Source organism: Nicotiana tabacum, chromosome 5 (genome assembly GCF_000715075.1).
Source record: "Nicotiana tabacum cultivar K326 chromosome 5, ASM71507v2, whole genome shotgun sequence".
NCBI lineage: Eukaryota > Viridiplantae > Streptophyta > Magnoliopsida > Solanales > Solanaceae > Nicotiana > Nicotiana tabacum.
Genome location: NC_134084.1, coordinates 102024490 through 102096578, shown reverse-complemented (window position 1 = coordinate 102096578; position 72089 = coordinate 102024490). Strand labels below are relative to the sequence as shown.

General features: G+C 40.8%; 2 protein-coding genes across 2 annotated transcripts; one reads left to right on the top strand and one right to left on the bottom strand.

The window, feature by feature from the left end:
- The first annotated feature begins 20108 nt into the window (after positions 1 to 20108).
- Positions 20109 to 20594, top strand: LOC107765611 (VQ motif-containing protein 25-like). Its single transcript, XM_016584277.2, has one exon. It carries the CDS (start codon positions 20109 to 20111, stop codon positions 20592 to 20594), a length of 486 nt encoding a protein of 161 aa, XP_016439763.2.
- Positions 20595 to 31415: 10821 nt separating this feature from the next.
- LOC107765610 (uncharacterized) lies at positions 31416 to 31961 on the bottom strand. Its single transcript, XM_016584276.2, has one exon. It carries the CDS (start codon positions 31959 to 31961, stop codon positions 31416 to 31418), a length of 546 nt encoding a protein of 181 aa, XP_016439762.1.
- Positions 31962 to 72089: the final 40128 nt, after the last annotated feature.

Here is a 72089-nt window from a genome sequence, read left to right as displayed (position 1 = left end):
CATGGGCTTACTTTTCGAGCCAGATCTGAGGCTGGCCCATTTGACGCCAGTTATGGCTTGCTCAGTTTGTTTGGAGGTGTGTCTTTGGACATTCATCTCACGTTAAGAGTTTGGTCTCAATCTAGGCCCAAAATCTTAAAATGCAATCGGAGGTATAAAATGGTAAACCTTGCATATGCGTTTTGCTTAACTGGCCCAAGCCCTCATCGTTACAATTTGGTTTAACCCGGTTTCATGGATTTGATTTGCTAATTTCCTATGCCTTTTAATCAGTTAGCCAAGCCCTTTAATAATTAAGGCAAGCCATATTATGTAACATGAATAGTCTATGACCCTCCAAATGTAATTTGAATTCCCTTTTAAAATTGGATTTGAGGTGTGCTACGCCAAACAAAACTCTTGAAATGCGTGACCCTTGCTTAATTGTTTCTTTTAAAGTCCTTAGAATTCGAGGCGTGCCATTTAGCTAATTTTTATGGCCCCCGCAAAGTTGCTAACGCGTAGTTGCCCTAGGCGCGCCATTTTAGTAAAGTTACCTTCCTAAATTCGGGTGCGCATTTATGTGACCCAAATCCATATCCCAACAATATTAAAATATGTCAAAGACCACGGGTGCATTTATGTGACGTGATTCAAGACATGTTTTAGTAACATTGCAATCTTCTTAAAAATGATTTAAAGCGGTTAATTAGTTAAAATTGTATCATAGGCTAAACATGTACTAAAATCAGATAATAGGCCAATTATAACAGTTGAGCGACCGTGCTAGAACCACAGAACTCGGGAATGCCTAACACTTTCTCCCAGGTTAACAGAATTCCTTACCCGGATTTCTGTGTTCGCGGACCGATAATAGAGTCAATCTTTTCCTCGATTTGGGATTTAAACCGGTGACTTGGGACACCATAAATTATCCCAAGTGGCGACTCTGAATTTAAAATAAAAATAATTCCGTTTCGATTGTTACTTAAATTGGAAAAACTCCCTTTACACCCTTATGGGGGTGTAGGTAAAAAGGAGGTGTGACAGCTCTGGCGACTCTGCTGGGGATCGAACCCAGAATCTCTGGCTTATGGTTCAAGAATTCGAGCTTAAAATAATTGTTATATTTGGCTTTGTTTATTATCTGGTTTTATTACATGTTTTGGCCTAATGTGCTAATTGTTGCTTTTTACCGCTTTGATATTATCTGAACTGTATATATAAACTGCTACGAAACCCCTCTCTTCTCCCTCCTAAGGAGTGCACGCTGGTCGTGACTTCTTTCTGTTAGTGTCATATCCCAAATAGAATGAGGTTCGGACAAGTTGCAAAGCCGAATGATCTTTTGGTTACCGGTACGCAGCCCCCCCTCGGCTCGAGCTGTCCGCTCGGGTAAGCCAGGTCTAGAACAATAAACCCAGGTTTTAAACCTAGTATAACAATACCTCATGCCGGATCCCTAGTAGGAACTTTTATTTGCATCATGTGCATTTTGACTTTGGAGACTCAACACAGGGGTTGGGTCTGTCTAGGACAGGTGCACCCGAAATAAAAAGATCATCCTGATGCATCTTACTTGCTACTTGCACATTTATTTGCTTCGGATTTGCATGCTGACCGGCTTTGGAATGAAATGAGAGAATTTGGGAAATAAATAGCAGTGTAGAGGATTAAGGGAGTGAATCACCTGTTTAAAGAAAAACCAGTGTCCAAATAGCGCTGAAACTCTGCCAAATTTTTGAAAAAAAAGAGAAACGAATTGAAAAATGAGAAAGGAGTTTTGTTTTCGAAAATAGTTCGTTTTATTTGCCCGAACTACGCCAGTTTGATTCCCACTGGATGTGGGATACGTAGGCAACCCCCATCGGGTCCAACTTCCTTTTTTGCAAAAATAGCCCAAAAGAACAAAATTTTTACTTTTATTTAAAAAATAATTAGGGTGGTGCCATTCTTGTCAGAAATAGCCGAATGTCTCTAAAAGGGCGCCGGAAGGCTGCTTTTGCAAGAACAGCCACCTGTAGCTATTTTTTCAAGATTTTCACCGGTTAGCCAACACAGCCTTAAAATCTTCGTCTCTGAGGTGCTGAAAGGCCGTACTTGCAAAATCGGATTTTATTTTTAAATAAAAAAAGAGAAAAAAGTGTCAATTTTGTCTTTGATTCAAATGAGTCTTGATGTTTTCTTAATCACCCTAATAAATGTGCAGAATGAGCACGAGTCCAAGTTTGTCGATAACAGTCATGAACAAGATCCCTTTGGAGTTGCATATGTGGTGGGAAGATCTGGGAAAATCGGAGCAAGATAAAGTCAATCTACATTTGGGAGGTCTCACCGGGTTGTTGAAAATCAGACCTAAAGGAGATATCATAAAGGCTTTGGTTACGTTTTGGGACCCGGCCCATAACGTATTTCACTTTTCGAATTTTGAACTCACTCCAACTTTGGAAGAGATAGCAGGTTATATGGGAAGTACTGAAGGGCTGAGACATAAGTATTTGATCGCTCCAAGAGCCGTTAACTCTCACAAATTCATGAATTTGTTAAAGATAAGCAAGGGAGTCCCGTATGCCAAGTTGGAGGAATGCAATTTGCTATTACAGATGTGGATGATCGAGCATCTGTGTCATCGCCCTCAGTATATGAGTTATGGATCTACAAAGAAAAGTTGCATTGAAGAGTTTGACACAAGGATTTCAGGGTCCAAGCTGCTAGAGGGGTTTGGAGATTGGGTATCCCACCTTCGTTCCATTACTGCGGGACAAATAGAATGGACATTGGGTTGACTTCCTGTTGAAGAAATTGTGTATATGCCTGCCACTGGTCCTTACTTCCTCCTGATGGGTCTGCGAGGTATTCAACCTTATGCTCCTTACCGGGCGATGAGACAGTTGGGAAGGTGTCAGGTGATGCACCAAGATGAAGATCTTAGTGTTTATGCGGTCGAGGCTAGTTCTGACGGTCAATTTCATGAAGAAACAGTTCGTTCTATTTAGAACGAATGCCAGTATTTTACGGTGAACACTCGAGTGCGTGACCTATCTAGAGGCGAAGTCTCACCCGCCTACCTTGCCTTGTATAGAAAGAAGAACACTGCAAGGGCTGAACCAGAAAGACCAGCCAAAAAGCCTCACATTCAGGAATTCGTTGAGGCATCACAAGAACAATGGGTTTGGTTGGCCAAGGAGAATGAGTACATGGCCACAATAGGAAAATTGGAAAACCAAGTCAGAGAACTTCAATTCAATAATATCTTGCAAGTCGTGGCAGATGAAGGAGAAAAGAAAAAGCTAGCCAAAGAAAATGAGGCCCTTCGAGCCCAAATTCAGAAAATGAAAATAGCGGCAGAAAACCCCGCCCGAAGTGCCAAAGATGAAAAACTCATAGATAACCTGAGGCAGAAAGTGAATGATTATAGTTTTGATTTGAACAAAGCAGAAAGTGAACTTGCCAAGGCTCGAAAGCAATTGGCTAAAAATGCAGATGAACGAGCACACCTGATTAAGTAGTTGAAAGAAAGGTACGACAATGAGGTCGCAGGATTAAAGAAAAGGGTTATCGCCACGGAAAACAAAATGATCAAACAGGCTAAAGACTTCAAGGTTGAAAGAGAGCATTGTTATACAGCATTGGCACAATTAGAAATAGATTTGCAACAACTTCAGGAGCAGAATCAAGTGGTCGAGCAAACTTTTGAGGCCAGAGCCCAACAGATCGGGCGTTTGTTACAAGAAAAGGGTGTCATAAGAGAGATAATTAGAAACATCGCCGATTACATTGTTATGAAGTGCCAAGTTTGTGAGGATATGACTCGCACCACCTTCTTCGCGGCAGTAACGACATTTGTTAAGCAGATAATGAGTGACTTTGACCGACTTCAAAGGGATCTTGCATATAGGCCCGTGGCGAGACCGAATGATGTCTCGCGGGCACCAGTAGCATTGATGTATTCATGATTTTTCATTTGAGTATGTATTTCCTTTTTCGTCTGTCAGTTGTGTTGAGTCTGTATTTTCTTTCTGCTGGAGTCTGTCATTTGTTTTCGAGTCTGCATTTTCTTCTTTTGAGTATGATAGTTTATTTTGGAGCCTACAGAAATCCCCCTGGAATAGGTTTTCGGCCCAATCAAGCCTTTAAGAATTAGAGGTTTCAGAAACAGAAGACTTTCACTCCATTGGGAGAATCATATACTAGTCTATTCCATAGATTGAGATAGTTGGGTATATTGAATCCGATCGAGGCTAAACTGCCAAATCCCCCTCCTAGAAATCTTGACCGATCGATGAGTTGTGACTATTGTTCAGGGACCCCGGGTCATGACACAGAGAAATGCTGGAAATTGAAAATAGCTATTCAGGAGCTCATTGATACTAATCGGAATGAGGTCCAAGCCCTAGAGGCACCCAATATCAATCAGAACCTGTTGCCGGCCCATCATGAGACAAATATGATTGAGATTGTGCATAAGGGAGGGGAGCCTAAGAAGCTTTCGCAAACCGTCATGATGATTCGGGCTAGTGAAGCCAAGCCGTGTGAAAAGTCAACAAGTGAGAAGTCTGTGATAAAGTTAAACGGGGCAAATAATGAACCATCTGTGGAGGTCAAGAAGGGGTCCTCAAGTGACGTTGCAGGAAAACATGAAAGAGAAAGTGGCTGTGCCGTGAGTGATGAACAAGCCTGTGGTAATTGTGAAGGGCGCCCACACAGATCCTGTCATTATCAAACCGGTAACTCAATTACCGATAGTCAACAGTAAGGCAGTCCCATGGAATTATGAATGAGTGACAGTGACTTACAAGGGGAAAGAGGTTAAAGAAGAAGTGTGTGAGACCCATGGTTTGACTCGATTGGGGAGATGCTTTGCCCTCGAAGAGTTGAGAAAAGCTAAGATCTCCAAAGATAACCCAGTGTTGGTAAAGAAAGCTGTGACCGAGGAAGAAGCAGAGGAATTCCTGAGAAAGATGAAAGTGTAGGACTATTCCATTGTGGAGTAGTTAAGGAAGACACCGACTCAGATCTCGCTATTGTCATTATTGATCCATTCAGACGAGCACCGTCGGGCTTTGATGAAGATCTTGAATGAAGCCCACGTTCTTGACAAAATCTTAGTAAACCACTTGGAAAAGATAGCTAACAAGATATTTGAGGTAAAAAGAGTCACCTTTTCTGATGATAAGTTGCCCGTGGAGGGTACTGAGCACAATAGAGCCCTCTATCTGACGGTGAAATGTGAAGATTCTGTGGTTACTCGGGTACTGGTTGACAATGGTTCCTTGCATATATTTGCCCTCTTTCCACTCTGAACAAGTTGAAGGTAGATGATGAAAGAATTCACAAGAACAATATCTGCGTTCGGGGATTCAACGGTGGAGGGAAAGATTCAGTCGGGGACATAGTGCTCGAGCTTACAATAGGGCCAGTTGAATTTACTATGGAATTCCAGGTGCTCGATGTGGCTGTTTCTTACAATCTGTTGTTATGTCGACCCTGGATTCATGCTGCCAAAGCGGTCCCGTCCACTCTGCATCAAATGGTTAAGTTTGAATGGGATAGACAGGAAATTGTTGTGCATGGCGAAAATAATTTGTGTGTTCCCAGTGCCATTGTTCTATTCATAGAGTTTGAAGATGACAAGGGGCCATGGGTTTATCAGGTTTTTGACATGGTATCAGTAGAGAAAATTCTTGAAGGGAAGTGCGTGCCGACTCCAAGGTTAGCTGCTGCATCAGTCATGGTAGACGTTGAAATATTGAAAAATAGTTTTGTACCGGGCAAGGGTTTGGGTGCATCTCTTCAAGGTATCGTGCAACCAGTTTCTCTTCCTAAAAACTTGGATACATTTGGTCTGGGGTTCAAGCCCACAGTCGCAGACGTAAGAAGAGCTAGAAAAATGAAACAGAGAGCATGGCCCTTCCAAAGCCAGTCCCGCGTCTTTCCAGATCATTTGTCAGGCCTGGTACCAGAAAGCGCCCAGTGACGACGGCTCCCAGTTTGTTGGTTGATATGGATCGAGATTTGATGGAAAATTTCGAGAGGATATTCGACGAAGTGAACATGGTGGAAGCTGGAGAGGGTTCTAGCAAGGCGGATGTGCAATTTGTTGGGCCCACTGCAAAGATTAACAATTGGGAAGCTACTCCTCTCCCCACAAGGAAGGAGTTTTGGTAGTTTGCTTTGATTTTCTTTCAGTTTATCTGGATTATCCCAGGGTTGTAGTTCAAATTCTATGTTCCGTCCATTTGGATGTATAAACCTTGTTATCTCTAATTTCAATGAAATGCAATTTCCCTTTTTCTCCCTTCCTAATAGTTTTATTTTTCTTTTTCTTTTCCTCCTTGTACAGTTATTTTTATGCTGGTTTCAATGATATGACATGCATGAGGAATTTCCGGCCAAGTCTCAAAAGCCAATCTAATTCCGAAATAGTAATTCAAGAAATAGAGTGTGAGGATGAATCAGAATATGATGAGGATGAGGCTTTTGAAGAGATTAGTAAAGAATTAAGCCATTTTAAAGAAAAACCCAAGCCTAACCTGAGTGATACAGAAGTTATCAATTTAGGGGACCAAGATAATGTCCGGGAAACTAAAATAAGTGTCCATCTTGAACCACAACTCAGAGAGGAGATAATTAAAGCACTGTTCGAGTATAAAGATGTTTTTGCATGGTCCTATGACGATATGCCAGGTCTAAGCACTGACTTGGTGGTTCACAAATTTCCCACTGACCCGACATTTCCCCCTGTCAAGCAGAAGCTGAGGAAGTTTAAAACTGATATGAGTGTGAAGATTAAGGAAGATGTCACCAAATAGTTTGAGGCCAAGGTCATTCGGGTCACCCGGTATCCCACCTGGTTAGCCAATATTGTGCCTGTGCCGAAGAAAGATGGAAAGACCAGGGTGTGTGTTGATTATCGAGATCTCAACAAGGCAAGTCCCAAGGATAACTTCCCACTGCCGAACATCCATATATTGATCGATAATTGTGCCAAACATGAGATTGATTCTTTAGTGGATTGTTATGCGGGTTACCACCAGATCTTAATGGATGAGGAAGAAGCAGAAAAGACAGCATTCATCACGCCATGGGGAACGTATTGTTATCGGGTCATGCCATTTGGTTTGAAAAATGCTAGGGCAACCTACATGATGGCAATGACGACCATGTTCCATGACATGATACATAGGGAGATCGAGGTTTATATGGATGATGTAATTGTCAAGTCTAGAAAGCAGTCTGACCATGTCAATGATCTGAGAAAGTTCTTCCAAAGGCTTCGCAGGTACAATCTCAAGCTCAATCCCGCAAAATGCGCGTTCGGTGTTCCGTCTGGAAAGTTGTTAGGATTCATAGTCAGCCGCCGAGGTATTGAATTAGACCCGTCAAAGATCAAAGCTATATAGGAATTGCCACCCCTAAAGAATAAGACTGAGGTGATGAGTCTGTTTGGAAGATTGAATTACATCAGCCGGTTTATTACTCAGCTCACGACAACTTGTGAGCCTATCTTCAAGCTGCTAAATAAAGATGCTGTGGCCAAGTGGACAGATGAATGTCAGGAAGCATTTGATAAGATAAAGGGGTACTTGTCAAATCCACCTGTGTTGGTCCCGCCAGAACCAGGGAGACCTTTGATTCTGTATTTGACGGTCTTGGACAATTCATTTGGATGCGTGTTAGGACAAAATGACATCACCGGAAGGAAGGAGCATGCCATTTATTATCTCAGCAAGAAGTTCACATCTTACGAGGTTAAGTACACTTATCTTGAAAGGACGTGTTGCGCCCTAACTTGGGTAGCCCAGAAGCTGAAGCATTATTTGTCATCTTATACTTACCTCATCTCTCGCTTGGATCCACTAAAGTATATCTTTCATAATCCTATGCCCACAGGGAGGCTCACAAAGTGGCAAATCTTGCTCACAGAATTTGACATCATCTATGTGACTAGGACTGCAATGAAAGCCTAGGAATTGGCTGATCATTTGGCTGAGAACCCAGTAGACATAGAATATGAGCCTTTGAAGACTTACTTCCCTGATGAAGAGGTAATGCACATTGATGAATTGGAACAGATTGAAAAGCCAGGGTGAAAACTTTTCTTTGATGGGGCTGCTAACATGAAAGGCGTTGGGGTAGGAGTGATACTTATTTCTGAAATAGGGCATCACTACCCTGTTACGGCTCAACTTCGGTTCTACTGTACTAACAACATGGCTGAGTATGAGGCATGCATTTTGGGTTTGAGGATGGCTGTGGATATGGGTGTCCAGGAAGTTTTGGTCTTAGGTGACTCGGACCTTCTGGTGCACCAGATTCAAGGAGAATGGGAAACTAGGGATTTAAAACTCATACCGTACCGACAATGTTTGCATGATCTTTGTCAACGTTTCCAATCAATAGAGCTCAGGCATATTCCGAGGATTCATAATGAGGTCGTTGATGCTTTGGCTACTTTGGCATCAATGTTACATAATCCAAATAAGGCTTATGTAGACCCGTTGCATATTCAGGTCCGCGATCAACATGCTTATTGTAACATGGTGGAAGAATAACTCGATGGCGAACTATGGTTCCACGATATCAAGGAATACATCCAGATAGGAGTATATCCAGTACAAGCTACGAGTGATCAGAAGAGAACAATTCGTCGTCTAGCAAGCGAATTTTTTTTCAGTGGGGGAGTTTTATACAAAAGGACTCCAAATCTTGGGCTGCTGAGGTGCATAGATGCTAGGCAGGCTACAACTATTATGACCGAAGTACATTCTGGAGTCTGTGGATCGCACATGAGTGGGTACGTATTGGCAAGGAAGATTCTCCGAGCAGGTTATTATTGGCTCACTATGGAGCGAGATTGTATCAGTTTCGTGCACAAATGTCATCAGTGCCAAGTGCATGGAGATTTGATTCATTCTCCACCATCTGAATTACACACGATGTCTGCACCGTGGCCCTTTGTTGCTTGGAGAATGAATGTCATTGGACCAATTGAGCCAGCAGCGTCCAACGGGCACATGTTTATTCTGGTGGCCATTGATTATTTCACCAAGTGGGTAGATGCTAAAACATTCAAGTCTGTAACCAAGAAGGCGGTGGTTGATTTTGTACACTCAAATATCATTTGCCAGTTTGGGATACCAAAGGTTATCATTACAGACAATGGGGCTAATCTCAATAGTCATCTGATGAAAAAGGTATGTCAGCAGTTTAAGATTACACATTGCAATTCTACCCCGTACCGCCCTAAGGTAAACGGAGCAGTTGAGGCGGCCAACAAGAATATAAAGAAGATACTTCGAAAAATGGTAAAGGGTTCTAGGCAGTGGCATGAAAAGTTGCCGTTTGCGTTGATGGGTTATCACACTACTGTCCGAACATTACTAGGGGCGACTCCTTATTTGTTGGTATATAGCACCGAAGCAGTAATACCCGCAGAAATGGAAATTCCATCCCTTCGAATTGTCGCGGAGGCTGAAATTGATGATGATGAGTGGGTCAAAACATTTAAGTTTGATCGATGAGAAGAGACTGGCGGCAGTATATCATGGCCAGTTGTATCAACAGAGAATGGCAAGAGCATACAATAAGAAGGTGCTTCCACGAAAGTTTGAAGTGGGTTAGTTAGTATTGAAACACATTTTCCGCATCAGGTTGAAGCAAAAGGAAAGTTTGCCCCAAATTGGCAAGGGCCGTTCATTGTAACTAGAGTGTTGTCCAATGGTGTATTGTATTTGACAGATGTAGAAGGCAAATGTGTAGAAATGGCTATCAATTCTGATGCAGCCAAGAGATACTATGTATGACTTCTTTGTTTGATTTTACTTGTTTGTATTTGGCATGTTTTGAATGTTGAAATTACGAAGGCATTTTGTTCTGCTATCAAAACACTTTATCCCTTGTCACCCATGTTGAGCCTTATTTATTTTCTTTCATACCCCTCTTTCAGAATCAGTAGCGAATATCAGAAACACAAGCGTGAAAGATAATAAAAGGAAGGAGAGAAAAATAGAAAGAAAAGAATGAAAAGAAAAAAGAAGAAGAAAAACAACAAAAGAGAAAAAGAAAGCAAAGAAAGAGAAAAAGAAAATCACAACAACAGAGCAATTCCTATGTCATGAACTACGTTCGACTTGATTCCTTTTAAGGATACGTAGGCAGCCTCACGGTTCGGTCCCATCAAAGTAGAAACTGGGGCAGAAGTTGTGGTTGTTATCAGAAATCTGATTCCGAAAGTTGTAATTTTGAACCCATTCGAATTGTTTTGAGCTTTTTACATCCTTTCTTTATAAACCCATCCAAAAGCCACATTACGGTCCAAAGAAAGACCTTCCGATCAGTCTTCGAGAAATGCCAAGTCAAGTAGGTAGAGGTGATTCATATCAGGGGCAACACTCTGGTCCAAATAGGAAGAGAAATAAAAAACGAGAGAGTCTTATTGGTAAAAACCCTCACGGGCACCATAAGGCGACGGGAGTTGAGAGAAATCAAAAAATGAGAGAGTCTTATTGGTGAAAACCCTCACGGGCACCGTAAGGCGAAAGTGAGTTGGGAGATGAACGAATGAGAGAGGTCTGCTAGTAAAAACCTTTCAAGACACCGCAGGATGAACAAGATCAGGATTTGGGTGAAGAAATCAGGTTATGGAAATTCCGGAGCAACAAAGTATGGCAACTAAAAGTTGATTGGTTGGACAGATTGGGCCGATTAATCCAAATTGCATGTCATGATCATTGGCAGCAGTTATTCCACTCAGATAAGTCTTTTTTTTTATCTCTTCAGATAGTCTTCCAGTTTTGGATTTCCTTATCCTTAACTCTGAAGGTCATTGCATTTCATTTCTTTTGAGTTTATTTCTCTAATATATTCCCAATGTCAGTTCCGTTTAAGCAAATAAGAAGGAATTTCAAAGCTCACTACTGGCTTTAAGATTGCAAAGCACAGTGCGGCCAGAGCACACCAAAGATAGCATGATGTAAAGTGGGATAAAGTGCCAGCAAGAGTTTCATCGGCAAAATGATTTGGTAATTTCATGGGAGATGTAGAGGTTCTGTTTAAGGGGTCAGTGGTGTGAAACAACGGTTCAGGTAAAGAACCCTCGGGTCATTCAGGGTCATAGGGTTTTGAAAGTCAGTCGGAAAGCCAAGCGGTTCAGGGTCAGTTCGGGGAAGCCAGTCAAAACAAAACAATGCAGCGGAGAGACCTTCAGCAAAGAATGCCATCAACTAACCACCACATTTTAAACTGACGAATTTTTCTTTGATTAAACAGGGATAGGAAATTTCGGTTGTTTCGGAGAAACCCTCTGTGGAGAAAGGCAGTCACCAAACAGGTTTGAGATTGATTTTTCATGACCCTCCTGGAAAATGGGACCTAGTTCAGAAATAGCGTAATCTAGCATAAATGTATCCCGAAGGAATATAAGATGGTTTAGAAGTTTGCATGTTCGAGATAAGATTCAATTAGGAGTTTTCAGGATCCTCCTGAATAATGGGACTTAGCTTTAAGATTTCGATTAGATAACAACATTTAGCGTAAATTCTGCTGTAGGGTAGTATAATTCAGCCATAAAAGTTGTCACTCTTAAGATAAAATTTGACCTTTAATTTTCAGGACCCTCCTGGATAATGGGAATAGTTTAAAGACCCTCTTAGATAACAAGATTTAGCAGAAGTCACACCTTTAAAAGATATAACTTAGATTTAAAATTGTCATTTAATTAAGAGTTGTCAGGACCTCCTGGATAATGGGACCTAGCTTTCAAATTCTTAGTAATACTTGGTAATATGATTTAGTTTTACACTTACATCTGTGCCCAACCACCAAACTAGGGCAGAAAAAATTTTCTTCATTTTTGTCTATTTTTTTGAAGTCAGGAGTCCGCCTGGAGAGCAGGGAATACATTTCAAGTCAGCAGTCAGGAGCCCGCCTGGAGAGCAGGGAATACATTTCAAGTCAGTAATCAGGAGTCCACCTGGAGAATAAGGGAGTATAACTCAAGTTTTAGCTTTCAAGTTCTTATTGATATTTGGTAATGTGGTTTGTTTTACACTTACATATGTGTCCAGATACCCAAACTGGGGCAGAAAATATTTCTTTGTTTTGTCTATTTTGTTGAAGTTAGGCGCCCACCTGGAGAGCAAGGGAATACAATTCAAGTTCATGCAATCAGGCGCCCACCTGGAGAGCAAGGGAATACAATTCAAGTTCATGCAATCAGGCGCCCACCTGGAGAGCAGGGAATACATTTCAAGTTCAGCAATCAGGAGCCCGCCTGGAAAGCAGGGAATACATTCAAATGCAGCAGTCAAACGCCCACCTAGAGAAAAGGAAAACATCTCAAAGTGTATTTGGCAGTCAGACATCCACCTGGAGAAAAGGAAAACATCTCAGATTACAACTCAAGGTGGCAACAAAAGGGATTCCACTGGAAGAATACAAGTCAACAAGGCAACCAGAACCACAAGAGCAAGTTTGAAGATATAGATAGGATCTCTTATAAACTCATAGATCATATTCTAGTATAGATTCTTTTATTTTTGACATAGTGTAATAAGGGGATGCAGTAAGTAGTAGCAGCAGCAACAACAACAATAAAACCACAGTTTCATGGTAGTCCCAACTACCAAAGTTTCCCGAACTACACTGACCTGATTCCTTTTCAGCCAAGGATATGTAGGCAACCTCAGAAGTAGGGTGCGGTCAACTCTTACAAAAGTGCTTCCCACAGAGTATTCAAACGGACAAAAATCGCTCGTATCCGCTCACTTTATCTTTGCACGAAAACTCTTTGTGTTTTCGAGCAAAGAGGGGCAGTTGTGAGCACGTGATTTTTTCCCTACATGAATTACTCCCATAAATTCAAAACAAAATAATTTCTTTTCATTATTTGCAATTTTGTGAATTTTGTGGCATTTTCTGATAATTGTTTGCATTTGTCTGTGCATTTTCATTTTTGTTTAATTAATGAAAAATACAAAATATCACACATTGCATTTAGGGTTTAATTTTACATTGTTTAGATTAATTAGTAAATTAGTTTGTTTTATAAAATATGAAAATCACAAAAAGTAGTTCATTTTTACATTTTTACTCCTTAATTTTGAATTTTATGGTTTTCTTTAAATTTAGGATTTAATTAATTATTAAAACTACTATGATGAGTGATTAATTTAATTGGGTAGGTTAATTTAGTTTAAAAAATTAATTTAGGATTTTATTTTTAAGAAAGGATTTGAAATTGAAAAAGAAAAAGAATTGAAATAAAAGGAAAAACCGATTTTTGGGCTGTTACAATTGAGTTTGTCCCAAGACCAAGTGTTAAACACTCCATAACCCAGCCCAATACCCATCCCCTAACCCGGTCCGCCCCACCCTAAGGCCAAACGACGTCATTTTATTAGGCTTGATCTGAGCCGTTGATAGTTCCTGATCCAACGGATCGGAACTAATTCCCCCCTGTATATAACTTTCCTAAACGAGCCTACCCCCTCATCGTCTCTCTCACCCTTCCACTTCAGAGGTCAGAAGTAACCCTAATCCGCCGCCCCTATTTCCCCACCGTCTCAGCCCGGCGGCGCCGGCCCAAACCGCCTCAAAATCACACCACAGAACCACCCTGACCCCCTCTTCCCAAATCCCGGGTCAATTCCCCTCGAATGTTGCCCGAGCTTCTCGAATCTTGAATCAGAGCTTGACCCTAAAAATTCCAAATTTTCCAATTCGGGGTTTCCTCAAAGTTTTAGGTTCATTCTGATGGTATCCGTGTGTTTTGATAAAAAAAACACACGGTTAGTCTCAGATTGAGCCAAGAATCTGAAGGTTCAAAGATCCATCACCACCTTTCACGGTCCGAGGCACTTTTAGGTATTTCCATTTTTCTTTTGTTATTTGTTCTCCAGTTTTACTCCATTTGCTTTTCCTCTTCTACTTCAGTCTCTTCTTCCGAACTCCTTTCCATTCGGTTTAGTTCCTGAAGGTTAGTTTTTGTGATGCATGTTAGTTTTAAGAAAAACTTTTTCTTTAATCAGTACAATTAATCTGTTAATTAGATTAGTTCCGATTTGTTAATTTTAGTTCATCATTTGGGTTTGGAAATTGTTTGAATTGCTTCAGTTCTTTTTCGCCTCAGATAATTTGGTTTTGATTTGGGCCTGGGGTTTGTACCTTTAGGTTTCTGGCTCGTTGGGTTGGATTGGGCTTTGAATTAACTCAACCAAGGGTCAACTTGACCCGTATTTGGTTGGAGGGGTAATTTTCAGGGTCATGGAGGGTAGTCTAGGAAATTGGCCCAGGGAATCTCATGGTAACTGAATAGGGAAGCTTCTAGGAAGCTGGGGTGGAGGGGCTATTTCGCATTCTGAAAATTAAACTAAGGGCACCTAGGCTAAAATAAAAACTTCAGAAGGGGCCAAGTGCAAACTTGATTTTCTTTAAGCTACCCTAATAGACTGCCTATAAAGGCATCCTAATTTGACACTCAAGTCAGGTAATTCAGAGATAACAAATCTAGAAAAAAAAACATCTGAAAATTTCAATGAAATCACTGTTTCATTGAACTTCTCTTGTGATTTTTGAAGTTTTCAATTTGAAGTTTTCAATTTCTGATTCATCTGGGGTGGAAATGGATTGAATCTGGGTTTGTAAAGGTTTGGTTTGAAGTTTGCTGGGTGATTGTTCGATTGAACTGTTTTTTAGACTGTTGCATATCCTGTTTCTGGTTTGAAATTGGTTTTACTGGATATTTCCTGTTGCTGAAGTTCTGGTTCTGTTGTTGCCTACTGTTCCCTCACCTTTTTTTCCCTTTCAAATTCCAGGTGCATGTTCTTGAGACTCATACAATGTGATACTCAAACTGACGATTTGAAATGGAAACAGAATCCTGAAGTTTTAATAGTAGTCTAATGGTCCATAGCCTAATCTCATTTCCTTTATGAATGTCTTTTGATTCATGTTCTTTCTACATGCTGTATGTTTAATTTAGGATTGAATATGGTTCTGTTAAAGCGTAGTTGATTCATAATACTTTGGACCATACATAACATGTGTTAAATGAGCCATTAATTGTATCTTATAACTCATTATGGAATTTAGGTGCAAAAGACTTCATTAGAGCTATCTTGTTGTATGATTCATTTAAGAGGATATGGCATATGTGTTGTGCTTAAATAACATTCTGAAATAGCTAATCAAATGGAGTATATTAGCTATTGGATGGGGTTGAAATTTGTCAATACATGTTTCACTTGTTAATTATGGTTGTTCGCATTAGCCTAATTTCGATAATGAGTCTATGACCGTTAGTCTTTTTTTTTTAAAAAATGGTTCTGAGTTCATTGAGCTTTGGGCGGTGAGGTCTCTTGCAAAGAAAGTGACCTGTTGTTGATACATGGGCTTGCTTTTCGAGCCAGATCTGAGGCTGGCCCATTTGACGCCAGTTATGGCTTGCTCAGTTTGTTTGGAGGTGTGTCTTTGGACATTCATCTCACGTTAAGAGTTTGGGCTCAACCTAGGCCCAAAATCTTAAAATGCAGTCGGAGGTATAAAACGGTAAACCCTGTATCATGCGTTTTGCTTAACTGGCCCAAGCCCTCATCGTTACAATTTGGTTTAACCCGGTTTCGTGGATTTGATTCGCTAATTTCCTATGCCTTTTAATCAGTTAGCCAAGCCCTTTAATACTTAAGGCAAGCCATATTATGTAACATGAATAGTCTATGACCCTCCAAATGTAATTTGAATTCCCTTTTAAAATTGGATTTGAGGTGTACTACGCCAAACAAAACTCTTGAAATGCGTGGCCCTCGCTTAATTGTTTCTTTTAAAGTCCTTAGAATTCGAGGCGTGCCATTTAACTAATTTTATGGCCCCCGCAAAGTTGCTAACGCGTAGTTGCCCTAGGCGCGCTATTTTAATAAAGTTACCTTCCTAAATTCGGATGCGCATTTATGTGACCCAAATCCAAATTCCAACAATATTAAAATATGTCAAAGACCACGAGTGCATTTATGTGACGTGGTTCAAGACGTGTTTTAGTAACGTTTCATTATTCTCAAAAATGATTAAAAACGGTTAATTAGTTAAAATTGTATCATAGGATAAACATGTACTAAAATTAGATAATAGGCCAATTATAACAGTTGAGCGACCGTGCTAGAATCACAGAACTCGGGAATGCCTAACACCTTCTCCCAGGCTAACAGAATTCCTTACCCGAATTTCTGTGTTCGCGGACCGATAATAGAGTCAATATTTTTCTCGATTTGGGATTTAAACCGGTGACTTGGGACACCATAAATTATCCCAAGTGGCGACTCTGAATTTAAAATAAAAATAATCCCGTTTCGATTGTCACTTAAATTGGAAAAATTCCCTTTACACCCTTATGGGGGTGTAGGTAAAAAGGAGGTGTGACAAATATAACACTGTGGTTATGGACAAAACACAACTAAAACAGATTAATGGTATTAATTCACTGTTTATGCATATATATATTAACCCATAATTACAGAATTAATAGCATTCAAAAACACAGTCACGTTTTTATCAAAAAATTACTATTCAGCAAAAAAAACGTAATTTAAACAAACTTTTATTTAAATATAACACCATTGTTTATACATGTGTATATTAATTTATAATTTTAATATTACAGAATTAAGATACTAATAAATACAATCACGTTTTTAACAAAGAATAATCATCCCAAACATGTATCAATAAATAACACGTTTTATATTACTCTATGCATGCTGTATTACATTATTAGTTAGATATAAGACAACGTCTGATACTGATGACGCCCAACTATGCCTTATAAAAAGGACAAAACAGTCGTTGCAAATATAATCTGATTTATAAGTCCGGAGTCGAATCTCACAGAGAACTAAGGCTTAACTACAACTGTTCAATATTACCAAGAAGACAAGTTTGAACAGTTCCTAACTTATAGATATTAATATTCTTGTGTTTAACTAATTAAGTAACAAATTAAAATAGTAAATTAACAACTACAGATACTGAGGGTTAGAGACAAGATTAAGGAGGTCTAGAGTTATGATTTCCCTAATTGTCGGAATCCTTCCCGCTATGTCTTCTATAATTTTGCCTAAGTATTCTCTACCGATCATGAGCGCTCTGCGTGTTGTAATTGTCTCCCGAGTAATTACGACAATTTACTAGACATACTCTCCCAAGTTACGCTAGCTGGATTTAATTATAGCTCACTTAGATCGCACCCAAGGTTTTGTTATCCCTAATCCCACCTTTAAACCCTTGGTTATTGATTCCTCACATACGTCGGGAGTGATGTTGTTCAACAACTACCTAAATATGCACTCTCTCCCGAGTAATACATACTAAATAAGCACAAGTAATTAAGAGCTCTTCAGCCAACCACAATATAAACGTAGTTGAACAAATAGAGAAAAACTACGACTCAATTATATAAAAACATAACAAGAATTCATCCTACAAAAGGTTCCATCAAAACCATTGATAACAAATTAGCTATTCATAATAGTATGTAAAACTACAATACTAAAAGTCATAACCAATAATGAAAATTAGGAAGAGGAAGGAAAAACTCGTAGAAGAATTCCCCGTCTTTCTCCTATTGTGTCTCTACCTCCTTAGGTCGAATCTTGGTCTACTTAATCTCCTTAGGTCTAAAATATGTCAAAAGTATGTCCAACTCCCTCAAAATAGCGTTTTTACATGTATTTATACCAAGTAGGGTCGAGCCCAGACGAAAATACCTTCTCCCGCACGAAATAGGACGCTCACTCTATAAAATTTGTACTACCGCGCCGCATGGGGCGACACACCGTGCGGGGTGGTAGTGGGAAAGTTTAGATTGCTGATTCTAACAGGCTGCAGGACTTTTCTACAGGCGCACCGCACTGCGCGCTGCAGTAATGGGAATTCATGAAAATACAAAACACGAAAGTTGTAGCCCTTTCAAATAGCTTTCCAACGATATATTGTGGAGCCCAAACGAAGTTGTGAGCAAAATGTTATGTCCATTTTACTAGACAATGCACCGTATGCCCGCTTAATTCTTCGTTCGTTCTAACTATCATCCGTTGATCCCCGAACACGATTCCGGCTTAATTCCTTGGGCTTTTACTCAGACTTCAAAGCTCCAAATCACTTGAATTCATTCTGTAACATCTACATAGCTCGGAATCACTCCTTCAAGGCATAAAACACATAATTAGTGCAATACACTAGCGATTAAAGCTCAAACTCAATTAAAGTGCAGTAAATTAGAGTGTAATAAGAGAATAAAATACGTAATTATAGCCAATCATCAGATACCAATTGTTAGACCATGCGGAGCGGAAGCAAGCATAAAAACCAGGCATCAAATACATGTAAACTAGACAACGCAATAATAACGAGATTAGAAGCACTAACCTCTTGAAGTAGTTGCACAAACCTTCCAAACAGCAAGAATCCAGGGTTGCAGTCTTCTGCTATTTGCCTAGTAAAATCTTGGACGATTTTGCTATTGGGTGGGCAAGAGCAATACTACTGAAAGTTAAGTTATTAGGTGAAACTAGTCTTCTTTTAATAGACCCGAAATTAAACCACAATAAGGGCTCAAAAACGTGTAGGATTCTCCAAGTATAATCCTATTCTAACTCAAAAGGATAACTTTTCTCCCAAACTACTTTTTACCCAAGTCTGTCCAGTTTTTTACTAGGTATAGCAGGGACCACAGAAATAATAAGAGGCTACTAATTATAGTACTAATTCGAAATTAGCATGAATTAATTCTTACTATAATTAATTGCAATTTATTCCATTAAAAACTGCAATTGAACTCCTCAATATGAATTTCGAAAATTCATTAACACTTATTTTAACTCCCCATGTTAAGATTTCAAATACCAGTTAATTAAATTAAATCACTGAAAATTTAATTCAATTAACTAATTAAATCCTTTATAATTCCGCTTAAGCTATTTCATGTGACGGATATAAAATCCACCGGCCGGGCTTTCACATGAAAACTTATAAGCTTACATAAAGGGGTATCATCAAACCCAAAATTGAGTCATGGATTCTATCAACTAATTATTATTCACAAATGTTATTCGTTATTGTCCAATCTATTAGGCATATACTAACTCTAAATAGAGTCGTACCTTTTGATAAATCAAAACAATAAACAAATTACATTGATCATAATAATTATATCAAGATTAGGAGTATAAGCTCATTTAATGAATTAGAGAAAATATTATATAATATTCAGTACAAAAACATCTTTTCTCTACTTGGTCTGTTCAATATACATTGAGTATACTAGCACAAGAAGTTGGAGTAAAACTACTCCCATAATCAAGACAAATTATACGATAATCTTGTGCTACAATCATCAAGATATTTTGTCCAACAATATCTTTGATTGTGAACATAGTTTATTAATTATGACAACCAACAATTTAATCTTCTGTGCATGAGCTAAGACTCCATACACTAAATTGTCTACTACATAACTAAAAGGATACACATGTAACAAATGATCTATTTAAAATAGTACATTATTGAATTGAATAAATTAAATAAACAATTGTTCCATAAAAAATAAAATATAATACTATGTCTAAATCGCATGGTTAATAGTATATCCCAACACATATTAGTGGAAGCCATTTCTTAAGATTTCAACAAGTTGGCCACTATGTTTTTGTACTAATAGTATCATATTAATTACTAATTAGAATTGTAATAAATGAAAGGGTCATACTTGCACTAAGGATCTAACTTGATATACACAAGGGAAAATGACATATGGTATATATGATCATTAGGGGACCATTGAGTTCAATTCTTTATTATTGACTCTCTCTCCCTTTGTACTATGTCAGAAAAGGGTTCATCCAATCCTTGCCTCTACGAGGACACCTTGTTTTTCTCTTTAAAGTTTCTCTTTGTCCAACAATTTAATAGACCCTTTAAAAATTTGCTTCCTCCCCTTTATATATAAACCTCACTTCCTTCTATTTCAATCATATTCAATATCTAATATTCCTCTTCTTTCTTACCAAGAAACATATAGACACTATAACCCTTTCCCCTTCTCTCATCTCTAAAGTTGCAAAAATATAGTTATGTATAACATGGAAGCTGCTGGGGTGATGACACAGAAACAAAACTATTTATCAATAAAAAGTCCATCATCAGTACTAGGGATGAACAAGAATTCACAAACAATATCCAAAATGAAGCCAAAAATTCGCATAATTCACATATTTGCACCTGAGATTATAAAGACAGACGTGGCGAATTTTCGGGAACTTGTCCAAAGACTCACTGGGAAGCCATCAGAGAAGAAGAAGAACAACATTTGCAATATCAAGAAAAGACTACAAATTACTACCAAGCAATTTGTTCCCAACAAAATGGAGCTAATTAAGAGTGGATGTAATTATCCCTCAGAGTTGAGAGAAAGAATTAAAGGAGAAGAAGATATATGGAGAAATGCAAATTCTGGGGCAGGTTTTTTGGGTGGTTTTCAAGATTATGAAGGTTGTTTCATGCAAGATTTTAATTTGCTTCCTTTGGATGCTTCTGCTCAGTTGGATGCTTATGGACCAGTTGCTTGATTAATTATCAAGCAACTGGTGTTAACCTTTGACTGCTTTGAGAGAGGAATTTAATTTATTGGTGTTAACCTAATGACTATTTGCTTAACTTTCCAATATTAATTTCTTGTTACTGTGGGTTATTAAAGTTTAACTTAATTATTAATTAGTCCTCTAATTGCTTAATTAAGCCAATTCTCTGATCATTATTCCCTTTTCTTTCTGGCTAACTAAGTGTATGTTAAGTTTATAAAGAGTCATATACACAAGAATGTTATATATTTGATTCTAATGGTTGAGGCTAGGGCCAGTGGTAATTTTCTTGCTGATGAGAAATAATGTTCTTACCATTTGTGCTCTGAATATCTGTTTTATTTTTATGTTAATTTTCTTTCTTTTTGTTGTTTTCTGTTAGATGCTTCACTCAATCACTAGGTCTTTTGTTTCTTCCATGTGGGCCCTTCTTGAAGTATAATATCTAATCTTACCTTAGCAAGAATCTGCAATTTGGCAAACCAACCAAATAAACCTTAGAAGGATATTAGTTTTATCATAACTTTCACGTAACATTTCTTTTTCATATATAATACTAATACAATTAAAAAGTAAACAGGTGAAAACTTTTTCTCTTCTTAAAAGATGAGTTATTGTTTTTCAGTTTCATCTATAAAACTCCTACTAGCTAGTCAAATAAATTGCCATTATAGAGAAATTCCATCAAGTCAACATATATATATAGTTCAGTAATTCCACAGAAATAATTTTTATATTGGAATAGTATATTTTTTATTTTTTATTTTTAAAAATCACCTAGTTCCAGTGCTCTAGGTGATTAATCTTTAATTTGATAAATATATGGATACAAATAATACAATGATGTAGGAGGACCATATACCTCTCACTGTATATAATGCATGGAGAAGCAGCATGACCTTAAAGAGTTAATTTTACGTACGATCATATCATTAAATTTTATCCACTATATATAATAAAACTGTCACAAAACGATTTTTCATGTCGCTTTAAAAGATAAAATATTTGAACAACATTGAATGGTTACAGTTTAAGATATGTTCCTAATTTATGTTGCTGTAGATCCACGCATGCTTTTACACATTATAGACCTTTTTTGTTGCCTTATATATAATACTAGCAGAAGTATCAAAATACGGTTAATAAACACTAGATGAAGTCTCATTAACCAGACAACAACGGCTTTTGTTTCCTTCATTTGAAGCTGTGCTTCCAGTGATCAACTTCACTTCCAATCAGTTTGATACTTGATAATAATGACTAATGACAAGGAGAAACCACCACCAAGGGCGTGATGGATGAATGAGATTCATCTGCCCTGAGCATGGAAAAACTTACTATAGGGAGCGTTTCCTCCTTAAATATTGGGCTCCAGGAGAGATGTGAATCTAGATTGATTGAGCTAGTGAATTTTGAATACCGGATATATGATTATAAATAAATTTGACAAGGAAAAGCAAGTAGAGAGCTAGCTAGGGAGAATGAAAACAAGCTGGAGTGAAAAGGACGGTCAAAGACTTACATGGTGTCCGGCACAAGTACTGTTATAGTGTAACGCTATACGTACGTAGGCAAAAATTCTTTCATCTCTCCCATAATGAATATTAAAACCAGAGTAAAAAATTCATTTTGAAAAGAAACAAAATTTACTCAAGGAAACACAAGATAGTTGGAGATTACGATTGTTCGGTATATATCGCGATAGTTATATCACTTGGTAGATGAGTACTAATCAGAATGCGAACGGCAATGGGATTTCATCAAATACCCTAAATGCAAATTGACAAACAAATAAAAACAAAAGAAAGAATCTAATTAAGTTTTATTTTTTGTTAATGTCTCTGGTTAGAGCAGAGATTAAAAAACTTTTTTACAGCTGCACCATGTTAACTAAGTTATTGGAAATTCTAATTGTCCGGTTAGGAGTTTTTTTTTTTTATTTCTTTAGACTTGAGAAGGTACATAATTAAATCAGGGTATATTTTAATTGTTTTATTGCATGTTGGATTGTTTATGAATGTAATTGGAAACATGTTCAGCAGAGGTGGTTTAACTTTGATGTGGAGATTATGTCTGAATCCGAGACGCAGATATGTTCCTTACTGAAAGGGCCATTATAATGCAGGCCATGACCTTTGCCCTTACATTTTTTTTTTGGGTTTTAAAATTATGGTGATTCATTTTACTTCACTTGTGGAATTATACTGGGCTGTTGTTGTCGTCATGTTAAATGAAATATTCCTCAATATACATGTTACCAATTACTATAATTTTGTCTCTATTTCCAATAATTGCCCCTCTTATGTGTTTGGGCAAAGGTATAGAGACAGGTGGAGGGTATGCACAAGAATATTTTAGATTGTCCATTGCGTCATTAATACAGTTTGCTAAAGTAAATAATACTGTATTCCCATTTGTCTAGATTATGCGATGCACTTTTTTTTAGTTTGTCTTAAAAGAATAATATCTTTTTATATTTAAAAAATAATTTAACTTTAAATTTATCAATTTACCATTATGAGATGAGTCATAACCATATAAATAGTTATAACTTATTTTAAATTACAAATTTTAGAAATCTTTCTCTTTTTATTAAACTCATACTACTGGAAAAATGCGAATTTCCAACGAAGTCTAACTAGCCTCATAATTTGTTGGCTGAAGAGTTTTTCGTTTTCCCCTTTCAAAAGGGGGAAAAATGACATTTGGAGGAATGTGAACCCTTCATCTGTATAATCATCACTAGCTGCAAGCCTGCTGGGTTGTTCGTTTTTAAATCCTATGTTAGTTTATATTATCCGAACAATGAAATGTTAAGCTGGGTTTGATCCTAATATGATCAAGTTGGCAACTATACATGTTGTCTATTCATCCAGAGAAGATATATTCAAATTAATATGATATTAGTATCATTCGATTCTGATAAAAGGCAAAGCCACTTTTGCAATTAATTAGTGAGGACTCTCTTGACATACGTAATACATGATAAGTGGGAGACCATTATGTTCAATGGTTTGTTGGCTTCCTCTTTGGGAAATGATCTCTTATAACTCCATAATATCTATAACTACATATTTTTCTATTTATAAGGGTACATGAACCACAGAATCCTAGGTAGTACAATTGGGAGAAATATTCTCTAGAATATTCTCTAGGGAACAATAATCCTAGAACTAGTCGTTACTGCTCTCCGAAGAGGAGTCCGAGTCCTCGTCCTCGTCTTCTATCGAGTCACTTTGACCTTGTCGATGACCTGTTATCTTCTCGTGAAGTCGACCCTTTGAAGTCAAGTCATCGTACCTTATTGACGACACGTGGCAGGCTCTAAAGGCTTCATTCATGTTGACATAGTTAACATGTAACATTATATTTTCCACCTATACAGGTAGTCTCTCCACTTGTTGGGGTCGTCCTCGTGGGAGAGTTCAATGGGCGGATAATAGTCGTCATGGTCGTTGTGAAAAGCGGGTGATGTGGCACTTTGAGGATCACATATTTTAAAATCTTAATCTTCTTGAGTGATTTAATGGAACTATCTTGTCAGGAAAAAGATGTGACGCCATGACGTTATTCGTCAAAATGATGCATGTTCCCGATGCACTGCATCGATACACGCGCAACCTTTGATTGGTTCTTCTATTTCGATTCTAGTTGCAATCATTATGAGGTGTTGCGGATTTGGTGCCTCTCATCTATAAATAGGGAGTGTTTCACCGTCATTCAAGCTTTACCTTCTTTAGAACAACCTCCGCTTTCTTTGGTTTTTCTGGGTCATCATTCTCGAATTTTCTTCTCTTGCTTTCCAACTTATAACGTTTCTTCATACTTCTCAGCTTTCTTCTTTTAACTTTCTTCAAGTTCCATAGCCATGTCGAACCATACTTATAATGTTAATGAGGAAATTCAATCCACTCCGCTAGCTATTGTGTTTCCCGTTAACGGGGGAGATGCCATCGCCGCTATTGAAGAGGATATTCTCCCTTAAGTGGAGGAAATCATCCCTCGCAATCCTGATGCTAAATCGGATTTTCAACGGCCGCCGAAGGTGATGACTAAGATTTTTCTGCCTTCCATGACGGCCAAGCGCTTGGTGGAGTTTAAGGTTAAATATGGCCTTCCCGACCATATGGAGATAATATTTGTTGATAAAGATAAAGTGCACGCCCACCGTCCAGGATACTATGCTCTCTATGCCTACCCGTTCACCATCAGCTATTAGTTCCCTCTCCTTCCGCTGGTGGAGGAGTATTTTCATTTTTATGGGGTCTACCCCGCTCAGCTCATCCCCTACATATACAAGGTGATTAAGATGCTGTCAAAATTTGCGAAGATGGTTGACATCGAGATCACAGTGCGGGATTTGGTGCATCTATTTGCACCTAATTTTTACCGAGGCACGATGCTGAATCTGCAACATTATGGGGGAAAATGCTTGGTGGTGAAAATGGATGACAAAGGCAGTCGCCAATTTTGGCTTGACTTCTTCTTTGTCAAGACTTGAGCTGTCGTGGCCGATGCCACAAGCTTTCCCGAGGCTTGGAATCATACTCGTAAGTATTCATATTCTTGTCTTTATCTCTTCGTTCAGTCATATATTACGAGTTTGTGGAATAATCCTTCTTGTTTTGCATCTACTGATTGACCTCTTCAGTTAATGGGTGCATCTTGCTGACTGGGTCAGACAAGTCCTCCCTTTTACCGTAGGGATCCGTTGCTGGCCAAGCTTCTGGCAGAAGTTCAAATCGGCCCTTCCCTCGACATATACTTTACTCTTCTGGTTGGCATTGCACTTGTATTCTCCTGTACTATCATGCCCATCTTTTTATGCTTCTTCTAGGTTCTGTCAGGGGGCACGAGAAGGAACAGGGCACCTGTGCCTTCTTTTAAGAGGAGAAGGGTTGCTACACCGTCTGTCTTTGCCCCCGTCTTAACTACTGTGCCCGCTCCCTCCTCGATTTCTTTCCACGCCGAGAAAGAGGAGGTTTCTCTACATGATGCTGATTTGAGGCCTCGTAAGAGGAATTTGTAGACATAGGAGAAGGCGTACCCACGACTTTTGACTTATCGGAGGCCGAAATCACAGTACGAGAGGCAGCGACTGTATTCATTGAGGATGATGCTGGGACGGCCTCTGAAGTGCCCAATTTAGAAGAGATCAATGCAACTGTGACTTTGCATCCCCGAGAGGAGGCGATCACGGAAGGTGCATCTGGTGACAACTCTATGCTTCCTGAGCGCGAGGAGGCCTCATCTTCTAACCTCGACCACAAAGACCTTAAGATGATCGATAGCAGACGATAAATGAGGGATAAAGAAATATCACGATTCCAGTGAATCATGATTTGTTAAAAGACATCGAGGATGTGATTAATGCCCTCGATCCTCTCTACTCCAAAGCTGAGCATGTGACTCTTCGGGAGTTGAGAGATAACACTCTATCGAAGAGCATTGCCATCCTCGCTCTCAGGGTGAGTGTCGTCGCTTTTCGTTCTTTTTTCTTTGCTTTGACTTGCCTCTAATTCTTAATTCTTACTTTTCTTTGGTTTGCAGACTATCATTTTGGAGATTGAAAATGTACAGAAGGAGAGAAGCGGAAAGAAATCTACCAGAAGTTAAAGGCTAAGTACGAGGGGTTTCAAGGGAAGTAACGGGATGCTCAGAGACGACTTCGCGAGGAGGGAAACATGCCTGCCTTGAGGGAGGAGCTAAAGAAGAAAGATGAGGAGTTGATGGCATCTATAGAGAAATTCAGCTTTCTTGAGGGAGCGTTGAAAAGGAAAGAAGAGGAGCTTGAATTGAGTAAGGGCGTGTAGGTCTAATGTAGCGACTTCCAGAGCTAGGTGGTCAAATTGCAAAGTCAATTGGACGGGTGCCAGTTTGAGATAGACGCTCTTAGGGGGGAGTCGGTAAGAAGCAGCAGAAGCTCGAGGAGGCGGAGTCCTCCCGAATGTAAACTCGAAGGAGGGTTGCTATTCTAGAGTTGGCGAATAGGACTCTTCGTTCTGAGCGGGATAATATTCTATCAACGGCCGAAGCTAAAGAGGCTAGGCTCGAGGAGAGAATTGGAGAGTTGGATAAGGAGAACTCTGAGCTGCTTGAGCGAGTTTCTGCTGTTGAGGTCGAGAATGCCTAATTGCTCGAACAACCCTCTACATCCCACGTGGATAAGTATGAGGAATGGATCCTCGCCAAAGCCCAAGTAAATGTGATTCGTGAGTTGAACCAGACTGGCTTTGTTTTTAGACGACCATCGAAGAATTTCGAGTTAAAGCACGTGAGGCCCGGCTCGCCTGTGGCAATGATCCCGCCACACCTCAGCCCGATTCCACGGAAGGCGATGAGGGAAGTGTGGACAGCTCGAGGATAGTGCTTGGTATGACTCCGCTAATGGTCGAGGCTAGGAAATAAAGAATGGTGGAGATCAAGTTGGCAATGGACATTGAATTTTTAACTTTTCGTTTTTGCTCCATTTGTAGTGTACCTTTTGTTGGAGCCTTTGAACGTCTTTGTAAGACCTTTTCTATGAATACAAAAGTTTGTTTTTGTTTTGTATGTACCTTTTTGTTTTTGTGCATTCTTGTATTTGTACTTGTGTTTTGCTTCTATGCTTTTTCCATTGTTATTTTCTATTGGGTTTAGACCAGAGCCGATAAGTGTTGCTCGAATGGGTCGAATATACCGTTGAGTTAGGTTGAGGCCGAGGGCCGATAGGAGTTGTTTGAGGAGTCGAATTTACCTTTTATTAAGTCGTGGTTGAGGGCCGATAGGTGTTGTTCGAGCTGGTCGAATATATCATTGAGTTAGGTTGAGGTCGAGGGTCGATATAAGTTGTTCGAGCTGGTTGAACTTACCTTTCATTAAGTCATGACCAAGGGCCAATACATGCTATTTGAGCTGGACGAACACTTCGTTGAGTTAAGTCATGGACATGGGCTGATAGGAGTTGTTTGAACTAGTCGAACACACCTTTTAGTTAGATCGAGGTTGGAGGCCGATGGGGGTTGTTAGAGTTAATCGAATGTACCATTTCGTTGAGTTGTGGCCGTGGGCCAATTGGAATTGTTCGAGCTGGCCGAATATACTTTTATTAAGTTATGGTCGAGGGCAGATATGATTTGTTCGAGTTGATGGAACGCACCTTTTCATAGAGTTATGTCCATGGGCTAATAGGAGTTGTTCGAGTTGATCGAACGTACCTTTTCTATGGCCGTGGGCTGATAGGTGTTGTTCGAACTGGTCGAACACCTTTTTAGGAGAGCATTTTCAATGAACGTGTATCTTATTTACTTCAATACTATTACTTTGATTACATCATTTCGCCCTAAGGAAACATTTGGAGAAAATTACAAGTTTTAGGTGCTGGTTAGTGTCCCCCATCCCAGTCCCAGTATATCTAATCCTCTTATTGTTTGACTTGGAGATTCATGAGGAGTCGGGCAATAAAAAATGTGTCTGCTCTCACGTACTCCAACTCAAAGTGTCCCATTTGTCATCTCATTAAAAATCTCCTTAAGAAAACCCTATTGGAGAAAACCCTATTGGGACAACACTTAAGTGAGGAAAAAAAGAGTACGACTTATGGGACATTTCTTATTTTTCAGAAGTTGAAGTGTTTAGTGTAGCTGAGTTTTCAATTGTTTGGTAAGAGCTTCCCTTCCATAGTTTCCACTTGGAATGAACCCTTTTCCGCTTTGCCTATGATTTTGTATGGTCCATACCAGTTGGTTCCTAATTTTCCCTCTCATAGATCTCTGCCTGCTTGGGTCTTGGCTTTGAGCACGTAGTTCCCAATCTTGAGTACTTGTACCTTTGCCTTTCTGTTGTAGTAGCGTTCTGCTTGCTATTTTTGTGCGACCATGCTTATGTATGCCATATCTCGTCGCTCTTCGACCTCATCGAGGTCTTGTCTTCTATTCTCATCATTGCGTGTGCCGCTTTCATAGGAGTACCTTAGGTTGGGTTCTCCGACTTCGACTGGTATGACCGCTTTAGTTTCGTAGACTAAAGAATACAGTGTTTTCCCTATGTTCATTTTTGGGGGTTGTTATGTGAGCCCATAACACTTTTGGGAGTATTTATGGCCACAGTGCCTTGGCCTCGAGTTTATTCTTCATAATGTTTAAGATATATTTGTTTGAGGACTCTTCCTGCCCATTGCTGGCGGGGTGGTAAGGAGTTGAAAGTATCCTTTTGATGTGTCATTTTTCGAGAAACTCTATGGTATTTCTTCCCGTGATGTTTTTCCATATTAAGGCGATTACCTCTTGCTTGTGAATTTAGGCGAATGCTCCTGATTCCACCCACTTAGAGAAATAGTCAATGAAAACTAAAAGAAATATTACATTACTTCGTCCTGGCAAAACTGGTCCCATGATATCTATTCCCCATTTAATAAATGGCGACGGAGAGGTGACGGAGTGGAGGTGTTCTCCTGTATGGTGGATTATTAGGGTGTATTTCTGAGTTCGAGAAATCTGGTCGAGCTGGCAGTCGTCGAACCAAGGTAGCAACTTGCATATGTCGGTCTGGTACTTCTGTAGTCTCTGCTCTTTGATTTGGAAAGTCCTAGTGACTTGGTTGATGACGAGTTGAGGTTGCAAGGCAGCTTTAATCATCTCACCCTATATTCGAGTGCTAGTCTTAATTCTGCAATTACGACCTCATACTCGAATTTGTTGTTAGTCATATATGGGCATCTTATTGATTGGCGAACTACTTCACCGATGGGAACCTCGAGCACAGTCCCGGTCCGGACCTACAGGCATTGGACACGCCGTCGATGTGTAAGACCCAGAGGTCCTGTGTTTGGTGAGAAGATTGAGTGGCTTCTTTCTCGGCCTCAGGCATCACTTTGGCACTAATGTCTGTGATAAAGTCGGCGAGCACTTATGATTTTATTATTGTGCGAGGCTGATAGGTGATGTTGTGTTCACTTAATTCGATCGCCCTTTTTGCTAGCCTCCACGACAGCTTGGGTTTGTGCAATATGCTTCTTAAAGGAAAAGTGGTGACGACCGAGATTGGAGTGCACTGGAAGTATGGCCTAAGCTTTCGTGAAGCTATGATGAGGGCCAGAGGTAGTTTTTAAGGATGAGGATACCTCAACTCAATGTCGATACGTGTTTTACTGATATAATAAATTGGAGATTACATACCTTTGTCTTCTCAAACTAAGACTGCACTTACCACTACTTCCGAAATAGCGAGATAAATGGGGAGACACTCCCTGGGCTCGGACTTGGAGAGAAAAGGTGGTGACGACAGGTATTCCCTAAGTTCCCTCAACGCTTGTATGCATTTAGGCATCCACTCGAGGCTATTATCCTTTTTGAGTACATAAAAAAACATGCGACACCTATCAGATGACCGTAAGATAAATCTAGACAGGGTGACAATTCGACCTGTGAGTCTTTGAATTTGGTTCTTTGTGGTTAGATGTTCTAGTATCCCGTCGATGGCCTTAATCTAATCTGGGTTGACCTCGATTCCTCATTTCCAAGCTGATTTTTGAACATTTTCGTGACCAACCATTGATAAGTAATCCTCCGTGTTCTTTATCCCAAATAGGATGACATTGTAACAATACGTACCCTTGTGAGTGATGAACATAGTCTTTTCTTGGTCATCTTCCTTTATGAGTATTTGGTTGTAGCTTGAGTAGGCGTACAGAAAATGTAATAGCTCATGGTTTGTTGTTGCGTCGATGAGTTGGTCGATGTGTGATAATGAGAATGAATCCTTTGGGCATGCTTTGTTCAGGTTGGTGAAGTCCACACACATCATCCATTTCCCATTTTTATTTTTACCGTGTTCTTCAACCCAAATAGGATGACCTTGTAACAATACATTCCCTTGTGAGTGATGAATGCAGTCTTTTCTTGGTCATCTTCCTCTATGAGTATTTGTTTGTAGCTTGAGTAGGCGTAAAAAAATGTAATAGCTCATGGTTTGTTGTTGCATCGATGAGTTGGTCGATAAGTGATAACGAGAATGAATCCTTTGGGCATGCTTTGTTCAGGTCGGTGAAGTCCACACACATCCTCCATTTCCATTCTTCTTTTTACCGTGTTCTTCAACCCAAATGGGATGACCTTGTAACAATACGTTACCTTGTGAGTGATGAACGCAGTCTTTTCTTGGTCATCTTCCTCTATGAGTATTTGGTTGTAGCTTGAGTAGGCGTAAAAAAATGTAATAGCTCATGGTTTGTTGTTGCATCGATGAGTTGGTCGATGTGTGATAATGAGAATGAATCCTTTGGGCATGCTTTGTTCAGGTCGGTGAAGTCCACACACATCATCCATTTCCCATTTTTCTTTTTATTATTACCACATTAGCGATCCACCTAGGATATTTCGACTCCCTGATAGAATCGTTGGCCAATAACTTTTCTACTTCTTCATAGACGGCCTGATTGATTGCAGGGTTGAACTTTCGTCGGACCTGCCTTACTGGAGGGTAGTAGAAGTCAATGTTTAGCCTGTGCATGTCTATCTCCTTGGGGATGCCGGGAATATCTGCATGGCTAAAAGAAAATAAATCGGCGTTAGTTATTAAGAGTTTATTGAATCTACCTAAGTCTTGGAGTTTGTAGCTAATGCATGATTTTTTGCTTGGGTCATTGTGATCTAGCTGGACGTGATCGAGGTCTTATATGGTCGATTCTGCGGCTTCGACCATTTCTAGGTCCATAATGAATTCTTTGGCTTCGGCTTGTGGTGACCTCGAACCTTCTGATTGCTATGCTTCTTTTTCCTTTTCTTTCTTTTCTTGAGTTGTCGTACCGTCTATGGCAATTCGATAACATTCCTAGGATGTGCATTGTTCCCCTCGTATACTGAATATCCCTAGGGTGTTGGGAATTTGATCACTTGGTACAAGCTGGATGGGATGTCTCTCATGCAGTGTATCCATTGTTTGTCCCAAAATGGAGTTATATGCGGTGTCCTGGTCCATGATATGAAATGTTATTTCCAGAGTCACCCTACCAGCGAGGACAGGGAGTGTGATCTCTCCTGAAGTCCGTTCAACTACATTTGTAAAACTAGTTAGTGTAATGCACTGCGTCACTAACTTATCCTTGAGTCTCATCTCTGTAAGGACTCGAGGATGGATGATGTATGCCCTGTTTCCGTCATCTACCATAATTCTTCTAACATCAGTATCTGAAATTCGTAAAGTAATGACTAGTGCATCATTGTGATGGAAAGTCAAACTATCGGCATCTGACTCATTAAAGATGATACTTTCTTCGATTTCGTCATACCGTTCATGGGTGATCAATCTTTTGAGTTTGTGAATTCCGGTGAATTTGATACCATTGATAGAGGTGTCGTCACTGCCACCAATAATCATATTGATAGTGCGAGCTGGTAAAGACGCTTTGGTGGGCCTAGGCGTTCTTGACCCCTTGCTAAAGTGTTCACGCCTTTGTCACTGAGTAATTCTTTGAGATGTCCTTGTTGCTGCAAGTTTGCTATTTCTAGTCTCGGAGCATGGCGATCTTCTATTTTATGTCCACATTCTTGGTGGAACTCGCAAAGGGCGTCAGACTTCCTGGTGCTCGGGTCGGACCTCATCTTTAGAGGCCACTTTACCTTTGTTCTAAGCTTCTCAAGGGTGTATAACACCTTTGTAGGTGACACAAAAAAGTTGTGAGCAGATAGTAAGGGGGTTCATGTGATTGCCTGATCACAGTCTAGAGGGGGCCGTCTTTGTAGCAGAAGGAAGAGACGTGTGTCCTGACATAGGATTGACGTCGTTCCTTGCCTAGACGCGATACTAGATGGACTCTCCTTGTGTTGTACCTGTATTTTTTTCTGAGCTCAGATTGTACAGAGATGAGTCATCGATTTGGATCATTGAGGTCATTATCGTCTTCCCTGACCTCGACACAGTAGGCATTATGGAGTTTGTCCCAAGTGGATGGTGGGTACTTCATTAACTGACTTAGTAGCTTTCTGGTCGCCCACGAGCCCTGTTTGCTCAATCTGTTCTGAAAGCTGTCACGGCCATCCCCTCGGAGACGTTTGTTAAAGTCATCCTCACCATGTTGAATCAGGCGAGGAAGTCCCTCAGTCCCTCTCCTGGGGATTGCTTGATGTCAAAGATATCGTTCACCCTTGTTTCAGCTTTCTTGGCCCTGGCATGTGCCGTTACGAACTTATCGGCCATATCTTCGAATATTTCTATTGAATAGCCTGGTAGCTGTGAATACCACATCAACTCCCCTCCAGTGAGAGTTTTACCAAATGTTTTCAGCAAGGTGGAGACACCTACTCTTTAGTGAGGTCATTGCCTTTTACGGCGGTGATGTAGTGAGTTACATGATCTTTGGGATCGGGCGTTCCATCGTAGATTCTGAGATATGGGGGCATCTTGAAAGTTTTTGGTATGGCATTAGGGGCTGCTTCTTCCTTGTATGGTTGTTCCACAAACCTACCGCCGTCTCTTTTCGGCAATAATTTGGGGCACCTGGTATTTTGTCTACCCGTTCCTGGTGCTCCTTCATTTGTTCCTTGAGTGCTTTGTTCTTGTTTTCCATTTCTTCCATTATTTTCAACATGGCGGCTTGGATGTTATCACCTACACTATCAACATTTGTATGAGTGTTACCTGAAGTTTGGAGGGTTCGGTTGGTCATCGTGTTCATTCCTGCGTTGTGCTGCATGGATCCTTGTGGTTTCTATGGTCGTGCATGAGGCTTGCTTACTAATCACGTTGACTAGAGTGTCAGTCAACCATGCTTTAGGGAGTTCTTTTACTACGGGTAGTACCCCTTCTCCCGTGGACGTAGAGGCCCCCTTCCCATTTGATTTGGTTGTGTTGGAAAACGGCATAGGCGACCTCCCTGGTCTGGGGGAGGACGTGGTAGTCGCCTCCTCATCTTGGGTGTCATACTCTTTGTCGATGACACTCATGAGGTTGAGCAGGGCGTTGTCTGCCGCTTTTATCCGGCTTCCTTGGTTACATGCCATGGAATTTTTGTATACACACAAAGAAAAAGGATAACCTTTGTGGTTTGTTAGATCAACAAGTCACGTGAGTTATAGAGCTGATGGAAACTAAAAATTTGACTGAAAAATCCCCATAGACAACGACAAACTATATGACCCAAATTTTTTATATAGGTTTATACAATTAGATTTATAGCGACAGAAGAGTTAATGTAAGTCAATATTAATACCCAAATGATAAATCAAGTGTATATGCTACTGGATTACAATAAATAAGAGTAATAATGGAGTAACGAATGACTCAAGAATATTAAAAAGAGCAATAAATAACAATAAATGACATTTAAGTAAACAAATGAATAGAGGTCACCCGATAAAGGTGAGATTCCCCAATAATTCCTCTAACAATGACATATAATGATAATCTTTTGAATATTTCGTCCTTCTTGGATCGGGAAAGAAAAGATAGACAATGATTAAAAAGGTAAACTTTGTACGTATGTGATAATATTCAGAGAATGTCAATAAATTGTTCTTTACCAAAAAGTGTTTAATCCCCCCTACAACTATGTATATTTCTCTTTTAAGGGTACATGAGCTACAAAATCCTAGATAGTACAACTAGGAGGAATATTCACTGAAATATTTTCTAGGGAATAAAATCCTAGACTAGCCATTTCTGCTCTTTGAAGAGGAATGCTCGTCCTCATCCTCGTCTTTTATCGAGTCACTTCGACCTTGTCGACGACCTGTTATCTTCTCGTGATGTCGACCCTTTGAAATCAAGACATCGCACCATTTTGACGACACATGTCAATCTCCGAAGGCTTCATTCATGTCAGGTCAACATGTGACATTACTTTTTCACCCATACAAAAAAATCTTATAATACAAAAAAAAAATTGTAATGGACCATAATATGAATCTCAGGAAAATGATATTCCATTACAAATGTTCTTTTAAATATGTGGCTGTTTTCACAAAAAATTGGTAAATAAATATAAAAGATCTTTATAGAATTATTTTCTTTTATTCAAATTGTAGTAAACTCTTTCCCCTATACATATAAAACCTTACAGCCTTCTGTTCTAAACAGATTCATAAACCACCGTTGCATCTTGTTCTTCTCACAGCTCTAACACCCCAAGAAACATAACTAAATTTTTACCCTTATTTTCCCTTCTCTTCTCCTTTCTAATTAAAGTTCCATCAATTGATATTGTCTAACATGGAAGGTGGAGGTTCGTTGATGCACAGAAACAAAGCTGTATTATTTCAAGAACAAGTCCTTCATCAGTACTAGGTACGAACAAGCTGGATTCACAAACAATATCCAAAATGAAGCCAAAAATTCGCATAATTCACATATTTGCTCCTAGGGGTGTACATGGACTGTATTGATTCAGTTTTATTGGGTTTTTCAAATTCTTTTTGCATGAATATTATTTTAATCTTACTTTGTTAAATATTTTATAAGTAAATATATGTTTAGTAAATTTAAAAATTAACAAATATATGATCTATTAAAATATTCTTGTGGGACAATTTTCTTAGTAATACGTAATAGTTATTTTTTTTTGAATAATCTGACAATAATTTTTCATTGATGTACATTTTCAAGATTAACCAAATTTAATTATTAAAATAAAACTCAATATGATATCTAAATAATGATATATTCTATTTACTTTTAAATTATTAAAATACCACTTCAAATTCGAAAAAGATATAAGAATTTCATAGATCTTGACATATGGAAAAACAAAAAAATTGACGCATTTGAGTAACACTGGATATGAAAGAGATCATACAACCCATTATTTAAAGTTATAAAAAAGGGAGCACTTCACATTTAACTAGGGGTATACATAAGCCGATTGGTTCGGATTTTTCAATTATCAAACCAAACTAATTGGTTCGAAATTTTAAATCTATAAACCAAACCAAATCAACAAAAGTCAAATTTTTCAATCTCGATTTTTCTCGCGTTTTTGGTTTTCTCGAATTTTTTGAATTTTTTCGGGTAAACTTTTCATAGCATAAAATATATAACTTGTGCTCTAATATATCTTAGGTTCTAGTAGGAAAACACTATATAAGATGTTATCCAAGAAAATAATATAAATTAGTGTGAGATGAGTCATGGTATTATACTAATAAAATACTCAGCAAGTCACATAAAATAAATATTGCTAATTGTTAGTTAGTTAGTTAGCTGTTGTGTAAATAAGCATAGTCCTACATGGAATAGGAGTAGTGTAGGCATTGCTATTTGTTATAAATAAGATACTTGTATTATAGTTAATATATGTGAATAATATATTTTTTGGTGCATTCTCACATGGTATCAGAGCCTGTGTTTTAGATCCTAAAGCATCAACTCCCAAAGACATCATTGGATTGAAGAGATGTCTATAAAATTATCACCAAACCCTAGTGAACATCTCCGGCAGCAGCCTCCTTAGGGGGAGTCTTGTGGCCTTGTATGTCGCTTGTACCAGTCACTTTATAGTCTAAAATAGCCTCCTCGAGCCTAGTTTGGTAAATTCAGCTTAGTTATCCAGGAGTTTGGCATGACTCGTAGTGAAGCTGATCACTTTGTGTTTTATCAGCATTCTGCTTCAAATCTTTGTATTTATCTGGTGGTCTATGTTGATGATATTGTTATTATTGGCAATGATCATTATGATATTAATAATTTGAAGCAGCACCTCTTCCAGCGTCACGACCCAAAATTCACTTAAGGCCGTGATGGCGCCGGACACCACTGTCAGGCAAGCCAACACAAAATAGTTAATTTAGTTCTCATTTTGGTATTTTTGAAATCATAATTTCCTTCAATTTAACTAGTAAAAGATGAATTTTACAGATTAAATAATAATATTTTTAGCAAATTTCAATACTGAATAATCCAATAATCATCCCAAAACCCGGTGTCACAAGTGCATGAGCATTTACTAGGAAGTAAAATAAAATACAATAACTGTCCGGAATACAAAATTGGACAGAAAAAAATACAAGTACTCTGAAGGAGACTCTGCTGGCTGCGAATCGTCTCATAAGATGCAGCTCACCTAAATCTCTGTATGAACCATGCCGTCGTGCCCACGAGGCCACTAGACATACATGTGCCTGTACAATAAAATGTACAGCAAGTGTAGTATGAGTACGAAAATAACGCGTACCCAATAAGTATCCAGTCTAACCTCAAAGAAGTAGTAACGAGGGGTCGACTTTGACACTTACTAGTGGTCCAATAATATCAGCTGCAGTAAATAACAACAACAATCCAGTAAAATTCCTCTAGTGGGGTCTGGGGAGGGTAGTGTGTATGCAGACCTTACCCCTACCCCGAATGAGTAGAGAGGCTGTTTTTGGAAAACCCTTGGCTCAAGAAAACAAAAAAACAAAAGGAGGCAATATTAGTAATCCTCATAAATCGTAAGAAAAATAGGAACAATATGAAATGTAGAAGAAAGATGCAAAGCTAAAGGGAAAGCTAATAAAAAGGTCTTGCATTGAAAAACGAGATAGTAAGACACAACATTGCCATTAACTAACTATCTTAGACAAAAAAACCCTACTAGACTAGTCTTACAAATGTACGAAGTAATGCATGACTCAAATGCCTCCTAACCTATAACCCTAATACTCGACCTCTACATCTTCCTATCAAGTGTCACGTCCTCGGAAATTTGAAGCCTCGTCATATCCTACCTGATCACCTCTCCCCAATATTTCTTAGGTCGCCCTTTACCTCTTCTCGTGCACTCCACAACCAGCTGCTCACACCTCCTTACCGGAGCATCTAGGCTTCTCCTCTTAACATGCCCGAACCATCTTAGCCTCGCTTCCCGCATCTTGGCATCAATGGGAGCTACGTGCACCTTCTTCTGAATAGCATCATTCCTAATCTTATCCATCCTAGTGTGCCCACACATCCACCTCAACATCCTCATTTTTGCTACTCATCTGCTGGATATGTGAGTTCTTAACAGACCAACACTCAACCCCATACATCATGGCCGGTCTAACCACCGCTTTATAGAACTTACCTTTGAGTATCAGTGGAAATCTCTTGTCACACATGACTCCAGATGCTAACCTCCACTTCATCCATCCTACCCCAATACGGTATGTGACATCCTCGTTGATCTCCCTTCCCTCTTGGATAACCGACCTAAGGTACTTCAAGCTACCTATACTAGGGATGACCTGTGATTCAAGCCTTACATCCACGCCCACTTCCCCCGGTTCAGCGCTAAACTTACACTCCAGGTATTCCATCTTCGTTCTGCTCAACTTGAAACCCTTAGACTCAAGAGCCTATCTCCAAACCTCTAGCCTATCGTAAATACCGGCTCACGACTCATCAGTAAGAACTATGTCATCGGCGAATAACATACACTATGGCACCTCTCCTTGAATATGTCTTGTTAATGTGTCCATCACCAGGGCGAATAAGAACAGACTAAGTGCAGAACCTTGGTGTAACCCCATTACAACTGGAAAATACTCAAAGTCGCCTCCTACTGTCCTAACCCGAGTCTTAGATCCATCATACATGTCCTTAATCGCCATAATGTATGGAACCGACACACCTTTTGCCTCCAAGCATCTCCAGATAACTTCTCTAGGAACCTTCTCATACGCTTTCTCAACGTCAATAAACACCATGTACAAATCCTTCTTCTTCTCCTTATATAGTTCCACCAACCTCCTAGCAAGATGTATAGCTTCTGTAGTTGAACGACTTAGCATGAACCTAAATTGGTTGTCGGATACAGACACTGTCATCCGCACCCTCGCTTTAACCACCCTCTCCCACACTTTCATGGTATGACTTAGTAATTTGATACCCCTATAATTGTTACAACTCTAGATATCACCTTTGTAGAATACATTAGAACCACCGTACTCTACCTCCACTCATCTGGCATCCTCTTCGGCTTAAAAATAACATTAAACAACCCAGTCAACCACCTCAAACCTACTCTCCCCACGCACTTCCAAAATTCCACCAGAATCTCATCTGGCCCGGTCGCTCTGCCCCTACTCATCTTACGCATAATTTCCACGACCTCCTCAACCTTGATGCGCATGCAACACCCAGAGTCATGGTGACTCCTGGAGTGCTCCAATTTTCCTAGCACAATATCCTTATCCCCTTCTCCATTCAGAAGTTTATGAAATAAAGTCTGCCATCTTCGATTGATTTGGGCATCTTCCATCAATACTCTACCATCTTCATCCTTGATGCATCTCACTTGGTCCAAATCTCGAGCCTTCCTCTCTCTTAACTTGGCTAACAGGAATAACTTCTTCTCCCCGCCTTTGTCCCCCAGTTCCTCGTATATACGACTATAAGCCACAACATTAGCCTCTATCACCGCTATCTTAGCTTCTTTCCTAGCTACCTTATACCTCTCCATGCACGCTCACCTCTCCTCCTCACCTTTGCTCCCCACTAACTTCAGGTACGCCCCCTTCTTTGCTTCTATTTTACCTTGGACCACTTCATTCCACCACCAGTCTCCTTTGTGCCTCCTAGAGGTGCCCGTCGAGACCCATAATACCTCTCTCGCAGCATTCCTTATACAGTCTACTGTCGGTGACCACATAGCACTCGCGTCACCGCTTCTTCTCCAAGCTCCCATAACCGACAATCATCGCTCCAATTCTTCGGCTTTATCCTTAGTTAAGCTCCCCACCTGATTCTCGGTCTTTCTCAAGTAGAACGTTTCCTCCTTCTTAACATAATACCTATGTCCATCACCAAAAGCTTATGCTGCATCGTGAGTATCTCACTCAAAATCACTTTGAAATCCTTGCACAACCCTCTATCCTCCCTCATGAGGAGGAAATAGTCAATATGAGTCTTCTCTACCACATTTTGAAAATTAATCAAATGCTCCTCCCTTTTCAGAAAGCTAGAGTTCGCAATCACCAACCCAAAAGCCTTAGCGAAGTCCAACAGCGAGGTACCTCATCCGTTCCTTTCCCCAAAATCGAAGCCTTCGTGTACTTCTCTATAACCACCTGCGGTTGACCCAATATGACCATTGAAATCCCCTCCTATAAATAGCTTCTCAGCAGGCGGAACCTGGCGCACAATCTCATCTAATCCCTCCCAGAAGCGTCGTTTAACCTCCTCATCTAGACCCGCATGCGGCGTATAGACGCTAATGACGTTCATGGTTCACTCTCCAACCACCAACGTAATAATCATCAATCTATCATTCACTCATCTAACCTCAACCACAGATTCTCTAAATTCCCTATCCACCAAGATACCCACTCCATTCTTACCTCTCTGGACTTCTGAGTACCAAAGTTTTTACCCGTCCGCGTCCTTCGCCCTCGACCCTACCCACCTTGTCTCCTAGACATACGCTATATTGACTCTCCTCTTCTGAAGGATCTTTGCCAACTCAATAGACTTACCCGTCAATGTACCCACATTCCATGACGCAATTCTCAACCTATAGACACCCTTATTCCCTTTACCTACCTTGCCTCCCGACCCACGTCCTAACCCCTGCCCTACCTCCCGCCCCGCCCCCTAGTCCCCCCAAGGACATGACCTCACTCGACTATCCCAGACTACAGCCACTATATCTACGACAGACTAAGGGGAACCACTAACACACATAAGGCAACAGACCAAACTAGAGAAAGACAAGATGCAAGTACATGCACACTAATACGGTGAATAAACTAATACTAACTAAGATAACAACAATTTAACTAACACAACAAGTGGAAACAGGAAAACGGGAGTCACCAACTCTCATGAGTAGAACTTGGGAATTGTCCTGGTATATACGACGATGTTGCGGCCACCTCGCACGTTCTTGTCCCACTCCTGCTGCCCCTTGCTAGCACTCGCCCAGATTGTTCTTTAATCTTTGCACACACATGTCCCGTTCGCCGCTAATAGCCCCAGGCCCTAACCTAAAATACACACAAAATACCATGAAGCCAAACAAAGAAAAGATGGGTTGTCACTGCTACCACTGGTGAGGCCCCACCCGTAGCAAAGGAGAGCCAAAAAATGATGAAATAAAATTTTAAGTTGATTTAAAAATAGTCAGTAATGAATAAAAAGGCCATTATAAACTTAGTAAAAATTAGATCTTCACTAAGTTCTTTACAAATTACGACAGAAAAAAGCAGAAACCAAAGTTTGGATTTTTGTGGTCGAAAGTAGCCTACCGGAGGAAAAGCCAAGAAAATCATATAAAAATAGAAAAAAGCAAATCTTTACCTTAGAAACAGCAAAACCCAGAAAGGATCGGTGTGAAATAAAATAAAATTTTTTACCTCAGAATCAGCTGCAGTAAAGACGTGAATAAATATGAAACAGAGTAAATATATCGAATAAACAAGTATAAAATACGTGGTACAATTTCCCTCTTTATAATTTTACTTGAGCTCTGATCGAGGCCAACCCTGTACTACTACAAAGTAGCAAGAGTGGTCGAAGCAGCTTTTACCCGAGAAGGTCGGGATCGATTTCAACAGGGAGCTAGAGATTGGAGTTAAGTTTCTATCTAAATTGGAGTTGCGTAATTGTTCCTAATTACACTTCTATTCATAATTGGTTTTGATATTACTTCTAATTTTATACTACTAAAATGCTAAATTAGTCTAAGTGAAGCTAAGAGTAAACTATTGAAAGTTGTCTAAATTGGTAAAAGACACTAGGGAAGTGACTTTCTCCTAGGTGGGTGATTGACGGATTCTCGAGTCTAAGGCTAGATTTCACATTTGGGGAGTATGATATAACCATTGCACAATTCTACTCACTCTATACCTCTCGGTAGTTTGAGTAATTTTGCTCTAATTGACTTTCTTAAGACCAATTGGGTATGATAATTTGTGCAAGCAATAGAGATTCAAGTCGGCTATTACTATCTCTAGGTTTAAACCTTTAATTGAGGCTATCAATATCTTGAATACGCCCCAATTCCTTGTTGGACCAATTTCATGGACTTAGGCTCTCTTTCTCAAGAAGAGCCAAAATTAACTAGGCATAAACTAGTGTTTGCAACCATTAATTCAACATTTAAACCATAAATTAGTCCAAATATCAAACACCCATAGACATTCAATCCTTAAAACACAAGACCCATCAATTACCCACACTAGGGTTGAGCCACAACCCTAGCTAAATGGTCTAGCTACTCATGATTATAGAAGAAAACAAAGAATTAGATGAAGAAAAATCCATAATATTTAATTACTTGATAAAACTTGAAGATTCAATGATGAAACTAAGCTAAAATTACTCAAAATAGAAATAGAGTACTGTTCACGAGCGCAGCTCTTCGTCAAAATACAACTGATGACCTAAAAATGGGAAAAAACTATTAATACTAGGCCGAAAATTCTGGAAAAAAATACCCCTGCGGGGCTAGTGCGAACCGCACTAAGGCTCTTGGCTGAAATAATCTACTTTCTGAAGTTGGCCACCGCGAGCCGCACAAAATGCACTGCGATCGCGGTGGCTTCTATTGCGGTTTGCACAAAATGGACCGCGGTCCACATTGGACATATTCCTCCAACTTGGAAACTCTATGATCTTGGGCTTTGCAGACTGCACAAAGTCGAGTGCGGCCGCAATGAAGTCAATGTGGTCCACACAAAATACTTTGCGGCCGCGTTGCTTGGTTGCCTAAAATGAACACTCTCTGAACCTCCTCTTTGCGGACCGCACAGAATGGTGTGTGACCGTACTAGTCCTATTATACTGAGCTTGGCATTGTTCTTGGTACTTGTGCATGTTTCACTCATTTTTGAGCCGGTTTTGACAGATTGTTGCCTTGTTGACCAAACCCTGCAATCAAGTACAACATGTGAGCCTTTGGAACTATTTTGTACACATTTCTAATCAAAACTTAAGCAAGAAAGAGTGTAAAATGCATCATAATCCCTAGTTATCAACTCCCCCAAACTTAAGCTTTTGCTTGTCCTCAAGCAAACAAAATAAGACCCACCCTTTAAGAGTAAATCCAAGAAAATTGTGCTGACCTAAAGTGACCTCATCTAGCATCAATTGGTACTAACAATTTCCCTCAATTCAAATGAATGATTAACAACATTCACTCTTTTGAACACCATGGATTTAGTGCGACACAAGAGGCTCAAGAGTTGACTTAACACATCAAAGAAACTCTTTCTATTACTTTGGTCATTGCGAAATCCAAACTCACACATCCTCGACTCTCCCTAAGAAAACCTCACCTTTAGGATAGTAGCACTCAAAACGAGGTTAATGGAAATACACTCATCTCTCTCAAGGAAAAATCACAAGTCCGGCTCTAAGTACCATATGCTTGCCCCTTATGTGAGTCACCACTAATGTAAGCTTCATTCAACTCAAGATTATATAGGGCTTTTGTGGAGACATAGTGAAGGCTTTTGGTTCAGGGTAGGAAATGCTTGATCTAAGTAGGTTCCATATTCCCTTTAGCACTTCTTTTGCTTCGTTTTGGCACACACTCACTTAACTTTTTAAGTCATTTCACTTATTTCTAAGGGGTTAGAGAGACACACTGTCACTCTTTCTTGTTCATTTAAAATCTTTTCTCCTTTCTCAACTTTCCACACCTTCCATTCTTTGCTTTTTTATTGAATCCCTTCATTCTTTTCTACATTGAACATTCTTTTTGTCTTTTTGATTTTCTTTCTTTTTTATCGCCTTTCCTTTTCTTCATTTCGTACCTTTTACCACTTTGTTTCAATCCTCGTCTCCCCCCCCTGACTTATACTTTTGCCATATGCTAAGGAAAGATCGGGTGCCAAGAGAGTGTATCTTTAGAACGAGTAAAGGCTTGTATCGTGGTTCTTGAAGGAAAAAGGTCTAAGGCTCAAAAGGGTTGACTAGGGATTTTATCATTGGTAGGCTATGAAATTGTTCAAGATATCATTCGGATCAAGGAGAGCCTATAATCATATCTCAAGTCAAACTACACTTAGGATTTCGCCTAGACAAACATTCAGGGCAAGTTCTAGACCAATGTCTTAGGACTTGGGCTTGCAATTCAAATTCTCACCACACAAGCTATGGGATTGCTAAAGACACAGAGTCGGGGTCCCACAACAACCTTACATAAGATTTGAGCACACAATGGTCCCAAAAAACAACTTGATGATTATCGGCCAACACAAGAGTCTCAAGGTCACAACTTTCACCATCCTATACACAATGATTTTTTTTACCATACGATCAAAGGCAAATATGTTAGGCCCAAGTGAAGCTTTGCTTGAGGCAGCCTTACCAACTAACTACTAAAAAGCAAAAAGAAAAACAGACTCAAACCCTTAAAAAGGTTGTTGTGCCATCCATCATCGGGAAGAGCCACCCGATTTACCCAAATTCCACCTTTGGAAAGAACCGTGGCATTAAGAAAACCAAAGGATTATTGCAAAAACTCAAAATAAGAAGCTACGAACATAAAATAAGAAGCTAAGAAAGGAAAAATGCGGAAAGTAAAATGAATATGTACAAGAGGGAATTTAATCGAATATACAATAGGGGGAATAAATATATACATAAGAACATAACTTTTATATAAAGACCCAAAGTAAAAAGTACGAAAAGTGCAATGAAATGCTAAAATTATATACACACCAAAGATAAAAAAGAAAGAAAGCATAAAATATTGTCATATGTACAGTCATCCAAATATCCAAATAGGGCTACCCCCTCAAATAAAAGCTGTCATTGTCCTCAATGCCAACTAACCAAAACAAGCACAAAAATAGAGAAGAGAGGAAAAAGAAACTCCCTATGCGCCCTCTATCTGCATGGGATCCTCAGTTTGGGTCCCTGAGTCCTCTATCTACTCGGGAACCTGTGACTGGCTCCCTGTGTTCTGTGGCTCTGCTGGGACCTGGGCTTGGACCTGGACTGAGTCCTGGACTGAGTCCTGGGGCTGGCAGGGGCTAGCTGGAGGAACCTCCCTGCGGGTCCTCCAACTGAATAACTGTATCGTCAGACCGGACGATCACCCTCTTCCTCTTGGGAGGCCTCTCAGACTCCTGCTTTTGCTGGGGCTGGGTGCTGGTGCTGGGTCATGCAATAACAAATCTAAAGGCAGGTGATTCGCCTTTATTTTCTTAACCTCGACCCCTAGCTCCTTCACCGACTCTTTTGAAGTCGAGTCTTCCTCATTTTCTTTGCCTCCCTAGCAAGTTACTTGAGTGCCTTTACATGTGAATCAACAACGTCCGTAAGCAATTTATGATTCTTTAGGATTTTCTTCTGGTTGTCCAGAAGATCCTTGAGAGTGTCCTCAATGGACTGTAGGACCCGTGGAGGAGGAGGTGCTGACTGAGCTGCCACCAAGGTAGATAGTACAGATAGCTTAGAAGTAGCTGTCTGCATCCAATTGTTGATGCTGGCAAGGGCTTGGCTCAGGCGGTGGGCAGTCAATGGGTATGCAGTGGTGGAGGGTATCTCTGGAGCTGTAGAAGTGGATGGACCTGGGGCCATGTCTACTGAGGTGGAAGGAGGCTGAGTATGAGCCACTACCACTACTGGCTCTTAAGACTGGCCAGTCGAAGTAGTGGCTTTGCCCTTAAAGTGCTTGCCTTTAGGGTTGTCATCACCCTGTAGGCTATACCGTTACCGTGAGAAAGGTGCCTTCGTCTTCACTTTCATATCAAACTTTCACTTTTCCACATCTTGGTCCCCCAGATACATGGTCAGGAAGTTGGGGAATGGATAAGATCTGTCACCTTCGTTCACTACCCGTGTAATAACTCGGGACATCACAATCCCGATGTTAATATACCCCATCATGATAGATGCTACCAAAATCGGCCGGTGAATAAGGAGTGAGTTGTCGTGGGTGGTTGGGTCTATCCTGGTGCATACAAATATCTCCCACCCCTTAGCCTCAAAGTTCAAAGTTCTCCTCAAGATCTTCACTCCCGCAGTCAACCAATCTGGGGTGGTACCTGGGATTGCCAAGTACTCCGCCAACCAAGTACGAGCTTCCTCACCCAATGCCATCTTCTCCAAGTACAAGGACACATCCTCCTCCAAAGCCTAGGTAATCATTTATGGTCTTGCCATCAAATTTCACCTTCAAGTTCTGCACTTTGGTGACTGTGGTACCCTTTTTTTGTGGGCCACATTGGTGTATAACTCCTTCACTAAATGCTCATTGGCGTCCTTCACATGGCCTATGAAGTAGTCCCATCCATCTCTCTTTCTAAATTGCCTCAACACATTGGGGTTGTGAGGCAAAAGGTCCCAGGTAATAAATTTATGCTCAGGTATCAATTTCCTCTCGGGCCACCACTCTCAGAATTTGTGGTAGGCAACCTCACTTACAAACTGGTCTTGCCATGCCTTCAGATTTCTAGTCCTCTCTACCCCACCTACTTGAGGCTCACACCCTTCTACTTCTTCCCCATCTTCTGCTACTGGACCCTCTCTGGATAGTGAAGATGTAGGAGAGGTGGAGTATTCATTTCCACTGCCGACAGTTGAGCCCACAAACGACTCATAAGATATACGCACTGATGCTTGGGCAGTGGGGGAGCCTAGAGGTGTATCCCTCAACCTATTCCTCTCCGGCCAGTCAAGAACATACTTTGGCACGGAGCCTGAAGATGCCTCCTGGGAAGGCTCATACACACTCCCTAACTGGTCAATAGCTCTGTCAACAGCTCTTATGATCCTCCTTGTATTCTTTATGTTTTGTCGGACTTGTGGGGTCAATTTTATCATTCCTTCTCCCCTACCCCGGGAGGACTCTCCTCTTCCTTATTGTTTACCACCTTTGCCTCGAGATTTCACCATTGTCTGCAAATAACATTTAGTTATGCTTTGTTAGTATCAATAGAAACAATGAAATGCAAAGTTGTAGAACAATTTGTTACAGACAGTTTAAATGTTGCAGAATGCGGACCACGCAAAATGAGGTGCGGCCGCAAAGAGGCTACCACAGACTGCATAAAATCCATTGCGGTCCGCACAAAGGTGGGGTTCAAACTACCCACTCTCTGAATCTATGCACCGCGGACCGCACAAAAAGGCATTGCGGTCCGCATTGAGGCACCGCAGACCGCACAAAATTCGTTGCGGCCGCGGTCCTCAAATGTCAGCATTCAGTACTTAGTCCATTGTGGTCCGCAAAAAATAGCATTGCAGACCGCACAGAGGCACCGCGGACCGCAAAAAATCCACTGCGGTCCGCACTGAGTGCCCAACAGCAATACCAACCTAGGGTTCATATTTTGTTCATTTTTCGTCCAATTATTCACCTATTAATGATTCCCTAAGTGTTGCCTCAGTGTTTTAACTACCTAGTCCTAATTAAAACAATATTTAACTAACCTAAGCTACAAGATTGAAAGAAAAAATGGAACGGGAAGGACGGAGAACTAAGAAAAAACAAAAATTCAAAGAAAATAATAAAATTAAACAACTAAGGAGGAGTTAAAGTTACCAGAAATGAGATTTACTGAAGATTAAAGAGTCTTAGCAGTTAGTTTCGTGCAATGAGAGTGATGAACAATGATTTTTATGCTTCTGAGATGAAAAGGATCGAAAAGTTTAAATGTAGGGCCTCAGGTCTTATTTATAGAAAAAGGTCCTGGGCCCCAGCTCACCTACCCACCGCAGACCGCACAAAATGGCACCGCGGTCCGCGGTGCTCAAAAAACAAGTGGACCACTGCGGACCGCACAAAATGCAATGCGGCCACGGTGGAAAACTTCCGAGATTCCCTACTTTTCTCAAATCACTTCTGCGGTCCGCATTGATTTCTTGCCCCCGCACAAAATGAGTACGGTCCGCATTGCCAACTTTGGAGAGTGAGAATTTTCCAACCTGTTCCTGCACTACATCAACACAATCCTACAACATCTCACAACCAGTCAATCCAAAAATAAATCCTACACTACAATGAAAATCAAAGAAAAATAAGAAGAAAGACACATGAGTTGCCTCCCAAGAAGCGCCTGATATAACATCGCGGCATGATGCAGGGTATGATCAAATCATTTGAGATGAAGAAGTGCCACAACGTGGCTATCATCAATCTTGCCCAGGTAGTGCTTGACCCTGTGCCCATTCACTCTGAAAACTTCCCCATTTTTGTTCTTCAAGTCAAGTTCACCAAACGGAGTCACAAACACCACTTTAGAAGGTCCACTCCATTTTGACTTAAGCTTTCCCAGAAACAGACGTAACTGAGAGTTGAACAAGAGAACCAAATCACCCAATTTGAACTCCTTGCCACGAACATATTTATCATGAAGGTACTTCATCTTGTCCTTGTACAAGGACGAACTGGAGTAGGCATGGAATTGGAATTCATCAAGTTCATTAAGCTGCTCCACATGAAGATTTGCTGCCATATCCCATTTAAGATTCAACTTCCTCAAAGCCTACATGACCTTGTTCTCTAACTCAACCGGTAGATGGCAAGCTTTCCCAAACACCAACTGATACGGAGACATACCAATAAGAGTCTTGTAAGCCGTCCTATAAGCCCATAGAGCATCATCCAACTTATTTTACCAATCGGTCTTATTTGCATTGACCATTTTTGACAATATGCTCTTGATTTCCCTATTTGAAACTTCAACTTGTCCACTCGCTTGAGGATGATAAGGAGTAGAAACTTTGTGGTTGACACCATACTTTGCAAGCAAAGTGTCACAAGCTCTATTACAGAAATGAGACCCCCCATCACTTATGATTGCACGAGGAGTGCCAAACCTTGTAAAAATGCTCTTCTTGAGAAATGCAACAACACTTTGGGCCTTATTGTTGGGTAAAGCCACGACTTCAACCGATTTTGAAACATAGTTAACCGCCACAAGAATGTATGTGTTCCAGCATGAGCTAACAAACGGGCCAATAAAATTAGTGCCCCATACATCAAAAATATCAACTTCAAGGATGGTATTGAGAGGCATCTCATCTTTCTTCGAAATTCCACCCGCTTTTCGACATTCGTCACACCTCTTCACATGTTCACTTGCATATTTGCACAAAGTTGGCCAATAAAACCCACAACTAAGAACTTTGGAAGCCGTCCTCGCCCCTCCATGATGGCCACCATAGGGAGAGGAATGACAAGCCTCCAAGATACTCGATTACTCTTCCTCTGAGACACACCTTCGGATCACGCCATCTATGCAAATCTTGAACAAGTACGGCTCATCCCAATAGAAATCCAAACTATCCTGTTTGAGCTTCTTCCTTTGGTTAGAAGAGAGATCACACGGGATTATACCAGTCACATGGAAATTAGCAACGTTCGCAAACCATGGCATACCATTCACCGACACCGAAAGGAGTTGTTCATCAGGAAATGAATCATTGATCTCTAGGCCATCACGAGGCCTCCCCTCCTCCTCCAAGCGGGACAAGTGGTCCGCCAGTTGGTTTTCACTATCCTTCCGATCCAAAATACCCAAATCAAACTCTTGAAGTAACAAGACCCATCGCATCAGTCTAGCTTTGGAATCCTTCTTCGTCATCAAGTACCAGAGTGCAGCATGATCGGTATGGACTATGACCTTGGCACCCATAAGATACAGCCGAAATTTCTCCATGGCAAACACAATAGCCAAAAGTTCTTTTCCGGTCACCATGTAGTTCACTTGAGCATCATTCATTGTCTTGCTCACATAGTACACCGGATGAAATATTTTATTCACTCTTTGTCCCAAAACTTCCCCAACCGCAACATCGCTCGCAACACACAAGAGCTCAAAGGGTAAGCTTCAATTAGGTGCGGTAATGATAGGAGTGGTGGTCAACGTGTGCTTGAAAAGTTCAAAGGCTTGCGTACATCGCTCATCGAACACAAACTTGGCATTTTTTTCTAATAACTTGCATAAGGGGTTCACTACCTTCGAAAAGTCTTTGATAAATCTCTGGTAGAACCCCGCATGCCCAAGAAAACTTCTAACTCCCTTGGCAAAGGTAGGGGGAGGGAGCCCTGTAATCAAATCAATTTTTGCTTTGTCCACCTCGATACCATGCTTTGAAATTTTATGCCCAAGAACTATGCCCTCTTCCACCATGAAGTGACATTTCTCCCAATTAAGAACAAGATTGGTTTCTTCACAACGGGCTAACACTCTATCAAGATTTTTCAAACACTCTTCAAATGAATCACCCACAACACTAAAGTCGTCCATAAACACCTCTAAAATATCTTCCACCATATCGGTGAAAATGGCCATCATACACTGCTGAAATGCAGCCGGTGCATTACACAACCCAAAAGGCATCCTAGCAAAGGCAAAGGTGCCATATGGACAAGTGAATATGGTCTTCTCCTGATCTTCTGGAGCAATCAAGATTTGGTTGTATCCAGAATACCCATCCAAGAAATAGTAGAAGGCACGCCCAGCAAGTCGATCTAACATCTGATCAAGAGAAGGCAATGGAAAGTGATCCTTGCAGATCATTTTATTCAGCTTGTGGTAGTCCATGCATACCCTCCAACCGGTCACGGTCCTGGTAGGAATCAACTCGTTTTGCGAATTTGAAACCACGATCATGCCACCCTTCTTCGGTACATATTGCCCCGGCAAAGTGCAAGAGCTATCAGAGATGGGGTACACAACACCGACATCCAACCACTTGATCACCTCCTTTTTTACAACTTCTTGCATTGCCTCGTTCAACCGCCTTTGATGTTCCAAGGAGGGCTTTGCATCATCTTCCAGAATAATCTTGTGCATACAGAATGCAGAGCTTATCCCCTGAATATCAACTAAAGTCCATCCAATTGCCTTCTTCCACTTTTGGAGCACCGCCAATGTGGAATCAACCTTTATGTTAGTAAGACAAGAGGAAAGAATAACTGGAAAAGTAGAACTAGGGCCTAAGAACTCATACTTAAGGTGTGGAGGAAACGACTTCAACTCCAACACCGAAGGTTCCTCAATTAAAGGTTTTGTTGGTGGAGTCTTCCTATTATCAAGGTCCAAATATAGTTTCCTAGGCTCATAAGAGTAAGAGCCCATCTCATGTAAGGCATTCACACACTCCACTCGGCCTTCATCATCATTGACATCAAAATTCAACAACACGACCTCTAGAGGCTCTTCCACATTGATCATTGAACTTGTATCATCAAGTATCACTGCCGTGACAAGGTCCACAAAAGATCACACCTCAGAACTATTGGGTTGCTTCATTAACGTGCACACATGAAAGACCACTTTTTCATTACCCACCCGGAAGGTGAGTTCCCCTGCTTCCATATCAACTAAGGCCTTCCCAGTAGCAAGGAAAGGTCTCCCCAATATGATTGGAACTTCATAATCCATTTCACAATTCAAGATCACAAAATCAGCTGGCAAGATAAATTTGTCCACCCGGACAAGTACATCATCAATAATACCCAATGGTCTCTTCACCGTTCTATCCGCCATTTGCAATCTCATGGAAGTTGGCCTCGGTTGCCCAATACCCAAAGTTTTGAAAACTAAGTAGGGCATCAAGTTGATACTTGCCCCCACATCACATAGAGCCTTAGCAAAGTCCGCACTCCCAATGGTGCAAGGAATGGTGAAAGCACCGAGATTTTCAAGCTTCGAGGCCATTGAATGCACCATTGCACTAACTTAGTGGGTCATATTTATAGTTTCACAATCCATGGATCGTTTCTTTGTCACCAAGTCCTTCATGAATTTAGCATAGCCCAGCATTTGCTCAAGGGCCTCCACCAACGACACATTAATTGATAATTTCTTCATCATATCAATAAAATTTTTAAACTGATTCTCATTTTTATGCTTCGCGAGCCTTTGAGGATAAGGTGGAGGTGGCCTTGTTAAAGAAGCCTTGGCTTTAGACACAACATGCTCCAGCATGTCTATTACGTGTTCCCTAGACGGGTTCACATCATTTTGAGTTTCCACCTCGGCATCTTCAATATCAATCCACACTTCTTCATTCACATTCTCATCAATTACATTTTCAACCACCAAAGGAACTTCATCTTCTAGCAACTCAACTTCATCACTTAAAATTTGCTTTTGTTTGGAGGCATTCACATCACCGCGTCGTCCAATCCTTGTTGTTACCGCCATAACATGATTGTTCCCACTCTTCGGATTTACTACCGTATCACTTGGTAGAGCCCCCTTAGGGCGAGTGTTCAAGGACTGTGAGATTTGGCCTAACTAAACCTCCAAATTTCTAATTGAAGTATTGTGGTAAGACAACTGGGCATCAGAGTCCGTATTCTTTTTCATCATATGTTCAAACATCATTTCAATTCTCCCCATATCATTATTGGAAGAACTAGGACCTTGTGATGGAAATGGGGGTGGATTGTTCAGTTGTTGGTACATTGGGGGCCTTTGGAAGACTTGTCCCCAATTTCATTGATTGCCATTGTTCCAACCTCCCTGATTGTTATTACCACCCTAGTTGTTGTTGTTTCCATTCCAATTACCCTGATTGTTCTGATTGCCCCAATTGGAATTTTGGTTATTGTTCCCCCAATTACCATTGCCTTGTTGTTGTTGATTGCCTCAATTGCCTTGGGGTCTCCATTGTTGTTGGTTGGAATAATTGCCCCTTCGGCCTTGATAGTTGTTCACGTATTGCACTTTTTCATTCTGCCCATCACAACCATCATCTTGGAATCCACCACAATCATTGTCAAATTACTCCGAATTCCCTTGGTTTTGTTGACCTCTCTGTCTTCTTTTGTTCATTAGAATGTTGACACCCTCTATGGCATTCACTTGACGAGGATTCTGAACTTATTGCAACTGTGCCTTTGCTAGTTGGTTCATTGTAGTTGTCAGCTCAGTTATAGCCTGACCATGATCATGTAACTCTTTGTGCAAATGAGTGACCGTGGGGTCACCCTGGGGCACATTGGCTCTACTTTGCCAAGCGGAGGAAGTGTCAGCCATCTCCAAGAATGTCATTAGCCTCATCATAAGTCAGTTTCATGAAGTTGCCCCCAACAAGTTGGTTCACTATACACTGGTTTGTTGTGTTAATGCCCCAGTAGAAAGTCTGTTGGATCACCGCCCCAGTCATATCATTGTTGGGGCATTCCTTTACCATTGTTCTGTAGCGCTCCCAAATTTCATGTAATGGTTCGGTGGGCTCCTACTTGAAAGCTAAAATCTCATCTCTTAATGCTGCCATATGCCCCGGTGAGAAGAACTTTGCAATGAACTTGTCCGACAACTTATCCCAAGTAGTGATGGAATGGTTAGGAAGTCACTCAAGCCAATCCAATGCTTTCCCTCTAAGTGAAAATGGAACGAGTCTCAACCGAAATGCATCTTCAGACACATTAGTTTGCTTGCTCCTCCAACAGGTATCCACGAAACCCTTGAGATGTTTGTAAGCATTTTAATTGGCAGCGCCCGTGAAATACCCACGCTGCTCCAGCAATGTCAGCATCACATTGGTAATTTAAAAATTGCCCGCCCGGATATGGGGTGGGACAATTGCACTTGCATAGCCTTGGTTGGGAAGCACCCGAGGAGCCACTCTTGGAGGTGGCGGGGGAGGGTTTGGAATATTATCATTGACCTGGAGGCCTCTCCTTTGTCCTTGAGGCATAATAGGGACCCCATTATCAACATTGTCATCTACCTCCGCCTCCGGCGGAAGATCTCCAAGAGGTGCGTTGTTTAAGTTTGCTATCATTTTGTACCTAAAGTTGTGACACACACAAATTAGTAACACAGAAGGAAAGAAGAACAATACACAAAACTATTTTGATAGATAGCCAAAATCGTTATTCCCCGGCAACAACGCCAAAAAGTGATCGAGGCCAACCTTGTACTACTACAAAGTAGCAAGAGTGGTCGAAACAGCTTTTACCCGAGAAGGTCGGGATCGATTTCCACATGGAGCTAGAGATTGGAGTCGAGTTTATATCTAAACTGGAGTTGCGTAATTGTTCCTAATTACACTTCTATTCATAATTGGTTTTGATATTACTTCTAATTTTATACTACTAAGATGCTAAATTAGGCTAAGTGAAGTTAAGAGTAAACTATTAAAGGTTGTCTAAATTGGTAAAAGGCACTAGCGAAGTGACTTTCTCCTAGGTGGGTGATTGACAAATTCTCGAGTCTAAGGCTAGATTGTCATATTTGAGGAGTATGTATAACCATTGCATGATTCTACTTACTCTATACCTCTCAGTAGTTTGAGTGATTTTGCCCTAATTGACTTTCTCAAGACCAATTGGGTATGATAATTTGTGCAAGCAATAGAGGTTCAAGTCGGGTATTATTATCTCTAGGTTTAACCCTTTAATTGAGGCTATTAATCTCTTGAATACGCTCCAATTCCTTGTTGGACCAGTTTTATGGACTAAACCATAAATTAGTCCAACTATCAAACACCCATAGACATTCAAGCCTTAAAACACAAGACCCATCAATTACCCACACTAGGGTTGAGCCACAACCCTAGCTAATGAGTCTAGCTACTCATGATTATAGAAGAAAACAAATAAATAGATGAAGAAAGACCCAAAATATTTAATTACTAGAAAAAACTTGAAGATTCAAAGATGAAACTAAGCTAAAATTACTCAAAATAGAAAAGGAGTACTGTTCACGAGCGCAACTCTTCGTCAAAATACAATTGATGACCTAAAAATGGGAAAAGAAGCTATCTATCCTAGGCCAAAAATTATGGACAAAAATACCTCTGTGGGGCCGCACAAAATCGAGTGCGGCCGCACTAAGGCTCTTAGCTGAAATAATCGGCTTTCTGAAGTTGGCCACCGCGAGCCGCACAAAATGCACCGCGGCCACGGTGGCTTCTATTGCGGTTGACACAAAATGGACCGCGGTCCTCACTGGATATATTCCTCCAACTTGGCAACTTTGTAATATTGGGCTTTGCGGCAAAGTTGAGTGCGACCGCAATGAAGTCAATGCGGCCCGCACAAAATACTTTGCGTCCTCATTGCTTGGCTGCCTGAAATGAACACTCTCTGAACCTCCTCTTTGCGGACCACACAGAATAGTGTACGGCCGCACTAGTCTTGCTATACTGAGCTTGGCCTTGTTCTTGGTACTTGTGCATGTTTCACTCCTTTTTGAGCTGGTTTTGACAGATTGTCACCTTGTTGACAAAACCTCGCAATCAAGTACAACATGTGAGCCTTTGGGACTATTTTGTACACATTTCTAATCAAAACTTAAGCAAGAAGGAGCGTAAAATGCATCATAATCTCTAGTTATCAAGCTCTCAACTAGCAAATTCCCTCCGTAACCGGAGCATATATACAGATATAGTGGATTTCATCAAAGAAGTTGTCATGATTCAAATCAGGGAAAAACCCTCAGATACACTCGTTTCTTGCCAAATGTTGCGCACAATTCCATGAGGATGATATATATAGGAAATTTCGAGGCATACGGCCCAATCCAACATAAAAGTAAATTGTCCACTACCGAGGGTCGAACGACGCGGACCTTAGATGCACCTATTAACCTGTCGAGGCGAATGGCCCGCTCCCATGAGAGTGTGGTACATAAATCTTGTCGAGGCGAACAACCTGATCCCATAAGAGTAGTAGAAGGAAATACCCCTCTCGCGAATCATACGTGCAACAAGGTCAAATATAAATATAAGGAATCACCCCGCTCGCGGATAATACTTGCGATGCGGTCAAATATAAATTTAACATTAAAATCATATCTCTTTCTTGATTCTTTTTAAAAAAAAGGAAATTCAGCTTGTAGCTTTTTAAGAAAATTACCCCGCTCGCGAAACATACATGAAAATAAAACATACCCCCTCAATTACTTTCGAAATTACGAAGTTAAAATGAAACCTTTTAAATCATAAATCTTCAATTTCAACTCCTTTCAAAACATTTAATAAGCAAACTCGATATCGCTCCCTCTCAAGGCAACAATAAACATAAATCAATGACAATATCAATGAGGCATGATGTAAGCCTAAAACTACCCGGACATAGGCAAAGCTAGTAGCTATGTAAGGAATCTCGTCACCTCATGCGTACGTAGCCCCCAAAAATAGAAGCACACAATAATTTAGTTCACCTACGAGGTTAATTCCCTCTTACAAGGTTAGAAAGGAGACTTACCTCACTCCGAAGTTCCATACTCAAATATATGATTTATTCTCAATTCCATGCCTAAATTCGTAGTCAAAATCCAAAATATCAATTTTTAGGTTTTTCTTCAAAATCCTAAATTTCTACAAATTTTCATGGCTAGATCCATATATAATCGAAGTATTTAACTCAGAACTAGTAGAAGAAATCACTTACCTCATGTTTGATGATGAAAATAGCACTCCAAAATTGCTCCAAAATCGGCTCCCATGGAAGAAGTGAAGTGAAAATGAGCCAAACCCCCGATTTAAAACAACTCACTACCCAGGAGACCCTCCTTCGTGAACGCGGCAATACCCTCGCGTTCGCGAAGGCCAACTTGCACTGACTAACCTTTCATGAACGCGACCCTCCTATCGCGAACGCGAAGACCAAAAAGGCCCCCAGTCCACTTCCTTCTTCACGAACGTGTGAGGCCCTTCGCGTTCGCGAAGAACAAAACCAGCACCAGTAGACAACAACAGCAGCTCAACCAAGAATTGGTCAAAAATCACCCGAAAACACAACCGAGGCCCCCGAGACCCCGTCCAATTATACCAATATGTCCCAAAACACATTACAAACTTAGTCAAACCTTCAAATCACCTCAAACAATATCAAAATCATGAATCACACCCCAATTCAAGCTTAATGGACTTTAGAACTTCAAACTTCTATATTCGATGTCGAAACCTATCAAATCACGTCCAATTGACCTCAAATTTTGCACACAAGTCATATTTGACATTACGAACCTACTCCAACTTCTGAAATCGGATTCCAACCCCGATATCAAAAAGTCCACTTCCGATCAAACTTCTCAAAAATCTTGAAATTTCTAACTTTCGCCAAATGACCCCAAAATGACCTACATACCTCCGAATCCACTTCCGGACGCGCTCCCAATAACATAATCACTATACGGAGCTTTTCTCAGACTCTGAATCCCAAACGGACATTGATAACATTCAAATACACTTCAACCCAGATTTATGACATTCTTACAACATGCGAACTTCCACAATAGGCACCAAAATGATCCCAGGTCGTCCAACCCTGATCCGAACATACGCCCAAGTCTGAAATCATCATACGAATCTGCTGGGACCTTCAAATCCCGATTTGGAGGCTGTCTACCCTAAAATCAAATCTTAGTCAATTCTTCCAACTTAAAGTTTTTGAAATGAGAATTTTCTTTTCAATTCAACTCCGAACTTCCCGAAATTCAATCCCGACCATGCGTACAAGTCATAATACCTGAAGTGAAGCTACTCATGGCCTCAAACCACCGAACGACGTGCTAGAGCTCAAAACAACCGGTAGGGTTGTTACATTCTCTCACACTTAAACATGAGTTCATCCTCGAACATGCTAAGAACTGCGGTGGAGTTGTCCGAAATCACTGTTTAGCACCTCATGCACCTACTCGTGCTACTACAATTCAGTTGAGCACACTGGCTCGAGTAAATCTGAAGATTCCACTTTTGTTTAGTTAAATTAGCCTTAAAGTCAAATTCCAACATCCGGAATCTTCTGCCAGACCTATTTCAAACATATGATCACCGTATCAATCACCACACGATGTACCAAAACATGACTGTATACCTTTGCTGAATTCATACTATGCACCGTATAATTCACATGACCATAATAACATCCTCTGATAACAATAGCCAAAATTCCATGAACCTGATGTCCACAACACACCTCATGCCACATATATGTCCTGCTCCAACTCTAGTAATGCTGCCGCGGCAGAAAAGATGCATAGAAATTTACAACCAATTGCCGAGTCAACCATTCATTAAGTTTCTCCCCTTGAAAGAACCATTCTCTCATTGTGGACTGAATATCAATATTTACTCTTTAACTATGCCTCATACCGATCTGATCACACTGACCCCCAGGTCCAATAATCCCGTCTCTCCCAGTATAAGCTGCCCAGGCAATAAGCCGCCTCAGACTTTGCCAAAAATCTCATATGATGCAACAATGTGCCGACAAACTACAAACTTGAATGGGATATATAAGGAAAATGAACTTTGGAAAGAACTACTCAACCCACGTAACTAATTAAACAACCGAAAAGGCGTTATGAACCTTCCTAAAAAAATGAGAAACAAAACATACAAGAATAGATATAGGGAACTATACTCAACATCAGATTATTGCAACGTGCAACCCAATCCAAACAACATATCCCTGGCGGCATGCCACCTAATTTATACATAATACCTATAAGGAATTACTTAACTAGCTAAAATGTTCATACCTGCAAAATATCCAAATAACGGCCACAAACACGCTAAGTGCATAATACCATCCCTGGGGAGACAGATAGCTCCATACGCTACAAAAATCAAGCACAACTAAGGTGCGATATATGATCTAACTCTCGAGAACTATCCTGCTCACATAACACCATTGCTACGCGGAACCTCAACACATATGAAATCATCAAGCTGTTTCACAACTCACACGGCACAATATAGTATTACATGAAATAGTCTGGTGACGAAATAACACCTAATGTTCAAATACCCTCTATAAGGAGCGCTATGCTAAAATGAACATATTCGGCCTGAGATAGAGCCCATATTCATAATTAGATCCATCCACGGACCTCAAGCCGATTCTGATCGCACCACACTAGGCTAATAACCTTTCAAGGGTCCATAATAACCTCTCTTTTTCCCATGACACACAGGAACAACAAATAAATTCGGAACAAAATTCCATAGTTCCACCAGCCACACTAACGTTGTGAAGTAAATCAAAGATCCGCAATCAATACTCAAAGCCTCTTACACAAGACACCGATGTCAGGTAACGCTAAAGACAATACCAGCTGGCTCCAACCATCTGATTTCTTCCTCGCTCATCTGAGCTCATGACATTCTTGTTAATACTGAACCACAACCTCGATCCTCAACTTCCAAATCCCTTGCTACTCACTGCACTTAATCATGCCAATGCGCAAACGCACAAAAATTTCATCATAACTCTGGAACCATTAATAGGGTAAACAATTCATCATATAGAAACCTTTTACTTAGCTCATTTCAAGAAGACCATTGCAACTCATAGTGAAATTCCTGTAACCACAGAAAATACAAACCTCGAGTAGTGGTTTAAACCACCATAATCCTTTCAGGATCCGTCTATACATAACATGCCCTAATATTTGAATGCTTCCAAATAAAATCAATTATGGCGGCCATCAAGCCTCGCACACATCGCCACAATTCACATGTATAACTTAACACGCTGAAAAAACTGATCACTACCACCATTATGCTAATTCAGCCGTTGCTAATTGGTACACTCATTCTAATACTTCCTCTATGAGTCCAAAATTATTTTCTTCCATTTTCTCCAATGCTACACCGCAGATCGAAGATAACATAGAACATTCCAAGCCCCCTTTTTATAATCCGCTAAAAAAATCTGATACTTAACCATACTATGGACTCGAAATACTTAAGCATCAAACTTTACCCTTTGAATCCACTAGGACCGTGGCTGAGAGTCGCGCACTTTGACTTGGTCCCAAATATAATCGACTCCAAGGCTCTACTAGCACCTGAACACTCTTTCAAAGAAGCACCCGGATAAATCACTTTAATTCCAGATCATCTCCACATGAAGCATAGATCCTGAGTCTTCCCAAAGCCTGAACATAAATTGATAAGGTCAATTATAGCACACATTCTTCAAATCCTTTGCTCAAATCACCACTGATGTTCTCTTTACTTAGTCGTAATAACCCATCAATACACCGATAACCAGGAACCTCACAAATAGATAACCTTGCAATCCTATCGTAGGCAATGGGACTGTCCCACTTAGCTCGAAGCCACCACTGCATAACTCTAAAACCCACCAAGGTTCATTCTTCCTCTTTGACGTGACCCCGCACTATCGACCAGCCAAATTCCTTGAAATCTTCCAACGATGTTGTACTGAGCACAATTATACGAAACCTATAAACCATTCCAGGCCTGTGCCCATTCACTAGCTGTACAAGCCCGTTCACTCCCCATTTTACATCTACTAAAAGGTGTGACAGTACCTTTAAATCCAAAGTCATGTTGTATCCTTCTTCAGATCAAGCAACTCCTTTTTGTTGTGTCAAATTTGCTGTCGTATAATATCCAATATTTCAAATTAAATCTGTAGACCTAGTCGCTGCCCACCATGAATCCAAAATCACTCTAAACTTATCTAAAGGAGTGTAGTCATCCTACCACCGAACCCTTTTGCTACCCTGCCACTCTCCCACTTTGGTCAAACCTTCTCCTTTAAGTAACTACTCGACTTCTGCTTCTTACACCTGGCCTTCTAGAAATTTAACCATTACATGACACTTCCCACATGTCCTTCCTCATTCTTCGCTGCCCAGTTGTTGCCTTGAATCAAAATCTATCTCTGTAGCACTTGAACCAATAAATCGCTACTAACTTTAACTCTTTTCGAGAATCATCTTTCTCAAACCATCAACACTAGAAACACCAATTCGATCATGAACCACCACACACTACAATCTCTGATAGCCACTTCTCCTGTACTATTTTACACTACTTTTCCCTAAGGCGAATCGAAGAAAGCCATAACACCGACAAACTTAATTTATTCAACAAGGACAACGAGACCACATCACAGATAAAAATTCCACCACGCTCGAAAATATCAAGTCTCTCTACTCCATTAACCCAAACTTGAACTTTTATAGTCCGACTGCCTTTCCTCTGTCGTATCGAATCTTTGAATCATGCCCTAATAAAACTCCTTTCAGGTCATTCACTACTCAGACACATAGACAAGCATCCTACCATCACATCAATACTGTGTGATAACAACTCATGAGCACCATAGCAACCCGGGCATAGCTTTAAAGCTCTCAGAAGTACAGCTACTGAGTTGAAATGACAGAAAATCCTTCCACAAGGGGACGACAATAGCCCAATCAATCATGTAGGTAAAAACATCTTGCACCACATCTGTAGTACCATGAAAATTCCTCGATTCCCAATCTATAACAAGTGCTTCACATTGCATAAGATTGAATAAGAAGGAAATGAAGGCATAAGACTCAGAGGAATTAAATAGCACGATGAGGAATCAAGAAGGGAAGTGCTCCTAACATCCCTGTAGCCTCCCAAATATAAGTACAAATGTCTCTGTATTGATCTGCAAAACTCTACTAGACTCGCTCATGACTTGTGAGACCTAAGTGAACCTAGTGTTTTGGTACCATGTTGTCACGATCCAAAATTCACTAAAGGTCGTGATGGTGCCGGAAACCACTATCAGGCAAGCCAACATAAAATAGTTAATTTAGTTTTTATTTTAGTAATTTTAAAATCATAATTTCCTTCAATTTAACTAGTAAAAGATGAACTTTACAGATTAAACAATAATGTTTTTAGCAAATTTTAATACTGAATAGTCCCATAATTATCCCAAAATCCGGTGTCACAAGTGCATGAGCATTTACTAGGAAGTAAAATAAAATGCAATGACTGTCCAGAATACAAAATTGGATAGAAAAGAAAATACAAGTACTCTGAAAGAGACTCTGTTGGTTGTGGATCGTCTCATAAGATATAGCTAACCTAAGTCGTCGTATCAACCATGCCACTGCGCCCACAAAGCCACTAGACGTACATGTGCCTGTATAGCAAAATGTACAACAAGTGTAGTATGAGTAAGAAAATAATGCGTACCCAGTAAGCATCCAGTCTAACCTCGAAGAAGTAGTGACGAGAGGTTGACTCCGACACTTACTAGTGGTCCAATAATATCAGGTACAGTAAAGAAGTGAATAAATATGAAACAGAGTAAATATATGGAATAAACAAGTATAAAATACGTGGTACAATTTGTAACGACCCAACCGGTCATTTCATGAGTAACAACCCTGTTTCCCCCATTTTTTCCCTTATATATTATTCATTTGTAATGATCATATCGTGTTGGTTGCATTGTGTTCGGAGTGGTTTTGGAGTGGAATGAGACACTTAGTTCTCTTAATTGGAAACTTAGGTTGGAAAAGTCAACCGGATGTTAACTTATGATTAGAAGGTCTCAGATGTGAATTCTGATGGTTCGGATAGCTTCGTTATGTGATTTTTGACTTAGGAGTGTGTTTGGAATGTAATTTGGAGGTCCGTGGTAGATTTAGGCTTGAATTGGCGAAATTGGAATTTTGGCATTTTCCGGTCGGCAATGGAAATCTTGATATCGGGGTCGGATTGGAATTCTGAAAATTGGAATAGGTCTATTGTGTCATTTTTGACGTGTGTACAAAATTTTAGGTCATTCAGATAAGGTTTGATAGGTTTTTACATTGTTTGCGGAATTCGGAAGTTTTGAAATTCTTAGGCATGAATCCGATGTAGATTTGATGTTTTGATGTTATTTTGAGTGTTCTGAAGGTTGGAACAAGTTGGTGATATGTGACTTGTTGGCATGTTTGGTTGAGGTCGAGTGTTGGGTGAGTTTCGGGTGGTTAACAGACCAATCCTTGGTTTTGGGAGATGACAGGTTTTTGCTGGTATTTTGTTGCAGAAGGTTTGTTCTTCGCGTTCGCGAGGAGGGTCTCGCGTTCGTGAACAATATTCTCTAAGATGGTGAATTCTTGTTCTACGGGTTCACAAAGGAGATGACGCGAACGAGAAGGGTAAGGCAGTGTATGCACCTCGAATGCTTGAGTGGTGTCGCGTTCGCGAAGAGGAGTGAGGCAGTTGGGGACCCCAGGTCCTTAGCCTACGCGTTCGAGAGGTGAGGGTCGCATTCACGAAGGTTTGAGCTGGCGAAGCATCGCGTTTGCAAAGAAGTTGTAGCGTTTGCGAAGAGTAAAGAGGAGGGGCACTCTGAGTTGGTTTACGGGAACGCGAGAGGACGGTCGCGTTCGCGAAGAAGGAAATGTCTGGGAAGAATGTTTAAGTTCAAAAAATGAGGGTTTTGGTCCATACTCTCAAAATTCATTAGAGAGATCAGGAGAAGGCAATTTTGTAGGGGATTTTCAGAGGAGTGATCGGGGTAAGTGTTCTTCACTCAAATTTGGTTAAATTTCATGATTATGTCTTGATTTTTATCATTTAATTTGGGAAGTTGAGGTAAAAATTGGAAAAAATGGAAGGAAATTTGGAGAGTTGATTTTGGGGATTTGGATAGCCATTTGATGTCGGATTTTGGTGAATTTTATATGGGTAGACTCGTGAGAGAATGAGTTTTCCAGTTTTATGATTTTTATCGGATTTCGAGACATCGGCCCGGGGGTCGGTTTGTCCAATTTCGGAATTTTTAGCTAATTTGATAATTTTTGCATGGGCTTTGTTCCTTTGGCACGTATTGATGATATGATTTTGATTTTGGAAAGATTCGGGATGATTTGAGGCCGAGTCGAGAGGCAAGGGCATCACGGAGCAGATTTTTGCCCGGTTTGAGGTAAGTAACTATTGTAAATCTAGATATGAGGATATGAAACCCCAAAATTTCATACTGTTTTGATAAATGAGGTAATGTACATGGTAGATGATGGGCATGTAGGCATGCACCGGTAGGGATTGTGATTTGGTCCGTCCCGAGGAAACTGAAGAGTTGCATATTTGGATAAACTCTATATGAAATTTATGTGTTTATAAATAATTCTGTTAACTTGGGCTAAATGCCATGTTTGGGACCTTGTGCCGTATTGATTGGACCCTCAGGGGTATTTTTACTACTTTCCTCACACTGTTTTGATTCGAAAGCATATCCTTAGTCATGATTTTTACTTGTTTATTTTGATTAAGTTTCATTACTCTGTTTTAAATAAAATGAAAGTTGTTTAGGCTGAGTTACCTCATTTTTCACTGAGATGCCCGAGTGGCTGCGAGGTTGATGACTGAGAGAGGCCGAGGGCCTGATAGTAAGGATTATATATTTATGGATCGGGCTGCATCGGAGTCTGTACACCCCTAGTGAGCGCAATCGACTATATATATTTATGGATCAGGCTGCACGCCGCAACGGTTATTATAAGGTACCTATGTATTGAGCGGGAGTGTTGAGTGTGAGTACTGATTGATGAGAGTTGAGTCAGGGGTGGCTGAGAGGCTTGCCCGAGGGGCTTATTTATGAAATTACTGTTTTTACTCTTCTTTTATACTGAGCTTCTATTGAAAAATTTTGAACAAATGTTTTAAATAATTTTCATTGAAACTGGAGTTTTTACGAGATATTCGGAAATTGAGCTACGAATTTGACTTTGTTATTTCTATTGAGATTCTATGTTAGACTATGTATATGATTTAAAATGCTCGTCACTACACTCAACTTTTATTTACTTTGGTTACTTACTAAGTTGGTGTACTCACATTACTTCCTACACCGTGCAGATCCATATGCCAGAGCATCCGATTAAGAGCATCCAACAACTTCTGAGTATTTTTCGGGAGATAGCAAGGTAGTTGCACGACGTCCGCAACCCTGCCTTTCTCCTTTCTATCATTAGTATTATATATTTCAGTCTTATTTTGTATTAAGTAGACTGTATTTTAGTGGCTCATGACTAGTGACATCGGGATCGAGCAGTGATGATGTTTTTATTTACTTGTTTCCACTTATTGTGATACATTAAAACGAAAGGTTTGTGATCATATATGATTAGTTAATGAATTAAGAAGAAGACCTTTATGTGTTATGTGTTGAATCAACTGGCCTAGTTCTGCGATAGGCGCCATCACGACCGGGTTGGTTTGGGGTCGTGACAAGTTGGTATCAGAGCCTAGGTTACATAGGTCTCACCAGTTATGAGCCGATTTAGTAAAGCCTCGCAAATCGATACGGAGACGTCTGTACTTATCCTCGGGATGCTGTAGAACCTTTAAGAATAACTTCACATTCTTGAAATTCCTATCGTGCGAATCTGTTGATTCTGGTAATAACTTCTGTTATTCTATTCTCTCACAGATGGTGGGGATACGTGCTACCGGTCAGGATGGATGGCCACTAGTACCACCAGTTGGGGCGACTAGAGGCCGAGGTCAGGGTCGCGGCCATGGTAGGGGCATGGATGTAGCCTGCACAGTAGCTAGGGCAACACCTACAGATCCACCAGCTGCCCCAGTTCACGATCAGGTCCCAGTTGCTGATGCTCTAACGGGACCAGCTCATCCACCGGTTGTGCCAATTGTTATTACAGTCCTTTAGGAGGCCCTAGCCTAGATTCTATCAATATGCACTGACCTGGCTCATGCAGTCTTTGTTACTACGGCCGCAACTACTTCTCAGGCCGGGGAGGCACCTAGACTCCCGCCGCTCGCACACCTAAGCAGGTTGTGCAGAGACTCCAGACCCGGTGGCACCTCTAGCCCAGCCAGTTACACCTACTCAGGATTATGTGGTACTAGTTATGCGTGACGACGAGCAGCGTCGATTGGAGAGGTTTGGTAGACTTTAGCCTCCGACTTTCAGTGGTGCAGAGGGCCAGGATGCCTAGGGTTTCTTGGACAAGTGTCAGAGGATGCTTCGGACCGCAGGCATTTTGGAGACCAGTGGGGTCTCGTTCATTACTTTCTAGTTTTCAGGAGCTACCTTTAATTGGTGGGAGGCTTATAAGAGGTGTAGGCATGTTGATGAAGCACCCCTTACCTGGCAACAGTTCTCCGCCATCTTTTTAGAGAAGTATGTGCCACAGTCTCACAGAGAGGAGAGGCGTAGGCAGTTCAAGCAGTTGCGTTAGGAGGATATGACTGTGACGCATTATGAGATGAGATTTTCTGAGCTTGCTCGTCTTGCTATTTGGTTGGTTCCTTAGGATAGAGAGAGGATTAAGAGGTTCGTGGATGGCCTCACATATCAGCTTCGGATTCTCATGACCAGAGAGAGGGTGTCAGGTGCAAACTTTGAGCAAGTTGTTGATATTGCTCGAGAGATTGAGTCAGTTCATCTCTAGGAGCGAGATGAGAGGAAGGCCAAGAGCTCTCGGGGATCTGGTAGTTTTGGAGGTGTTCCTTCGAGAGGTCAGTTTCAGCACGGCTGAGGCCGTCCATTCAGACATGCTCAGTCAGCTCTCCTAGTTCATTGTGGGGCATCATTGGGCCATAGTTCTCATAGCTCTCATTAGGGCCATTCATCACTTAGTGCACTGCCAGCCTAGAGTTCGTCCCGTGCTCCATCAGTGTAGGGCTCTTCTATAACAGGTTCTTCTGCTAGTCATCCCAGTGCTAGGGGTTCCCTTTAGTTCCCGTTCCCCGCACTAGGGAGTAGTTATGAATGCGGAGAGTTTGGGCATATGAGGAGATAGTTTCCACGTCTTATTGGGGGTCCATCTTAGTAGAGGAGTCAGCCCTTGACTTCAGCTCTAGTTACTTCACCACCCGCCTAGGCAGCTAGGGGTGGGGGTAAGTCAGCTAGGGGTCGCCCCACAGGGGGAGGTTGATCAGGTGGTGGTCAGTCCTGTTTCTATGTACTCCCAGCCAGACTAGATTCTATTGCTTTAGATACCGTGGTTACAGGTATTGTCTCAGTTTGCCACAGAGATGTCTCTGTGTTATTTGATCCTGGTTCCACTTTTTCATATGTGTCATCATATTTTGCTCATTATTTGGATACACCCCGTGAGTCTATTGTTTCATTTGTTCGTGTATCTACTCTAGTGGGCGATACTATTATTGTGGACTGCGTATATCGGCCGTGTGTGGTGACTATTGGGGGTTTGGAGTCCCGAGTGGACCTTCTATTGCATTGTATGGTGGATTTTGATGTAATATAGGGCATGGATTGGCTATCTCCGTGTCGTGCTATTTTGGACTGTCATGCTAAGATAGTGACATTGGCTATGCCGGGTGTGCCACAGATTAAGTGGCGAGGTTCGACCGATTTTGTTCGTAGTAGGGTGATTTCATTTCTGAAGGCCCAGCAGATGGTTGGGAAGGGTTTCCTTTCTTACTTATCTTTTGTGAGGGACGATAGTGCAGAGCCTCCTAGTATTGATTCTGTTCCAGTAGTGAGGGACTTTCCTGATGTATTTCTTGCAAACCTGTCGGGCATGCCACCGAACAGGGATATTGACTTTGGTATTGATTTGGTGCCGGACACCTAGCCCATTTCTATTCCACCGTATCGTATGGCACCGGCAGAGTTGAATGAGCAACTTTAGGAACCTGTTGATAAGGGGTTTATTCAGCATAGTTTGTCACCTTAGGGTGTGCCTGTTCTATTTGTGAAGAAGAAGGATGGCATGATGAGAATATGCATTGATTACAGGCAGTTGGACAAAGTTACAATCAAGAACAAGTATCCTTTGCCTCGTATTGATTATTTATTTGACCAGCTTCAAGAAGCGAGGGTGTTCTTCAAGATTGATCTCTGGTCAGGGTATCACCAGTTGAAGATTAGGGACTCAAATATTCTTAAGACATCTTTCAGGACCTGATATGGTCATTATGAGTTCCTTGTGATGTCTTTTGGGCTAACCAATGCCCCATCAACGTTCATGCATTTTATGAATAGCGTGTTTCGACCCTATCTCGGCAAGTTTGTCATTGTATTCATTTATGATATTCTGGTATACTCACATAGTCAGGAGGAGCATGTAGAGCATTTGAGAGTGGTATTGCAGCGGTTGAGAGAGGAGAAGCTTTATGCAAAGTTCTCCAAGTGTGAGTTTTGGCTTAGTTTAGTGGCTTTCTTGGGGCACGTGGTGTCTAGTGAGGGTATTCCAGTTGATCCGAAAAAGATAGAGGCGGTTCAAAGTTGGCCTAGGTCATCCTCAGCCATAGAGATTCACAACTTTCTTAGTTGGCGGGTTATTACCGTCGGTTCGATCAGGGATTTTCATCTATTGCATCACCCTTGACCAAATTGATTAATAAGAGTGCGCTTTTCAGGTTGTCGTATGAGCGTGATGCGAGCTTTTAGAAGCTTAAGACTGCCTTGAACACAACTCCGGTGCTAGTTTTACCATCAACTTTAGGTTCATATACAATATATTATGATGCTTCTAGAGTTGGTATTGGATGTGTGTTGACGTAGGAGGGTAGAGTGATTGCTTATGCTTCTCGTCAGTTGAAGCCCCATGAGAAGAACTATCCTGTTCATGATTTGGAGTTGGCTGCCATTGTTCACACGTTAAAGATTTGGAGGCATTATCTCTATGGTGTATCTTGTGAGGTGTTTACTGATCATCGTATCTTTCAGCACTTGTTCAAGCAAAAGGATCTCAATTTGAGACAGCGGAGATGGTTGGAGCTGCTAAAAGATTATGATATCACTATCTTTTACTATCTAGGGAAGGCCAATGTATTGGTCGATGCCTTGAGTAGGAAAGCGGTGGGTATGGGCAATTTGGCATATATTCCTATTGGGGAGAGACTTTTTGGAGTTGATGTTCAGGCCTTGGCCAATCGGTTTGTGAGGTTGGATATTTCGGAGCCTAGTCGGGTCTTAGCTTGTGTGGTTTCTCGATCTTCCTTGTTTGATCGCATCAGAGAGCGCTAGTATGATGATCCTCATTTGCTTGTCCTCAAGGACAGAGTTCAGCATGGCAATGCTAGAGATGTGACTATAGGTGATGATGGGGTATTGAGGATGCATGGCTGGATATGTGTGCCCAATGTAGATGGGCTTCGGGAGTTGATTCTGGAGGAGGCCCATAGCTCGCGGTATTCTATCCATCTGGGTGCCGCGAAGATGTATCAGGATTGTAGGAGAATGAAGAAGGATATTGTGGGATTTGTAGCTTGGTGTCTCAATTGTCAGCAGGTGAAATATGAGCATCAGAGACCGGGTGGCTTGCTTCTACGATTAGATATTCTAGAGTGGAAGTGGGAGCGGATCACCATGGATTTTGTAGTTGGACTCCCACGGACTTTGAGGAAGTTTGACGTTATTTGGGTGTTTGTGGTTTGGCTGACCAAGTCCGCGCACTTCATTCCTGTGTGTACTACCTATTCTTTAGAGCGGTTAGCAGAGATTTATATTCGAGAGATTGTTTGCCTGCACGGTGTCCCAGTTTCCATCATTTCAGATAGAGGTACGTAGTTTACATTGCAGTTTTGGAGGGCCGTGCAATGAGAGTTGGGTAATCAGGTTGAGATAAGCACAACTTTTCACCCTCAGTCGGACGACAGTCCGAGTGCACTATTTAGATATTGGAGGACATGTAGCGCGCTTGTGTCATTGATTTTGGGGGTTCATGGGATCAGTTTCTACCGCTCGCAGAGTTTGCATATAACAACAGTTATCAGTTGAGTATTCAGATGGCTCCATATGAGGCTTTATATGGGAGATGGTGTAGATCTCCAGTAGGATGGTTTGAGCCGGGCGAGGCTAGGCTTTTGGGTATAGAGTTGGTGCAGGATGCTTTGCACAAGGTGAAAGTAATTCAGGAGCGGCTTCGTACAGCGCAGTAAAGAAGGTTCTACTGAAGGTTATGTTGACAGGAAGGTTCGAGATGTGTCTTATATGATTGGGGAGAAGGTTCTACTGAAGGTTTCACCCATGAAGAGTGTTATGAGATTTGGCATGAAGGGTAAATTGAGTCCTCGGTTCATTGGGCCTTTTGAGGTGCTTCGGAGGATTGGAGAGGTAGGTTATGAGCTTGCTTTTCCACCCAGCTTGTCGAGTATGCATCTGGTATTTCATGTTTCTATGCTCTGGAAGTATATTGGTGATCCGCCTTACGTTTTGGATTTCAGCACGATTCAGTTAGTCAGTGATTTGACTTATGATGTGGAGCCAGTTGCTATTTTGGAGCGGCAGGTCCGAAAGTTGAGATCCAAGGATATAGCTTCAGTGAAAGTGCAGTGGAGAGGTCGGCCCATGGAGGAGGCTACCTGGGAGACCGAGTGGGAGATGCGGAGCAGATATTCTCACTTATTTGAGGTTTCAGGAACGTTTCTTGACTTGTTCGGGGACGAACGTTTGTTTAAGAGAGGGAGGATGTAACGACCCGGTCGGTCATTTCATGAGTTACAACCCTGTTTCCCTATTTCTTCTCCCTTATATGTTGTTCAGTTGTATTTGTTCATATCGTGTTGGTTGCATTGTATTTAGAGTGATTTTAAAATGGAATGAGACACTTAGTCTCTTAATTGGAAGCTTAGGTTGGAAAAGTCAACCCGATTTTGAGTTAGGAGTAGAAGGTCTCGGATGTGAATTTTGATGGTCCAGATAGCTTCATTAGGTGATTTTGGACTTAGGAGCGTGTTCGGAATGTAATTTGGAGGTCCGTGGTAGATTTAAGCTTGAATTGGCGAAATTGAAATTTTAGCATTTTCCGGTCGGCAGTGAAAATCTTGATATCGTGGTCGGATTGGAATTCTGGAAATTGGAGTAGGTCCATTGTGTCATATGTGACGTGTGTGCAAAATTTCAGGTCATTCCGATGAGGTTTGATAGGTTTTTACATCATTTGCCGAATTTGGATATTTTGGAATCATTAGGCTTGAATCCGATGATGATTTGATGTTTTGATGTTGTTTTGAGTGTTCCGAAGGTTGGAACAAGATTGAATGGTGATATTTGATTTGTTGTCATATTTGGTTGAGGTCCCGAGGGCCTTGGATGAGTTTCGGGTGGTTAACGGACCAATCCTTGATTTTGGGAGATGGAAGAGTTTTGCTGGTATTTTGTTGCAGAAGGTTTGTTCTTCGCGTTCGCGAGCAGCGTCTCGCATTCGCGAAGAGTGTTCTATGAGATGGTGAATTATTATTCTACGTATTCGCAAAGTAGATGACGCGAACGCAAAGGGTAAGGCAGTGTGTGCATCGCGAATGCGAAGGGTAAGGCAATGTGTGCATCGCAAACAGGACAATTGGGGCAGTTGGGGACCCTAGGTCCTCAGTCTACGCGTTCGTGAGGTGATGGTTGTGTTCGTGAAGGTTTGAGATGACGAAGCATCGCATTCGCGAAGTAGTTGCCGCGTTTACAAAGAGTAAAGCGGAGGGCAGTAAGAGTTAGTCTATGCGAACGCGAGAGGACAATCACGTTCGCGAAGAAGGAAATGTCTGGGCAGAATGTTTAAGTTTAAAAAATGAGGGATTTGGTCCATAATTTCAAAATTCATTAGAGAGCTCAGGAGAAGGTGATTTTCAGAGGAGTGATTGCGTAAGTGTTCTTCACTCAAATTTGATTAAATTCCATGATTATGTCTTGATTTTTATCATTTAATTTGGGAATTTGGGGTGAAAATTGGGGAAAATGGAAGGAAATTTGGAGAGTTGATTTTGGGGTTTTGGATGGACATTTGATATCGGATTTTGGTGAATTTTATATAGGTAGACTCATGAGCGAATGGGTTTTCTGGTTCTATGATTTTTATCGAATTCCGAGACGTGGGCCCGGGGGCCGGGTTTGGCCAATTTCAGGATTTTTGAGCTAATTTGATAATTTTTGCATGGGCTTTGTTCCTTTGGCATGTATTAATGATATGATTCTGATTTTGGATAGATTCGGGACGATTTGAGGCCGAGTCGAGAGGCAAGGGCATTGCGGAGTAGATTTTCACCCGGTTTGAGGTAAGTAACTATTGTAAATCTAGACATGAGGATATGAAACCTTGAAATTTTGTACTGTTTTGATAAATGAGGTGATGCACATGCTAGGTGACGGGCGTGTGCTGGTAGGGATTGTGATTTGGTCCGTCCCGTGGAAACTGATGATTTGCATATTTTGATAAACTCTATATGAAATTTATGTGTTTAGAAATAATTCTGTTAACTTGGGCTAAATGCCATGTTTGGGCCTTGTGCCGTATTGATTGGACCCTCAGGGTATTTTTACTACTTTCCTCACACTTTTTTGATTCGAAAGCATATCCTCAGTCATAATTTTTACCTGTTTATTTTGATTCAGTTTCATTACTCTGTTTTAAACAAAAAGAAAGTTGTTTGGGCTGAGTTCCCTGATTTTTCACTGAAATTCCCGAGTGGTTGCGAGGTTGATGACTGAGAAAGGCCGAGGGCCTGATGGTGAGGATTATATATTTATGGATCGAGTTGCATGCTGCAGCTATATATAAATATATATAAATGCACGCCGCAACGATATGTATTGGATCGGGCTGCACACCGCAGCGATATAGTGCTTGGGTTGTAGGAGCTCTTCCGGAGTCTCTACACCCCTAGTGAGCGCAGTCGACTATATATATTTACGGATCGGGCTGCACGCTGCAGTGGTTATTATTATGAGATACCTATTGAGCGGGAGTGCTGAGTGTGAGTACTGATTGATGAGAGTTGAGCTACGGATGACTAAGAGGCTTGCCCGAGGGGCTATATATATGACTGACACCTTGCCAGAGGGGCTTATTTATGAAATTACTATTTTCACTCTTCTTTTATATTGAGCCTCTATTTAAAAATGTTGAACAAATATTTTAAATAATTTTCATTGAAACTGGAGTTTTTACGAGATATTCGGAAATTGAA

Coding starts and splice junctions, on each gene's coding strand:
- LOC107765611 (XM_016584277.2), top strand. CDS start 20,109: ATGGAAGCTGCTGGGGTGATGACACAGAAACAAAACTATTTATCAATA.
- LOC107765610 (XM_016584276.2), bottom strand. CDS start 31,961: ATGATTATTGGTGGCAGTGACGACACCTCTATCAATGGTATCAAATTC.